This window comes from Anolis sagrei, chromosome 4 (genome assembly GCF_037176765.1).
Source record: "Anolis sagrei isolate rAnoSag1 chromosome 4, rAnoSag1.mat, whole genome shotgun sequence".
NCBI classification, from domain to species: Eukaryota; Metazoa; Chordata; class Lepidosauria; order Squamata; family Dactyloidae; genus Anolis; species Anolis sagrei.
Window position 1 is genome coordinate 84,528,767 of NC_090024.1, and position 72,089 is coordinate 84,600,855.

General features: G+C 39.2%; 1 protein-coding gene across 1 annotated transcript; it reads left to right on the forward strand.

The window, feature by feature from the left end:
* Positions 1–19,853: 19,853 nt before the first annotated feature.
* SLC35B3 (solute carrier family 35 member B3) lies at positions 19,854–49,460 on the forward strand. Its single transcript, XM_060774792.2, has 10 exons — positions 19,854–19,922; positions 29,047–29,300; positions 30,406–30,527; positions 31,777–31,931; positions 34,673–34,780; positions 37,688–37,785; positions 39,937–40,029; positions 40,684–40,795; positions 44,889–44,958; positions 48,348–49,460. Exons 2-10 carry the CDS (start codon positions 29,100–29,102, stop codon positions 48,496–48,498), a joined length of 1,110 nt encoding a protein of 369 aa, XP_060630775.1. The 5' UTR covers positions 19,854–19,922; positions 29,047–29,099; the 3' UTR covers positions 48,499–49,460.
* The last annotated feature ends 22,629 nt before the right edge of the window (positions 49,461–72,089 follow it).

Consider the following 72,089-nt stretch of genomic DNA (forward strand, 5'->3'; position numbering starts at 1 on the left):
CAAACAAAGTTTGGTGCTATTTTCATATAGCACTAAAATTAGAGCAAGATTTTTTAAATTTCCCTGGCACAAGTCACAATTTTATTTTCCCACAGTGACCCTAACATATTGCCATTCTGAGACCTTATGGGAAATTAAAAGGCTGCATTCCATCTGATGGAAGATTGTGGGGAAAATTATTGTTTAAGGAAACTTCACAGGTGTTTTAGATTTCAGACTTTGTCCTGATTTTGGAATAGTTGAATCTGCATCATGAGTATCATGACAACAGGGCCCAAGTATAAACACGAATGCATTGATGTTTCATAGATGCTTTATATACATAGCCTGAAAGTAATTTTATAAACAATAATAATGTTGTACATGCAACTTAGTTTGTGGACATTGATCCATCCAAAAGCAAAGGTGACTCTATCTCAGGCCCCTTCCACACAGCTGAATAAAATCCCACATGTTCTACTTTGAACTGGAATATATGGCAGTGTGGACTCAGGGTGCTTCCAGACAGCAGCAAATCATGGGTTTTAATCAGGGGCAAAAGATCCCAGGACTTCAAAAGAAGCCCAAATACAGACCTGTTGGTCCTGGCATTTCTGCCTCTGTCATCTTGCTGCTTTGTTGCGATATTTAAAGACTCCCAACATGGCCACCACAGAACATTTAGGGTTTTTAAAAAAGAAAGAAAGAAAGAAAGAAAGAAAGAAACTCAAGATGCGAATACGCAAAGATGCAAATCATTGTGTCAGTTCCATTTCTGGTTATATAAGCTGCAGGGCCATCTGTACAGACAGGGTGTCTATTCCTGATTGCTCTTATTGTAAAAAGACGTACAGCGTTGAATGGGGGACACAACTTTGTCCTGGTCAGAGAAAATATGCCCTCCACACGTTTCATGAAGTTTCTGACACACAAGCAAAGTTTTCGCCTTCTACTCAACTTTCACCTTATTTTTAGGAACCAACATATCAGAAAAGACATCTAAAACCCAGGAACAAACCCAGATTTTAAAAAATCCCATGATTTCCAAGTGCAGGGACATACAGACATTCAAAGATGCGGATTTTTGGCTCAGAACCAAGATATTACTGCACCTGAAAATCTCATATAGCAGTGTAGACCTGTATAATCCAGTTCAAATCAGATAATGTGAACTGTATATAGCAATGAAGATCCAACCGACAATTACTATTATAATGCAGTTAAAGATGGATTATATTGCAGTATAGATGGGGCCTCAGCCACCTATGAAGACAATTCTGGATATTGGTGCATTTTAACTTTGTCAATAGCCAATCTTTTTTAGATCCCTTCTACACTGCCATATAAAATCCAGATTGTCTGCTTTAAACTGGATTATATGGCAGTGTAGACTCATATAATCCAGTTCAAAGCAGATAATGTGGATTATCTGCTTTGCTAATCTGGATTACATGGCAGTGTAGAAGGGGCCATATTCTAGTCATGAATGGAAATAGATTCCTGTTTTCATGACTACAGATTCCTATAGTAATTTGCATTTGCAGCAGTTTGAATTTTGTGGCTGTACTTTCCAAGCTCTGAGGAACTAATAAAATCAAGAAGCAGTTTTCAGAATTTCTAAAGACCAAGGCTTTGAATAAACAATCAGCAGGGAAATGTGAAATTGATTGGTGCTCTAGCATTGTCTCTCATTGAACTAATTAATAACTTAACTAATAACTTATTGTAGAATTAAGTTTATACTAAAATTCTAATTCAGTCAATTAAGTAAAAATATATTTAGTTAAATTGTCCCTTTATGTTAGAAGTGTCTAACTTAATTAATAACTTTATTGGTTTAATTAGGTAGCTCCTATCACTATAAAAACACTGCTTTTATTCAAGAAACCAGACTTCCCAACAGTTAGTTCAATGCTATTAAGGACGACATTGACACAATAGCACCGCAATGAACAGAGAAGCAACATTGCAATGGCGGTGAAGTTTCAATTTACTGCTCTTTGCATTATTCAAGATCATGAGCCTATTTTACCTTTCGAAGCGCTAATCATTCTCCAAGAAGGAAAAATAAATCTGAACCATTTTAATTATGGTTAGTATGGGAGGACTGGGAGATATTTTTGACACTGCCTATACATACTTTTTTAAACCACAGAAACCCCCTTTATAGTGACTGATGCTCAAATTCTTCTCCCCCAAACATTTTTGTTCATCAGCTTAGTGAAAATTGTCTCTATGCACAGCTGGGCAAGTGAATACATGAAGGCAAAAACTGGTATCTGAATTGTGCTACAAGACTTTTAAAAATAATTCCAGCAGAGGAAGAACCCTTTGCTGTACTATATTTAAGTGCTGAAATTCAACACAAGTTTTCAGTATGAGCTGTCAATTTACTACTACAAATTTAGGGAAATAGAAATTCCAGTCAAAGAACCATTTATTGAAAGCAGCTGAGTTCTTTCAATGTCTATCTCTTTGCCTCCTTGTCCTGTAATGTTTGTAATGCAGCTCTCAAACTAAAAAGGTCTGCAGATGTTGTGGAAACGCTACTGATATAATGGAGGTGCCTCCCTCTTCTGGCCAAACCTGAGAAGGACTTTATGGCTAAGAGAAAAGTGATTATATATGAACATCATGTGAGCTTCTGAACTTCCCCAGCTTCCTTATCAAGCAGAGATGGCAAAACAGTATTTAGTTATGTGCCTTTAAGTCATTTTCAATGTCTGGAAGCCCTAAAGTGAATGTATCATAGGCTTTTCTTGGCCGGATTTATGTGACTTCCATCGCCAAGTGGAGATTCAAACCATAGTCACCGGAACGATAGTCCAGTGTTCAAACGATGAACATGTTGGCTCTCAAAATAGCATACAGGGCAATAGAATCATGGAATCACAGAGTTGGAAGAGACCTCCAGTCCAACCCCCTTCCAAGAAGCAGGAAAATTGCATTCAAAGCACCACCGACAGATGGCCATCCAGCCTCTGTTTCAAAGCCTCCAAAGAAGGAGCCTCCACCACACTCCGGGGCAGAGAGTTCCACTGCTGAACAGCTCTCACAGTCAGGAAGTTCTTCCTAATGTTCAGATGGAATCTCCTTTCTTGTAGTTTGAAGCCATTGTTCTGCGTCCTAGTCTCCAGGGAAGCAGAAAACTAGTTTGCTCCATTCACCCTATGACTTCCTCTCACATATTTATACATGGCTATCATGTCTCCTCTCAGCCTTCTCTTCTTCAGGCTAAACATGTTCAGCTCTTGAAGCTGCACCTCATAGGGCTTGTTCTCCAGACCCTTGATCGTTTTAGTCACCCTCTTATAGACACATTCCAGCTTGTCAATATGTCTTTTCAATTGTGGTGTCCAGAATTGGACACAATATTCCAGGTGTGGTCTAACCAAGACGGAATAGAGGGGTAGCATGACTTCCCTGGATCTAGACACTATACTCCTATTGATGCAGGCCAAAATCCCGTTGGCTTTTTTTTACCACCTCATCACATTGTTGACTCATGTTTAACTTGTTGTCTAAGGACTCCAAGAACTTTTTCACACATACTGCTCTCGAGCCACGCGTTCTCCCATTCTGTATCTTTGCATTTCATTTTTTCTGCCTAAGTGGAGTATCTTCATTTGTCACTATTGAACTTCATTTTGTTAGTTTTGGCCCATCTCTCTAATCTGTTAAGATTGTATTCAAGCCACCCCTGTTAGCACCTCTGTTAAGATTAGAGAGATAGGCCAATAAAAAGATGGTGTTATCATAATGCCATCAACTTTCTGTTTTGGAAGTATAGGTTGTTAGAAAAGATCCCATGGCTGTATGCAGAGTGGAAATAAAGGCAATAAAGCAGAGGCAATATAGTTTCTGTTGCAGTTACAAAGTACTTCCCTTTCATTACTGTATTTAATCAGTTTGAAGCCATGAGCCTCAACAGCAGTAGGATGCATTTAGTCTCTTTAGTTTTCCTTTATTTTCTGAAATTTTCTGAGATAACTTTAGACAATGGACTTGATGAAGTATATCAACTGAACCAGGATCAGATTATTTTACCTTGGATGGGTAGAGTTGTTAAGCCCTCCGAATGACAGTTCCCAGAATATGATGACACAGAATCAACTGTCCGTCCTTTGGTCCATAAGAGAATCAATGACTCTACATGGCATACTGTAGGAGAACAGGAGAAGTCCCAACAATCTGAGGGAGAGTAAACGGCCCTGGCCCAATTTACCTGTCCAAACGCATCTCCCCCTATGAACCATTATGGAGATTAAGATCCTCCGGAGAGGCCCTGCTCTCCATCCCACCATTGTCACAGGTGCGATTGGTGGGGACGAGAGAGAGGGCCTTCTCGGTGATTCCCCCCCCCCCCCCCCGGCTATGGAACTCCCTTCTGGTGAGATCAGATCGCCCCCCTCCCTCCTGTCCTTCAGAAGAATGGTAAAAACTTGGCTGTGGGACCAAGCTTTTGGGACAGTGCAATAAAGCAGCGATAGGAAACTTTACCAGGTCAATTAGATTTGACACAGATGACCAAGATGGTTTTAAACAGTGTATTTTAATATTGAGATAAATGTTTTTAATGTTTGTGTATGCATATAACAAATCTTATCTCGGTATTGAATGTTTGTTGTATATATGCTGTGCTTGGCCCTGAGTCCCCTTCAGAGTGAGAAGGGCAGAATATAAATGTTTTAAATGAATAAATAAATGAGGTCCCATATTCCCCCCTCTTCAAATCTTATCTCGGTATTGAATGTTTGTTGTATATATGCTGTGCTTGGCCCTGAGTCCCCTTCAGAGTGAGAAGGGCAGAATATAAATGTTTTAAATGAATAAATAAATGAGGTCCCATATTCCCCCCTCTTCAAAACAGGAGAGGGGAAAGAGAACCCGAACAATTACTGCCCAGCCAGGCTGACATCAATACCAAAGAGATACTAGAGAATCTATTTGCCTTATTTCATTGTGTAATAGTTGCCATTGCATAATAGTTGCACCCCCTAAAACCCATCAATAGCCCACAAAAAAACTCCCAGCAACCCAATGATTCTGGTCATTAAAGCCTTCAACAATACAATCCCATAAAGTTCCCACTTCCTACCTTGTTCCACTTCTGTGCTAACATGGCAGTGGTAAAGTGAAATCAGGTGGTGTGATTCTCCTTGTCTTCCATTCTCCCCACTCCCCCTCACTATTCGCAAGCTGTCTATTTTGTATTTAATGTTTCACATTTAGATTTCTCTTTTTTTGTTATTTATTGTTGAAGCAGAAAAATTGCTCTAAAATTTAAAAAGTGACAGAGCAACAGAAATGTGGGGCCCCTTCCACATAGCTGTATAAAATCTACATTGAACTGGACTCAGATAACTCAGTTCAAAGGAGATATTGTGAATTATTTGCCTTGATATTCTGGATTATATGGCTTTGTGGGTGGGGCCTGGGAAAGTGGAATTATGAAGGGATGCATGGATTGGAAAATCAGTGCAATTGCACCTATGAAGAAAGGTGCAATATTGAAGGAGCTTTTCTCAATATATATTAGTTTATTGTCGAAGGCTTTCATGGCCGGAATCACTCAGTTCTTGTGGGTTTTTTCGGGCTATATGGCCATGTTCTAGAGGCATTTCTCCTGACGTTTCGCCTGCATCTATGGCAAGCATCCTCAGAGGTCTGTTGGAATTAGGACAAATGGGTTTATATATCTGTGGAATGGCTGGGGTGGGGCAAGGAGCTCTTTCCTGCTGCAATTAGGTGTGGATGTTTGGCTAATCACCTTCATTAGCATTTGAAGGCCTGCTTGAACCTGGGAAAACATAGGGACCACCAAACGCAGCGCCCAGACACGCATCAAGGAACATGAAAGGCACTGCAGACTACTTCAACCAGAGAAGTCAGCCATAGCAGAGCACCTGATGAACCAGCCTGGTCACAGCATATTATTTGAAAACACAGAAATGCTGGACCACACCAACAACCACCATGTCAGACTACACAGAGAAGCCATTGAAATCCACAAGCATGTGGACAATTTCAACAGAAAGGAAGAGACCATGAAAATGAACAAAATCTGGCTCCCAGTATTTAAAAAACTCTAAAATTATAACAGCTAAACAACAGAGAGGAAGAAACCAGGGACAGATTAACACCTCCCAGCAACAGGTTTTCCCAGGTTCAAGCAGGCCTTCAAATGCTAATGAAGGTGATTAGCCAAACATCCACACCTAATTGCAGTAGGAAAGAGCTCCTTGCCCCACCCCAGCCATTCCACAGATATATAAACCCATTTGTCCTAATTCCAACAGACCTCTGAGGATGCTTGCCATAGATGCAGGCGAAACGTCAGGAGAAATGCCTCTAGAACATGGCCATATAGCCCGAAAAAACCCACAAGAACTGAGATATATTAGTTGTCTATGATAGTTTAACTGCCATAGAATAGCTGCTTTGTGTGATAAAGTCTGATGTAATAAAGTGGTAACTACCTAATTCCATATGTATGAGATTTAGATGGTCTATTTATGTGGCACTCCTCCAGGCAAAGTATTCCTTCCTGTCCCTTTCTCTATACACTGGGATTTTGGAAAGGCATGACCTTCTAGAGATGATAACCTTTTGGAAAACCAGAAACTCCATAACCTTTTAGAGAAAAACAGCATTCACAACCATTTGAAAATCATAACCTTTTGTAAAAGTATGATCTTCCAGAGAAGAGCCAAAAAAAAACCCTAATTTGAGTGAAATCTTCTCTTCAGTGGTATATATCCACATGTACTTGCAAAGCAATTTGGTTTTCAGTTGTTAGACTGATAACCTGGTTGTATCTGATCTGTTATTAACAGATCAGATACAAAATATAGCAGTTCTTCAAAAGTGTTCTTTTCAGTGCCGAAAAAACATCAGCTCTCCCATAAAACATCTTGTTTCTATATCATGCTCTCATGAGACAAAAATAAAGTAGACTTTGTTAAAAGTAACGTATTTGGTTTACTCACAACCTTCATGTATTCAGCATACAGGTACATTACTTGTCAATCCAGTTACAGATAGGATTTGAAATAGCTTCTCTGTGCAGATAACACAGGGCATCTTTATTATAATCAATAGCAACGTGAGTTTGCTCTTAACAGTCCAAAGTCTAATAGCGTCTCTGTGTTCTAAAATGGAGCCTGTGGTCTAAAAAGTCCCAGATCTGATCATGTGGTTTGCAGCCCCTCCAACAACCTCAAGAAACATAGAGTAAAGGGAAAGCTGCATACCAAAACATATACCGTATATACAATACAGTAGGCAAACAGAATCCTATACAAACAAATTACTAGTGGAGATTTGAAGTGGAGATTTCCAACATAGGAAAGGGAACATGTGGCGCTCTTGATTTGGGGGGACGGACGGACTGAAATGCCCACAGCCAGAATAACCAGTAACGAGAGATGATGGAAATTCTTCTCAGCTACATTCCTCAACTCTTCTCTGACAGATAAGGGTCCTATCATAACCCTGGTTGTTCTGAGACTGTTTCACTCCCTGACCCCTACCACTGGTGAGGAGTAAAAAAAAAAAACCTAGTAAACTGCACTGAGAAAATTATGCATGCACATTTACTGTTTGCTAAGGAGGGGGAGAAAGAGAAACACTTTGAGGCAAATGTCACTCCTTGCACAGGGTGAGTTCCCCATATTCAAAATCCTTGGGATTATATGTGTTTTGGATTTCAGGCTTTTTTTGGATTTTGGAATACTTTTATATACCTAAAATATATATAGTGAGATTTTGGAGGATTTCAGAATTCCAGATAAGGGATATTCAACCTGTGCTATCAAAAATATGCTATCCACATACACAAAAGCCCCATCTACACAGTCACATAACATCCAGATTATCTGCTTTGAACTGAATTGTATGAGTCTACACTGCCACATAATCCAGTTCAAAGCAGATAATCTAGATTTTATATGGCAGTGTAGATGGGGCCAAAGAGGCATACTATTAGGCTTAAGGGAACACTAGGGCTTATAGGGTTTTTAAAGAAAAAATAAATGCACATTCTAAATGGAGGAAACACCTCAGGACAGTCTAATGAGGACTATGCATGTTCACGGCTTGCTGGAGGAACACAGGGAAAGTAGAATACACACAGGAATCCTGCAATACTTTGTTGCAGGCTCCACTTCTCCATTTTTTTCTGCATGTGAATTGGATTAAGATGTAATACAAACATGTGTATTTATGTCTATTTATAAGAAATGTTCAAGTAGCCCATTGACTTCCTTTAGAAATAAAGACAAGTGGGTAACAATTTATATTGGATTTTGAGGTATTTGCCATTAAGAAAATGAACAATTTCAACTTTTCAGGTCCTGGATCAGGAAAAACTAACTAAAACAGCATTCTCCCACTTCTCTGCAGTCATTTTTAAATGATCTATTATATTCCTTAGGAGATTACACCTCACCATCTTTTTAACCTTATCAACAAGCTGCTAGAAGAAAATAAAATGTGTGCAGGGCAATTTTCCTCTGTGTACCATATCTATACTTTAGAGTTATCCAGATCAGAGGCATTTATGGAAAATTGTGATGTGTTGTTATGGAAGTTCAAAATATAATGCACCAGTGATTTGTGGCTGAATAACCTTGTGATAGCTACATTTTGCAGGAGACTGCAAAGAAGTAGTGATGCAAGACACAGAAATAAGAGTGGTCAACCCAGTAAGTGCTTTAAGAGAGCAGTTGATAGTGATGTTGAATTATTATGACATACACTTCAAATTTAAATGTAGTTTCTCAGGTTTTTTTCAGGTATATATTGATAATAATAATAATAATAATAATTTTATTTCTATTTATGCAGGCCAAAATCTCACTCCTTGTAGCTCGAAGTGGGTTAAACACAGCTAAAAACACATAATCATCATTATATAAAATACATATATCAAAATATACTTCTACAAAATACATATATTAAAATACACAGAACAAAGATTCAAATATAGAATCATAGAGTTGGAAGAGACTCGTGGGCCATCCAGTCCAAACCCCTGCAGGAAAATTACAAAGCACCCTCGACAGATGGCCATTCAGCCTTTGTTTAAAAGCTTCCAAAGAAGGAGCATCCACCACACTCTGGGGCTGAGAGTTCCAGTGCTGAACAGCTCTCACAGGAAGTTCTTCCTGATATTCAGGTGGACTCTCCTTCCCTGTAGTTTGAAGCCATTGTTACAGGTCCTAGTCTCCAGGGCAACAGAAAAAAGTCTTCTCCCTCCTCACGATGACTTCCCCACACATATTTATCCATGGCCCGCATCATGTCTCTACTCAGCCTTCTCTTCTTCAGGCTAAACATATCCAGCTCTTTAAGCTGCTCCTCATAGGGCTTGTTCTCCAGACCTTTGACCATTTTAGTCGCCCTCCTCTGGACATATTCCAGCTTGTCAACATCTCCCTTAAATTGAGGTGCTGGAACTGGACACAGTCTTCCAGGTGTGGTATGAACAATGCAGAATAGAGGGGTAGCATGACTTATCTAGATCTAGACACTATACTCCAGTTTATGCAGGCCAAAATCCCATTCGCTTTTTAAACTGCCACATGACATTGTTGGCTCATGCTTAACTTGTTGTCCACGAGGACTCCAAGCTATTTTTCACACATACTGCTATTGAGCCAGGCATCCCCCATTCAAATATAGTGGACACAATACACGAGTTTAAAATTCGAAAGAGATAGGTCTTTATATGAGTTTTAAATTCCAACAGATCATGTAGCTGTCAGATCTCTTCCAGCAGATTGTTCTACAGTCTTGGTAAAGCTGTAGAGACTTATATCTAGTGCATTGTGTATTTTTCCTCACACATGAGCTGCACATTTTGCATATTTCACTCTAGTTGAAGCTCCTTATAGTCTATATACAAGTTTCTATTGTTCAAATGTATGCGTATTAGCAACACATATATTCTATCAAGGAGCCCCTGGTGGCGCAGTGGGTTAAAGCACTGAGCTGCTGAGCTTGTTGATCGAAAGGTCGCAGGTTCGATTCCGGGGAGCGGCGTGAGCTTCCGATGTCAGCCCTAGTTTCTGCCAACCTAGCAGTTCGAAAACATGCAAATGTGAGTAGATCAATAGGTACCGCTCTGGCGGGAAGGTAACGGCGCTCCATGCAGTCATGCCGGCCACATGACCTTGGAGGTGTCTATGGACAATGCCGGCTCTTCGGCTTAGAAATGGAGATGAGCACCACACCCCAGAGTCAGACATGACTGGACTTAATGTCAGGGGAAAACCTTTACCTTTTACCTATATTCTATCAAATGTGAAATTTGGTGAGATTTTTATTTTAATTTATTGAATTTTTAAGCATGAGAAGAAAGAAGAAAAGAAAAAAGAGAGAATGAATATGATCTGGGCACCAATAGTAATATAAGTTTAAAACACAATATTCTGCAAGCTGACCTCTACAAAAAGCATATTCATACATAGCTAAAGCAACCAGATCTTTTAACCAGATAACAAAATGGTGAATATTTAGTGTAATAACAGTATTAGCATGCAGGACCCAACCACATTGAGTAAACCTAGATTCCACTAGTCTAGGAGCCCCCGGTGGCACAGTGGGTTAAACCCTTGTGCTGGCAATACTGCTGACCGGGAGGTCAGCGGTTCGAATCTGGTTGAGCTCCCTCTGTTAGCTCCACCTCCCCATGCGGGGACATGAACAAAGCTCCCCACAAGGTTAGTAAAATATCAAACATCCAGGCATTCCCTGGGCAACATCTTTGCAGACGGACAATTCTCTCACACCAGAAGTGACTTGGAGTTTTCTCAAGTCGCTCCTGACACAAAAAACGTGCTTAGTTGTTTCTTGTTGTAAAATGCCCCCAGGGACTCAGGAAAATAAGTGGCTAAAATGCTTTTAAGCTTCTGCATTATTCCATATTAATAACTTCTGTTATGGGTTGTTGTAGGTTTTTTCGGGCTATATGGCCATGATCTAGAGGCATTCTCTCCTGACGTTTTGCCTGCATCTATGGCAAGCATCCTCAGAGGTAATGAGGTCTGTTGGAACTAGAAAAAGGGGTTTATATATCTGTGGAATGACCAGGGTGAGACAAAGGGCTCTTGTCTGCTGGAGCTAGGTGTGAATGTTTCAACTGACCACCTTGATTAGCATATAATGGCCTGACATTGTCTAGAGCAAACTTTTGTTGAGAGGTGATTAGATGTCCTTGTTTGTTTCCCCTCTGTTGTTGTGCTGTTGTAATTTTAAGATAACTTCTGTTATCTTAACAACACTGATATTGTTTGGTCACATACCCCAGTTTTCATTTGTGGAATATTGGTATGTACATATTTTATAGATCCTGGGGTTTGCTTTTATTTATTTATTATTTCTATTTAGAATTTTCTCCCAAAGTTCTAGTGCCTCACTGAAGTACAAATCCCAGGACTCCACAAAATGCAGCCATGGCAGTTAACGTGGAATGATGGAGCTATAGCTATTCACTTGGTAGGGATGCAAACTTGGTGCCTTCCAGATATTATTGGGGCTGGCTATTCCTTGACCCTCCAGAGATGCTGACGGTAGTTCAAAATATTCAGACAATATTTACCTAAACCTAATGCAAGGCATGCAGTGCCAAATAGCCATCCTAGCTCTAACACTTCACCATCTCTATCCCTTATTCTGCAGGTGTATGCTCACTACTATATTTCTTTATAGGGCACAGGTGAGTAACTGCAATCCTCCAAGCAGTTTTGACTTACCGTTCATATTGGTCCTTGCCAATGGTGAAGGATTATGGGAGCTATAATCCAAAGCATCTGGAGGGCCACAGTTACCAGTTCTTGCTATAAAAACAAGACACTCCCCCTTTGCAATGACTCAGTCGGAGCAGAACTCCAAAACAGTTATTTCAAATTGTTTGCTCTTTAAGTGGCTGATTATACACACAGGGTAATCTTAAGAGCTTTTTCTTGTCACTCAAGTGCCAAGTGGGCATGTCCGTGCATTGTGAAACCTGGATGTTAATGTATGTAAGAAGATTGTGAATCTCTGTCATCACTCATAGAAGCAGCTTTTTGCTCCAAGGAGAACTCTAGCTTTTGCTGCAAAGCATTAGAGGTTTCCAATTCAGGCAAAATAATTGTTTCATGGGGAGATGTCTTTGCTTCCTTTTCCCAAGAGATATCTGATTTTTTTTCCAGAACTGACATCCATCTAACCACAAGGGAATGAATGAGAAAGAATCACGGATGCGTGCAAGTAGAAAGTGAATAGTAGAAAGGGAAATATTTCCAATAGCACTTAGTTAAGATCAGTGTGTTTCAAATAGTTTATGCAGGCAAAGGTGGAAGTAGTATTACTACACATATAAACAAAAGGCTCTGATTCTTCTGGTTTAGACAAATTATGTTTACCAGTGGTGCTATGTAACTTTATGGCTCACATTCTGCTTTAGGTGAATGCAACAATACTGCTATTAAGGGTTTATGCTGTACCATATCCAGAACTGCCTCAAAAAGTCCTTGCAACTGACAACATTAAATTTGGTGTCCTGCAAACCATTTTCAGCTTCCTAAGTATTATGGCGTCCCTTCCTCGTACATACAGAATGCCAAGAGCCTTCAAAACGCATTACCATGCAAATATCCTGGGCTCCTTCACTACACATTTATATTGCAGGGTAATCAATAAATTATTGTTTCAATATTTATTGGGATCCCAGAATAAGAAAGAAGACAGATTACACAAATCCATCTTGGCTGATTAATGGCCATTCCAGCAACAGGCATACGCTGATGGAGTAGGTCAGTATGCAGACTATATTACTGAATATTTCAGCTGGGTTGTAAATATAGTATCTGTTTCTCTTAGGGACTGTCACACTGAGTGCAGTATAAAAGGCTATAAATTTCAACAGATTAATTAACTCTTTGGTTACTGGGGCTGTGTGTCACCTATCCTGGCACCTAATAAAAAATCCTTTAATGCCAACGACATAAAGAAGGGCCTCTTTGGAAATGAGTTATTAACAGCATTTTGTGAATAGATGGAGAAATTGTAGCCTAGCCATTTAAGTGTCATAAAGTGCAGCAAAGGCTGCTAGAAGCCTCAAAGGGACGCCAGGCAATACCATAACAATCAAATCTGAGATGGAAGAGGGATTGAGCTGTCCACTCAGAATTTTTATATTGTCAAAGAGCAGCGAGGAAATAATGTGATCAAGAAGTGAATTAACCTTGTGTGTGGAAGGAAAGGGGATGATCTGATGGAAAAGGCAGTAAAGTAAAAATCACTCCATAATGCCGACATTGCAAGCTGGTCATGAGGGGCTCCTAATGTCTGCAGGCTCTCGGAAAACACAGATCCAATCCTCTAAGTACTGTAAAACCATTACCTACATTAGGTGGTAATTGGAGCCCATTTATTCATGCTTTTTAAAAAAAGTTCGTAAGGGGTCCTACCATTGTACACCCAAGGCACATTAATTTCAACAAACAGTTTGTCTTTTAAAAGACTGGGGTAGGCACTCTACAGAGGGCAATTAATACTCCATGATGAACGAAAGAATTATGTATGGAATAAAAATGTGAATTCATTAGTCTACCATACCCATGCATTTAATCCATTTTGGTGGGCACGGCTGCTCGCCACTTCCAGACCCAGTGCTCTGATGGCAATAAATCCTAAAGGACTCTTACTACAATTTATATAGAAAATCATATGCAAGGGCTGTGTGCGGGACAGATGTTCCCGCTCAGCCTGATGAAGCTGTTTCAGTGCCTCGGCAAAACAAGTATAATGAAGCCCAAATTTCTAAACAAATTGAGTCTGGATTCAGCTGTCAGCTCATTATACAAGATATTCCACAACGGAAACCATCCAACAGCTGAGTAAACAAATCACAACTCTACGGATGTTTGCTAGGAAGTATGTTTCAATATATCGAATGGGACTCACTCCCAAGGAAGCGTGCAAAGGATTGCATCCTTAATAGAAAAGAAAAAAAATGCTTTCTTAGTGGGCATTCCACTGGTGCCTGCACTCTTCAACATTTTAATGATTTTGTTCATTTGTATTGATTGCATTTAATTGTATACCATCTTAAGTCCCTGGATCCATTCACATTATAGCACTGTGTTTCCATCCTATGAAATTCTGAGATTTGTAGTTTGATAAGGCATTAGAGTAGAGCTAAGAATTCTGAAGACCCGTCTCTAAAGTGAAACTCCTAGGATTTCATATGATAGACCTATGACAGTTAAGCTTCAATCATAATGATGTAATTCTGTACTGCAAATGGCTTCCTTTCTTAGAGGAATGTTGCTGTTTTGTGCATATTTTGGAAAACCAGGAATCTCCATAGTCTTTTGGATGTGTGACCCCTTTGGAGATTAATTGACATTCACACACTAAAAATCATAATCTTTTGAAAGTATGATCTTCCTAAGAAGAGTTAAATAGTCATTTGAGTGAATCTTCTCCTAAGTGGTAATATCCACTAGTATTCATGCAAGGCAAATTAGGCTTCTCAGTTGTTAGACTGATATACCTGGTTATCTCTCTGAACTGTTAGGATAAAGATATGCCAATGCACAAAATATATAGCAGATCTCCAGAATTGTTATGTCAGTTGCCCAAAAAACATATGCTCTCCCACAACATATATTGGTTTTTAAATCATGCTCTCAAGAGACCAAAAAGAAGTAGTATTTGTTAAAAATAACATAGTTGATTTACTTACAAATTTCATGTATTCAGCACACAGGTACATTTCTTATTGGTTGATAATTTAAACAATTTGTTCTCTAAAGCATTCTATTACAGTCTCTCCTCCATTGCATATAGACTAACACTTTCTTCAGTCTAATACATTACTGAACATTGACTCAATAAAGACTGGCTATACACTGTAGCATATGGACACTGCTGGTTTTGGAATTATTATTATTTGGAGGACTAGGTGCAAGTTTGTAACACTGTGAATGTGTGACGCATATGATGATAACATAAATAAAAGCCAAAACCTTTAAAAAATGGAAGATTTTTGTACAGCAAGTTTTCTCTGCCTTGAAAAAAACCACTACAAAGTGTATGAAAGCTCTTTTTTTATTCCCATGTTTGTTCTGGTTAGGTCCAAGCACTGTATTTATTACAGCATAAGCAGAAATTAATTCTGCTTTCTGCTTGTTTAGTCATAAATACAATATATTGCTTCTGAGTGCAGTTTTGATTTACTTAATTCCCAGCTGTAAAAACCATTTTCTCCAGCATAAGGCAAGGTGAATAGAATGCCTTGACCCTGAATATTAACTAGTTCAGCAAGAAGAAATTGCTCAGATGTGAAAATGACATCAGCTGAAGACTTAGCAAAGAATAAGAATTCTTTAAAACCTGGAAGAAACCATGACCATCACAAACTAGTGCAATTTTTTTTAGCTGAAAACTGCTTAGAAATAATTGGAGGTATTCCATATGTAAAAGCAAATCTAGTGGTCTTTTCATAGTATTTCAGTTGCCATCAAGATGAGCCACGGTGGTGCAATGGGTTAAACCCTTGCAACAGCTGAACTGCTGATCTGAAGACCTGAAGATCGGCAATTCAAATCTGCGAGGCTGGAAGAGCTCCCATCTGTCAGCCCCAGCTTCCCTTGTGGGGACATGAAAGAAACCTCGCACAGGATGGTAACATATCCAGGCATCCCCTTGGCAATGTTCTTGCAGACAGCGAATTCTCTTGCACCAGAAGTGACTTGGACTTTTTCCAGTCACTTCTGTCACCATAAAAAAAGTTGCCATCAAACAATACAGTAGGCCCTTAGTATCCGCTGGAGTTTGGTTCCAAGATCTCACATGGATAACAAAGTCCCATTGGCATAGGGCGCATTGGCACTGTAGAAATAATGCAGTATGATACCACTTTAACTGCCATGGCTCAATGCTATGGAATCATGGAGGTTGTAGTTTTGCAAAGTCTTTAGCCAGAGTGCTGGTGACTCAGCAAACTACAAGTCCCATGATCTCATAGCACTGAGCCATGACAGTGAAACTGAGCAATTTAAAGCAGCCATGGATAGTGAAATCTGGGCTGCGGATACAGAAACCCGAAGTGCAGATACAGAGTCCCATTAAGCAGGTGGCTAGTATCAGCAATAGGTCATCTGGGGATTGTGTACCTGGCAAGATGAAGAAGCTAAACCCAATTTTCTCCAATCAAGAAATCTCACCAGTTGAAAAAGAAGCCACCAAGGTAATTTTATTTTGATCCAGCTGGAAAGGATGACAACTCACAGTAAGCCACTAAAGGAAACTGAGATGCTTCACACAGGCAAAAACACATTTTATACATTCAAATCCTTTGTATTTCCCACTCACACTCCATCTGGAGCTGGCTTTGCCATGATTGAAAGGATTCTCCTTGAGACACGAGACTGTGGTGCCTGGCAGCCAATCAGAAAGCATCCCAATTCTGATGCAGATTTCTACTCTCCAATGGCTGATGGGGAGCAGGATGATCCTGGAGACAATGGAGACATCGTTGTAAGAAAAGATTACATTGTCCCAACAAAGAGGGGCCATCAGGTCCCATGCAGGTTATTGTCTTGGTGATGGGTTTAATGAGTCCTGATCGAGTGGGTCTGGTGACTCTGCACCAGTGTCCATTATCTTTCATATCAGGATATTGTTCATATTAGGAGTCTGACAGGGCTCGATAAGTCTCCATTAAGTCTGCAAAAGATTCAATGGTGTCTAGCAAGAAAAGGGAAATAAACTAGATTTTCAGTTAACCAGGACCCATGAGGATTGCTAGATGCTGGATAAATATTAGTTCCTGGTTGCTTGATAATTACTATTAAGAATAGGCCTAAGTAATACTATATGGTATATCCCATACTATATCGTATAACACAGTGTAACATTTTTGTTCCTGGGTTATAAATGTCATTTGCTAATTGGTTCTATCATAAAAACATGGAGAAGGTGTATTAAACTGCAAAACTTAGTGTTTGCAGGACATTCTGCAACTTTTTCAAATTTTGTTACAGAGTAAAAGTCTATTTTGACTTGATATGCATATTGAAATTAATTAAAAGCAAAGAAAGACTAACCTAACAATTTTGTAAACGCAAGATGCAATTGTAATTATGTTTTGCCAGTGGCTCAAGAGTTCCGGTCAACTGAGAGTCTCGTGTGTTTCATTTGACATAGACCTGTCCTGTTATGTGTGTGTGTGTATATATATAATTGGCATTCTTCTAAGGCACCAAAACCCTAAAACAACATTATGGCCCTTTCTTGACAGGCCCTATATCTCAGAATATGAGCCCAAGTTCTCTGCTTAAACTGGACTATATGAGTCTGCACTGCCAGATAATCTGGGATAAACAGAAAACCTGGGATTTTTTTTTATTTTTTATTTTTTTATTTTTTTTGTGTCAGGAGCAACTTGAAAAACTGTTAGTTGCTTCTGGTGTGAGAGAATTGGCCGTCTGCAAGGACATCAAAACATAAAAAAACCCAAGATTATGGCAACAAGAGTAATTGATACATGGCAAATAGAGGGAGAAAACGTGGAAGCCGTGACAGACTTTGTATTTCTAGGTGCAAAGATTACTGCAGACACAGACTGCAGCCAGGAAATCAGAAGACATTTACTTCTTGGGAGAAGAGCAATGACCAATCTCGATAAAATAGTGAAGAGCAGAGACATCACACTGGCAATGAAGATCCACATAGTTAAAGCAATGGTATTCCCTGTAGTAGCCTACGGATGTGAGACCTGGACCATAGGGAAGGCTGAGCGAAGGAAGATAGATGCTTTTGAACTGTGGTGTTGGAGGAAAATTCTGGGAGTGCCTTGGACCACAAGAAGATCCAGCCAGTCCATACTCCAGGAAATAAAGCCCAATTGCTCAATTGAGGGAAGGATAGTAGAGGCAAAGATGACATACTTTGGCCACATAATGAGCAAACAGGAAAGCTTAGAGAAGACAATTATCCTGGCGAAAATGGAAGGAAAAAGGAAGAGGCCGACCAAGGGCAAGACGGATGGATGTTATCCTTGAAGTGACTGGCTTGAATTTGAAGGAGCTGGGAGTTGTGACGGCCGACAGGGAGCTCTGGCGTGCGCTGGTCCATGAGGTCACGAATAATCAGAAGCGACTGAATGAATAACAACGTTGCCCAGGAGACGCCCGGGTGTTTTGATGTTTTACCATCCTTGTGGGAGGCTTCTCTCATGTCCCCGCATGAGGAGCTGGAGCTGACAGAGGGAGCTCAACGTTCTCTTCCCGGATTCGAACAGCTGACCTATCGATCAGCAGTCCTGCCAGCACAAGGGTACAACCCACTGTGACACTGGGGGCTTCTGGGATAAGATCCTGGGGGTTTTGGGGGTTTTTTGTAGTGTCAGGAGGGACTTGAGAAACTGCAAGTTGCTTCTAGTGTGAGAGAATTGGCCGTCTGCAAGGACGTTGCCCAGGGGACGCCTGGATATTTTTGATGTTTTACCATTCTTGTGGGAGTCTTCTCTCATGTCCCTGCATAAGGAGCTGGAGCTCATCCGCGCTCTCCCCGGATTTGAACCTGCGACCTGTTGGTCTTCAGTCCTGCCAGCACAGGGCTTTAACCCACTGGACCACTGGGGGCTCCAGATCCTGGGATATTTATTTATTTATGACATTTATATGCCGGTCTTCTCACCCCGAAGGGGACTCAGAGCGGCTTACAAGACATATATATACACACACACACACACACACACAATATATTATTAGCATAGTACAATATCAGTATTATATACTACCATATTGTACTATACCATTATATTGTAATAGTATTAGTAATATTACATAAAATATAATATCACATTATTAGTAGTATTATATTGTATTACATTATATTATAAATATTATATGTATATACAATATATTATATTACATTACTAGCCATCCCCTGCCACGCGTTGCTGTGGCTCAGTCTGTGTATTTTGTGTTTTGTGTGTGTATATATATGTGTATATATGTGTGTGTATATATTTGCATATATGTGTATATATGTGGTTTTGTGCATGCATTGTAATGTTTTTTTATTATTATTGGTTTTTTAGATCTCTTCTGCTGATTTTTTTCAGTGCTTTAATGAGTGATGGTCTGATAGGTGTATTGTGTCCAAATTTGGTGTCAATTCTCCCAGTGGTTTTTGAGTTATGTTAATCCCACAAACGAACATTACATTTTTATTTATATAGATATTATATTAAGGCCTGTCTGGAAAAGCCCTTTGTAAAAGTTTTTGTTCCTGGGCTATATATGTCATTTCCTAATTGTTTCTATCATAAAAACATGGGAAAGGTTTACTGCTTTTGCAAAACATCTGCGATAGTTTTTCAATTAATTTCTCATCCAGTCTCAACCAATTCAACATAGTTTGTGGCAGGCGCAAAAACTATCTGGAGTATAATTTTCAAAGTAAATACCGCACAATTAAACAGGAAACAACACTTTCAAACCAGGAACAGGAAGAAAAAAAATCACATTTTGATACATAGTGTAATGGATCCAAGTCCCAGGTGTGTTTTCTGTAAGGCTACGATGCTCTTTCCATGGCCTCTGAGCCAATCAATGCTACCGAGAGCAGCGAGGGCACTTTCAATTGAGTTCTAAGAAGTGACGTAGCTGAAGGGGGTGGGGTTTCGCTCGGAGACTGACAGCCAGGAAAGGCCAGCTCAGAGAGTCAAGTTCGCCGCCCAGGCAACGTTAATAGAGCACCGAGGTCATAGATGACGTCGCCTCCGCTGTCGAAGGCAGTTCGATGCGCTCTGGGTTCGCCGCCGCCATTTTGGGCGCTTGCAGTGAAGCGGCGGCGATAGAGCGACAAGAACCGGCCGGCCTTCCTCGCCTTTCCTCGTCACTCCCTCTCCCTCTCCCTCTCCGCCTCTTCAGAGCCAGGTACTGGCAAGCCCTCCATCCCTTTTTGGGCGAGGGAGGGTCCTGGGAGGGCTGCTTTCCTTGCCCAGCCGCCTCTTCCTCCTTTGGGGCCTTAACTGAAGAGGGGGCTTCCTTCCCTATTGGAGCAGCTACTTCCCTCTTCGCTCACCCCTCCCCTTTTCATTCCCCATTGACTCCCCTCCTTTCTCTTCCCTTTCCTGCCTAGAGGGGCTGTCTGCTCTTGGAAGCTAAGCAGGGTCGGCCCTGGTTAGTTCTTGGATGGGACACCACTACTAATCAATAACAGATGATGTAGAGGGGCACCTTTCACAGGGAGAAAAGGGCAAAAACTCCTATGAATAATGTATTGTCGAAGGATTTCATGGCTGGAATCACTAGGTTCTTGTGGGGTTTTTCGGGCAATATGGCCATGTTCTAGAGGCATTTTCTCCTGACGTTTCGCCTGCATCTATGGCAAGCATCCTCAGAGGTAGTGAGGTCTGTTGGAATTAGGAAAATGGGTTTATATATCTGTGGAATGGCTGGGGTGGGGCAAAGAGCTCTTCTCTGCTGGAGCTAGGTGTGAATGTTTCAGCTGACCACCTTCATTATCATTTGAAGGCCTGGCTGAGCCTGGGAAAATCCCCTGTCGAGAGGTGTTAAGATGTGCCTGGTTGTTTCCTCTCTGCTGTTTTGCTGTTGTAATTTTAGAGTTTTTTAATACTGGTAGCCAGATTTTGTTCATTTTCATGGTCTCCTCCTTTCTGTTGAAATTGTCCACATGTTTGTGGATTTCAATGGCTTCTCTGTGTAGCCTGACATGGTGGTTGTGATAGTGGTCCAGCATTTCTGTGTTCTCAAATAATATGCTGTGTCCAGGCTGGTTCATCAGGTGTTCTGCTATGGCTGACTTCTGGATCTTCATCTAAACTGAGCTCTACAGGCCAATGGATACTCCACCTCAGACATCAGAAGAGCTGCAAGACTAAGAACAAACCACAAAAGATTCCCCCAGGCTCAGCCAGGCCTTCAAATGCTAATGAAGGTGGTCAGTTGAAACATTCACACCTATCTCCAGCAGAGAAGAGCTCTTTGCCCCACCCCAGCCATTCCACAGATATATAAACCCATTTTCCTAGTTCCAACAGACCTCAATACCTCTGAGGATGCTTGCCATAGATGCAGGTGAAACGTCAGGAGAAAATGCCTGTAGAACATGGCCATATAGCCCGAAAAAAACCCACTAGAACCTACTCCTATGAATCTTCCCAGTCCGTTTTAAGCTTTGGATTCTGAATTTACATTTTCTTAGCGTTGGTGTGTTAATATTTGTTCTATGTTTTATTTAATATACGTGGTTCTATATAGACCCTTTTTATCTATGTATTTTAAAAGTGTTTTCCCCGCTCCATCAAGCTGTGAGGAGAGGTTGGTAACAACTGAAACATTATTATTATTAAATAACTATCAATTAAAGTTGACAGGTGATTGAAGGTTTGCACTGAGATATTTTTAGAGCAGCATTGCAAACTTCACACTCTTCACACCCCACCCCATATTATAACCCCTTAAATAAACAGATCCTCTCCTTTCTTTTAGCTGTAGGCCATAAGTATGCGTTTTTGAAATGATAGGAAAGATTTGTTTGAGATACTGAGAGTATATATAGCAGGCTTGGGCAAACTTGGGCCCTCCAGGTGTTTTGGACTTCAACTGTCACGATTCCAGCTGTTAGGAATTGTGGGAGTTGAAGTCCAAAACACCAGGAGGGCCCAAGTTTGCCCATTACTGCTATATAGTAATTCTGGTCTTTTTTTAAAAAAAAAACTCAAAACATTTAAGATATGCCTAATGATGCTTTCTCATTATCAAGATCTCAAACCATTGACACTGGGATTGGAAATTAACTTTGCAGTTGTTTTTAAAAAATGAGAATAGGGTTATAGGTCACTCCTGAAACTGATGGTTTAGGGCTTCTTTGTGTGGAGGAGTATTAAGGCATGGCTGATGGTTGGCTATAATGGGATTTTTAATTCAGCATTATCTGAAGGACTGGAGGTTCCCCATCTCTGATCAGACATTTCATATTTCAGAATTTCACAGCTGGTTTATAGATACTGGTTTATAGATACTGTCTCAGTGGGTTATAGTCTTCTGTGTCGTCATTCTAAAATGACATCCCTATGCAATGGTACTGTCCCTTAATTTTGTGTGCCTTCAAGTCATTTAGTAACCCTTTTCATGGCAAGATGTCTTCAGATAAGGTTTGCCATTGCCTTCCTCTGAAGCTGAGAGAATGTGGTCTACCCAAAGCCACCCAATGGATTTCCATGGCAGAGCAAGCATTTGAACCCAGAGACCTAGTCCAGCTTTGCCATGCCGGCTGTCATGTTTTACTCTTATAGGTGATGTAAACATAATTGTAAATCTAAAAAGCAGTAATTGGCAATACTTGAAACAGTGATTGTGAAGCAGGCAATCTATTCTAATCAACAAATGTTCAGATAAACACTTTTAATTATAGTTTGATTTGTTCACACTTTAAATTTCTGTCACACGACTATTAAAAGCAAGGAGGTCTGATGGACTTTCCTAGAGTCATTTTACTCCAACCCAAAACAATTGCCCCATGATGAGACATTCCTGTAATATAAGGAAAATGAGTTGTGTCTCTGTGTATTAAACAAATTCAATGATGGTTTTGGGAATAGAATATTTAAATCAGGGGTCCTCAAACTAAGGCCCGGGGGCCAAATACAGCCCTCCAAGGTCATTTATTCAGCCCTCGCTCAGAGTCAACCTAAGTCTGAAACGACTTGAAAGCACACAACAACAACAACAACAATCCTATCTCATTAGCCAAAAGCAGGCCCACACTTCCCATTGAAATACTAACAAGTTTATATTTGATAAATTGTTCTTCATTTTACTTATTGTATTGGTTTTAAGTGTATTTTGCACTACAAACAAGATATGTGCAGTGTGCATAGGAATTCATTTATGGGTGTGTGTTTTTTCAAATTATAATCTGGCCCATGCTGCAGATATTATTATTATTATTATTATTATTATTATTAAATTAAAAAATAATAATCTGGCCCTCCAACAGTTTGTGGGACTGTGACCTGGCCCTCTATTTAAAAGGTTTGAGGATCCCTGATTTAAATGCATGAAATATAATATAAAAGGCTGGGTTTCCCTGTATGGATGGAATTCATAGGTGTTCATCCTGCTAACCTTGTTCATAGGTGAGCAGGATGCATGCATTCCCTGAGTTAAAAACATCTGACTTACAAACATTGAGAATGGGGGTGAGCAACAGGAAATGAGGCAAAGGTATCTCCATTGAAGCTTTATCACGTATCCTTTTTCCACAACAAGCCATTTTTTTCCAAAATCCAATTATCCCAGGGACAGAAAGTAAGATGAACTCTTCTGAACAGGGGCACAGACTGCAAAATAAACACCACAGAGGTGTTAACCCTTCCCCCATGCTATCCAAAGTGCATATATATTGGCTGGAGTTACATTTTAAAAATTATACCTGTTCCGACTTACAAACAAATTCAGCTTAAGAACACACCTCCAAAACCTGTCTTGTTCGTAACATGGGGACTGCCTGTATTCTACTCCCATACATACCTACATATGTTCACAGACACATACACATCCCTAAACACGATATATCTTCAAGATTACTTGCAGTCCAGTCCTAGCTGTTCTTGAGTAAAATCCTTAGAGTTCTTTTAAAGTTAGGGTTAGGATTAGGACATGTTTAGGACTGTAGCTCCAATATAGTACACTTAAATGCTTTAAAAATATGCACTGGAAAAATCTTGCTAAAAGTCAGTATCAATTTATAGATAATAAATCAAAATAGATTAATCATTGGTTTTAAGGATTCTTCAATTCTGAATCTTCGCATGTTTGTAAATGCATTTAGCATGAAAACTTAGATGTGGTTGATGATAATTTCTCTATAGCCTGTCTGAACCATTAACACTTGGTTGGACCCAGGCTTGCATTAATACTTTCATTGGAGAAAGATGGCAGCAGTGAAGGAGAAGATGCAAAGGGCACTGCTGGGCAGCTCCTAATAGGATTGCTCCTTTGTACCGTGGCAGCAGACTCGGGCTGGTGCAACTCTATTGAGAGGAAAATCTACATTCCCTTGAACAGGACATCTACCTGTGTCAGCCTCCTGAATGCTACCCATCAAATAGGTTGTCAGTTGTCCCTGAATGGAGACACCGGCATCATGTAGTGGAGGAGGAAGCAGAATTGAAGTGAGTGCTCATGGATGGGCCACATGCCCCTTATGTGGTGCTGATAGATGGAGAGCTGTTCACTGGATAAATTATGCAGAGGTTGAAAGGCAACTCTTGGATTTCTGGGCTAGCAGTAACCGTTGCCAAAGCCCAGTTTTTCTAGAGGGGTTTCTCTTGGCTTAAAATGTCCCAATGATGGCTTTGGCATCTACAATGGCAGTTACTGCCATGAATATGCACACTGTCATATTGCCCTATACCTAATTCTTTTGCAATTTATCCACTAGCCCTGTCCTCACAACTGATATGCACCAGCCCGCCACCTGAACCCAGAAACTACTTACTCTTTCAGGCCATTGCTTGTTGCTCGATGGTTGTTTTTACACTCTGTTATGTTGTTGTGTTATATTGTTTTATGATGTTGTCTATTTTAACTATGTCAGTATTTTAACAATGTTGATCGAGAGAGAACTATATGCAAGAATCAAGTAGAGCTTCTTGATACTTCTATCAGATATGACTTGAAGACTTGAAATCTTGTATCCAAGATGACAAATCGGGATTTCACAAATCCTGTAGAGCAGGGGCAGGCGATGTTTGTCCTTCCAGATGTTGTTTGACTGCAACACCGTTAATCTCTCACCATAGGCTGCATTGACTAGATCTCATGGAAATTGTGTCTGGGGGACTACAACATTAATTCCTGCATGCCCAATTTGGGAACATGCCCTGTAAATTTTATCAGTTACAAGCTGGGCTTCTACAGTATATTCATGTTTGTAAAAAACAAAGATTATCAAAAATTAATCTTGAGAAGATATTAAGAGGTCTGCTAATTTCTAAGAAGTTTTTAGTCACTCTTGGCAGGGTGTTGTATGGCAGATCTTACTTTACAATATCGATTTTACAAATAAAATAAATCCAATTACTTGATTTGTTTTTGCTTTTTGTTTTTTGCGAGCTGGTGTACTTGCTAGATAAATGTTTTGAAAATAAAATGGGGAAAGCTGTCATTTCATATCAGCCTGTGTACAACAGTGCTAGTCTTTTGTTTGTGTTGCTGGTACAGTGTTAGCTTTTTGCAAAGCCCTATTTGAATTTTCCTCTCTTGTGATGCCAAAACCACCTTACCTTGTTGATAGCTATACATGCTAAACTGCAAGACCCACTTTATTGGAGGGAAACACTATCGGAAATTAAACAAAACTCAGTAAGCAGAGGATGTTGTAAATAACACCAAACTACATAAACTGGTACAGCCAGAAAAACAACCAAACAAATCAAAATTAATTACTAACTACTATCTAAATAATCTGCTGATCTGAAGTTATAGAGAGTCCTACTTGAGTACTATATTTAGCCTGAAGCTGTGAGTGGGAAAATGTGCCTTCAGAGTTGTTTAGCAATTACTATGTTAAGCATCTATGATTGGCATGTCCATTTAAGCATTCTGTTAAATAAACACTTCATTTCTTTCATAATACTGTATATCCTATTTGTGTATTTCTGATTTGATTTTATAAATCAGTCATGCAGCTTAGATATTACCAAGATAGATATAATACAACCATATTTAAATTCTTATTTTATATTCTGCATGTAGTTTTGTTTTCAAACACTAGGATTTCCACACTAAGACAAAGCAAATAACATCCCTATAGCCAGCTGCTCTGGATTCATTTGAGTTGTCATTTCAAGTAACTGTAGGAGACTAATTGGTGTAAGCAAATATATAACTTGTTTTAAAAGAACATTTTCTTTACTGATCTCCATATAGTTGTAGGATGCTTATAGGAAAATGCCAAACTAAGATAAAAGCTTTCTAAAGCAGTCCTCTGGTTTCAAGGCCAATTATTTTAAAAAGTTGTATTGCTTGAAATTTAGTTAATACATTTGGGAAATTATTTCTCTTTTGTCCATTTTGTAATTCTGCTGAATCTAATTGTCCAATATGATGTACTGATTGGGGGGGGGGGGGGTTATATAATATTTGTCAGGAACTATGGCCCATGTTGTGCTATTAGGACTTTGGAAGTACAAAATGGTGCACAATTAAAACTTGTGTACCAACTGTGTTCATTCCTTAGGGTCTAGATCTGGCCACGGTGGTACATGCCTTGGTCACATTCCGTTTGGATTACTGTGCAGAAAACTTCCAACTGATCCAAAGATCTACATGCAGTTTGCTAACTGGGACAGTCTGCAGCAGTGGTACCCAATCTGTGGTCTGTAGGCAAGCAGATGGCGACTACTGGATGGCATATGTTCTGTATCAGAAACTAGAGCTGATGTGGTCTGCCCAATGCAATTTTCTAAATCAGCACCCCAGATAACTAAACCAAATCTAAATTTGACCAAAAGCTAATTTGTAACCCTCTGGAACTATTGTTGGAGAGTGTTTCCTTGTCATGTGGTCCCTATCTTAAAATTGTATTCCATTTTATTTTACTATAAGCTGCTTATAGTAAAATAAGAGAGAAGGTGTAGTATAAATAACAAACAATAACAACAACTGTGTAGATTTCATTTGCTTAGGGTGCACACATAGGCTGGCTAAATTAATGTAACCGCCAAAGTGGGTTTAGAGGACATGGGGCTGCTTGTATCCATGCCTAAGAAAGATTTGGGCATGGGTTTTAGAATAATTTTGGAGATGGAGAAGACAAAGGGGTTTCATGAGTCACCGATTCTGCTTGCTCTCACAAAGCATCTGTGTGCAGTGCATATGGCAGCTGCATGTTCAGCTATTCTATGCTCACGTGAATGAGCGGAGGGCGTGCAAAAGTTCACTGAAATTATGACCATCAGAAAAGGGTGGGAGGACCAGAAAGCATTTTGCTGTATTTTCAGTAGCAGTACAATATTATATTAACAGTAAGTAATTCAGCAATTCCAGAGGTTAGCCAGAAGAGATAAGGAACTATTTTTAAATAAGCAATGCATGGAAGTGGAGGAAGACAACAGAATAGGAAGGACAAGAGACCTCTTCCAGAAAATTAGAAACATTGGAGGTAAATTTGGTATGATAAGAAACAAAGATGGCAGGGACCTAAGAGAAGCTGAAGAGATCAAGAGAAGGTGGCGAGACTATACAGAAGATCTGTATAGGAAGGATAATAATATTGAGGATAGTTATGACGGTGTGGTGAATGAATTAGAACCAGACATCCTGAGGAGTGAGGTTGAATGGGCCTTAAGAAGCATTGCTAACAACAAGGCAGCAGGAGACGACAGGATCCCAGCTGAACTGTTTACAATCTTAAAAGATGATGCTGTCAAGGTGATGCATGCCATTTGCCAGCAAATATGGAAAACACAAGAATGGCCATCAGACTGGAAAAAATCAACTTATATCCCCATACCAAAAAAGGGAAATGCGAAAGACTGCTCAAACTTCCATACAGTGGCCCTTATTTCTCATGCCAGTAAGGTAATGCTCAAGATCCTGCAAGGAAGACTCCAGCAATACATGGAGCGAGAGATGCCAGATGTTCAAGCTGGGTTTAGAAAAGGCAGAGGAACGAGAGACCAGATTGCCAATATCCGCTGGATAATGGAGAAAGGCAGGGAGTTTCAGAAAAACATCTACTTCTGCTTCATTTACTATTCTAAAGCCTTTGACTGTGTGGATCATAATAAATTGTGGCAAGTTCTTGGTGGGATGGGCATACCAAGCCACCTTGTCTCTCTCCTGAGGAATCTGTACAAGGACCAAGTAGCAACAGTCAGAACTGACCACGGAACAACAGACTGGTTCAAGATTGGGAAAGGCGTACGGCAAGGCTGCATACTCCCACCCAACCTTTTTAACTTGTATGCAGAACACATCATGCGATGTGCGGGGCTGGATGAATGCAAAGCTGGGGTGAAAATTGCTGGAAGAAACATTAATAACCTCAGATATGCAGATGACACCACTCTGATGGCCGAAAGCGAGGAGGAGCTGAGGAGCCTTCTAATCAAGGTGAAAGAAGAAAGCGCAAAAGCCGGGTTGCAGCTAAATGTCAAAAAAACCAAGATTATGGCAACAAGAATGATTGACGACTGGAAAATAGAGGGAGAAACCATGGAGGCCGTGACAGACTTTGTATTTCTAGGTGCAAAGATTACTGCAGATGCAGACTGTAGCCAGGAAATCAGAAGACGCTTACTTCTTGGGAGGAGAGCAATGTCCAGTCTCGATAAAATAGTGAAGAGTAGAGACATCAGACTGGCAACAAAGATCCACCTAGTCAAAGCCATGGTATTCCCTGTAGTAACCTACGGATGTGAGAGCTGGACCTTAGGGAAGGCTGAGCGAAGGAAGATCGATGCTTTTGAGCTGTGGTGCTGGAGGAAAGTGCTGAGAGTGCCTTGGACTGCGAGAAGATCCAACCAGTCCATCCTCCAGGAAATAAAGCCCGACTGCTCACTGGAGGGAAAGATACTAGAGACAAAGTTGAAGTACTTTGGCCACATCATGAGGAGACAGGAAACCCTAGAGAAGACAATTATGCTGGGGAAAGTGGAAGGCAAAAGGAAGAGGGGCCAACCAAGGGCAAGATGGATGGATGGCATCCTTGAAGTGACTGGACTGACCTTGAGGGAGCTGGGGGTGGTAACGGCCGACAGGGAGCTCTGGCGTAGGCTGGTCCATGAGGTCACGAAGAGTCGGAGACGACTGAACGTATGAACAACAACAACACAATTCAACAAGTTATTTCTGCAGCAATAGTGACAAGTATGACATGCTGGTTGATCAAGTTAATGAGTAAGGGAATGTATTTCCTTTTCAAAAGTAAGACTCTTATGTCCTGATTTGATACAGGAAGCTATTGAGATTTTTCAATGAATATTGCCATCACATAAATTGTGATCCAACTATGTGTGTTTTTCAGGTTCCAAATTAAGAAAACACTTTATCGCAACCGAATGCAGCAAACTAAGTATCATGGATCTGAAATTCAATTCCTCTCGGAAATATGTTTCTATCAGCATACCATCAAAATCTCAAGTTATGTCACCACACATCAAATCAGTAGATGATGTAATCGTCCTTGGTATTAATCTCAGCAAATTTAACAAGGCTACTCAGTTTTTTATCTGTGTTTCTGGAGTCTTCCTGTTTTATCTTATTTATGGCTACCTGCAAGTAAGTGCTGTAACTCATTCTGTATACTTCCTTCTGTAGAATTGCTGTTACTCAGGATGATTGTGGTCCAGAAGTCCATTATTTGCATCAATCTAACTATAAAGGAGGGTTGGGCAAAGTAAAAAAAAAAAGACTCAAAAACAGCAACCCCATTTTGCTTCAAAATGACTTCTAGAGGAAGTGTAGGGCATTTCCACCACATGTGTTCACTCACCATTCAACAATTGATTGAATAGGTCTACTCTAGTTGGAACTAACTAAAGCAATGTTTGGGAAATGTCTCCGACCCCTTCCACACAGTTATATAAAATGCCATATTATCTGTTTTGAACTGGATTATATGGCAGTGTGGACTCAGATAACCCCGTTTAAAGCAGATATATGATAATATGGCTGTGTGGAAGGGCCCTCCATGCCATTATGGTAGCATACCCCAGAGAAATGGTTGAGAAAAAACATGATATTCGCTCTCTATCTATTTATCAACATTTTGCAGCTTTACAGATTGTAAAGTCAGATATTTATACTGCAGTGAATTAGAATAATTAATGGAACCAGAGCCATTTATTCTGAGATGCAGCAAATAGTACCTCCTTTTACCTCTGTGTCCTGTCACTGGATGCGGATCAAATAGATCTAATCAAGCAGAGTTTCTTTTGGGTTTAGCTGCACTGCCCCACAAGAGATGGGCTAAAAAGAGGCCCTGTTTCTATCAGTGTGATCCCTCCCCTCAGGTCAAAGAGCAGCTCTAAATAATGTTAGAGTTGCCTTCTCTAAAATGGCTTTCATTCACCAAGTGAATTAGTTAAAACAAAATCCTGACAGAAGGATTGAGCATATTCATTCAGCTACTGATCGACACTGCTATATAAAATCCAGATTATCTGCTTTGAACTAAATTATATGACAGTTTAGACTCATATAATCCAGTTCAAAGCAAAGAAGATAATCTGGATTATTTTCTTTGGTAATCTGGATTATATAGCAGTGTAGATCCAGCCAGTGTTATTCAGCGAATTGAATGTTAAAAAAGCAAATTTATATTTAATAATGTGGCCATGTAAAAAATACATTTAGTATAACATTTTATGTTTTTTTTTTCCAGGAACTCATATTTTCAGTAGAAGGCTTTAAACCCTTTGGCTGGTATCTTACATTAGTGCAATTTGGATTTTATTCCGTTTTTGGACTCATAGAACTACAACTTATTCAGGATAAAAGGAGACGGTATGTGATTCTTTCCCAATGTGTATGTTTAGAATACAGTGCGCTAAAGCTGACTTCATTTTGATGCATAGTTTTACTGAGTGTATATTTCCAAAGTAAAACTAAGCACAACTTGCTAAATTGAATTAAGAAAAAAAATCTGAAAAAAACCACTTCTAATCAAACATTTTTTTCTAACAATTTTGTCATATTCTTAGGATATGTTGTTAATATTTAATTTTATGGAGAGTCAAATTTTAAAAATGATACTAAAATAGAATTTTACAATTCCACTACTGAGTTGCTGTGATTCTACTACCCTTTGTGTGTGGGGTTCATATATAAACTATACCTTCTGATCTCTGCCTCAATTGACAGAAATCCTAGAATTCATAAAACATTCTATAGAAATTGCCTTTGCTTTTCTTATTTGATTAAATTGAGGGCTTATATCTTGCTTGGTTTAACAGAATAATCTAATTCAAATTTCACTCCAGCTGTTTCAGACTTTCAGCACGTTTAAACAGAGTTAGCTTGTTAGAAAGTTAACATTTGATGAAGGCTGGAAACAGCGAACTGTGTAGAGCTTGTACACCTGAAATAGACCTTTGGAAGTATACCGCTTTGCTCATAGATCTCTGACCTTGAAACTCCTGAATAATGCAAGAATGCTACCAGTTCAGTGTAAAGAGTTATATTCAGAAAAGAAACTGTGCTGTTAAGATCCAAGGGGGGTTTTTTGGGTTTTTTTAACAACAGCCTAGTGTTGTGTAAGGTTAACATATGATATTCGGGAGATGGAGGTTCTATATTCATATTCATAGAGACATCTAGAACCTTCACTAAGATTAACGTTTTCAAACTGAATAATTTTGTGTAATTCCATTGTGTGATGCTGGGACATATTCTTTGATCTTAACAGAGAGATGACTATGGTATACCACATTCTGTCTTTTCAGTACATTTATGTGGAGTGAAAGGATGAATACTGAAAAAGACTGCTCCTATTTATGTCTTACTTTTTGCCTCTTTAAATTGGAAAAATTAAAACCTTACAAAATAGGTGTAAAAATAAAACATCACCTTTTATGGTGTTACAGTAGTTGACTGTTTAGATTGAGAATGTACAATTCAGATGTTATGATATTTATAAATTCTATGAATTTCAGCAAAAGTCACCAGTTTTAGCTATGACCTTGCTTAGTACAACATAAAGCCTCTCTGGTGTTGCCATTTGCTCCCAATACAGAACTTCATTTATATTTTCCAGGATTCCAGGCAAAACCTACATGATAATAGCATTTCTAACAGTGGGGACAATGGGTTTATCAAATACCTCCTTAGGATATCTGAATTATCCTACACAAGTAATCTTCAAGTGCTGTAAACTGATCCCAGTTATGATAGGAGGAGTCTTTATACAAGGTATGCCTTATTCTTGCTATTGAATGCTATTCATTTCAGAGAATAGAAATCTTAATTATTTTTGTTTATTTTCACCTCACTCCCCACACCTCCAAGTAGAAGTTTTGGTTGCACCAAAAAGAGAATTAATTCCTGAATTTGAGTCAAAATAATACGAAATCAAATGTTCCAAATGAGACACTGAAAGTATTTGTGCTCAAGATGTATTCTCCAAGAAAGTTTTGTGATCTTTGCACAGTTCTATTAAGAAGAATGTCAAAGAACTTCATGGCTACAAAGATAAATGTATTCAGTGACATGAAAACTATCTGAAGCTGTTGTTATAAAACATATTACAAGCAGTCCCGGGTAGCTTTGTTCTGAAGTTGAATTTGTATGAAAGTCAAAACAGGAGCATTTGTAAGTGTAACTCCAGCACATTTTTTTAGTTTTAAATAGCATAGGGAAGGGCTAACATCCCTGTAACATTCGTTTTGCTATCTGTGATGCTATTCAGAAGATTTCCCCTTATTTTCCATCCCTGTGACAATTACATTTTGGAAATTTTGGATTGTTGTGGAAACAAGGATTGGGGATAAAGCTTCAGTGGATACACATTTTTCCCATGATAACTCTTGCAGGAGTGAATTTTCCTTCCTAGGGGTAGATTTCATATCACTTCCTGTTGTTTCACTACTGTTTGTAACTAGGAGTCACATGTAAGTTGGATGTTTGTAACTCAGGGACTGCCTGTACTTACATCTGTTATAGATTACCCATTGTGTGGGTACTAATTAAGATTCATGCAACTTCTGACCTCTATTGTTTTACATCTCCCTCTGCTGTAACTAACTTACATCAACACCAGTTCAGCAGAAATAGCTAGGCATTTATGCTGGAGAAAAAAGTCGCTTTTTTCCTTTTGCTACTTTGGTGATCTCAGAATACATTCCTTCTTTAGTATCGAGCTTTCTACTCCTGTTCCCTGAATCAGAAGTAAAGGTGCTATTCATTATACTTGTTTATAGACCAAAGGAAGATAGTCTGGTGGAAATAAGTTGAGGGCGTTTGCGTGTCCGCAAATAGTTACTCTGAATCATTTATCAAATCTATAAGGCTATTTTTTTCTCTATTTGATTCACTAGAGAATAGCCCACAATGATAATTTTGCTTATTTTGTTCACTTTAAGTATATAGAAAACTAAAGAAAGGGTTTCCAAACTGACTCCTTTCCAAAGCACTTGGATTTGCTTTTGAAATTTAGCTGCACTTATGTAATGAATTTGAACCACCAATGAAAATGCCATAGCTAGATTATGTAATGATAGTGAAGTTGATTTCCAGTGTGAAAGTGATCTCAAGGTTGAAATCCATTTTACCATTTAAATTGAAAATTCAAGACTTCTGGACTTATTGCTTTGGAATACTTTTAAAGCAGCCAGAAAGTGCAATGAAGCCTGCCACTTACAACATTCATAACTCCTATGTTCCCAAGAATTTAGATGATGTGCAGATGGTGTTATACAATAAGATGTTATGAAGTTTCAGTTTTAGCAGAAATGCTTTAATGCCATATGTCAAGTTATTGGTGCAGAGGGCTGGGTGATATGTCACTCTTAGTAGCATGGTTATTGCTTCTGCACTGCTGCTTCCCCACATGAGTTCAATAAGTGTTTGCAGTAGGAAGATAATATAGAAAGAGATAATATACTTTACTTCTCATGCCAATCTTGTGGGTTCCCGGGGTTGTATGTACAGTCAGTCCTCCATATTCACAGATTTAACAATCCATGGATTTAAAATATTTTTCACCCCACCCCCAAGAAAACAATCACTAAAAGATTTTGCAGTTTGATATTAGTAACATCTTTTATTTCACCATCGTATACCAGTTTCTCATCTTCCTCTTTCACCAGTTTTTAAATAAGTTGCCTTGCAGATCTCATGTAGAAAAAGACTTCATGGAAGCAGCAACAACATTGATAACATAACATAATTGATGTAAAATGTAAATGAGCACCTTTTCTTATACCTACATTCTAAAGATTGCATTCTACTATGGGCAGCAGCGTTTTTATGACACCTCAATTATGGAGCCTCTTGTGAAAGTTTGGCATTAATTACACAATCCTTTTGGCATCAGCTGTAAACATTTCTTTTAAGCCAAGTAATTTTAATCTGGCAATGTTGTCTTAAGGTTTATATAGCATTTTGTTGATATCTTCTTATTGTATTAACCATTTTGTGATATATTTTATAACTGTCCACTACATTGTTGAACAATAAGTTCACTTATTGTTCACTACACTGTTGAAGCCCTCAGTGGCACAATGGGTTAAACCCTTGTGCTGGCAGGATTGCTGACCAAAAGGTCGGCGGTTTGAATCAGGGAGCGGGGTGAGCTCCCATCTGTCAACTCCAGCTTCCCATGCGGGGACATGAGAGAAGCCTCTCATAGGATGGTAAAACATCCGGGTATCCCCTGAGCAACGTACTTGCAGATGTCCAATTCTCTCACACCAGAAGCAGTTTCTCAATTTGCTGACACAAAAAAAAAACCTGCTCTGTTATACATTGAAGAAGGGTGATTTTATAAAGGTTCAGACAAATACAACATAAATTAGACCTATGCCTCTGGGCAAGGTGGGGAAATATATATTTTTAATGTGTTTATATGATATGTTCTCAGACCAAATAAACAGAAGAAATAACAGCATCACCTCTGGTTATCCATCCTTTTCTCTTTCCTTTTTTTAACACAGGAAAACGTTATAATATCGCAGATGTTTCTGCCGCAATGTGTATGAGCTTGGGCTTAATATGGTTTACTTTAGCTGATAGCACAATTGCACCAAATTTCAACTTTACAGGTAAATTTTACGTTTATAGCATCATTTACAAATCATTCTTGGTATATGAATTAATATTGCTTTCAGGGAGAAAAGCTATTGATAAAGTAGCCATCTGTCTGATCTGAAACCAGTAATCTTGTGCATTCATACCTGGGAGTAAGTCCAATTGAACTAACTTCTCGGTAAATATTTATAACTATATGCTATTAATGTAAGGCTGTAGTGATTTTTAAAGTTATGTATGCAGTAATAAAGATGTAAATCAGAGCTTTTCGCAGGTAAAAATGCTTATTACATCTTGCACACAAAATGAAATTAAATATTTGCAAGAGTAGGAATAAAATAGTGGTTCCTTTTCATAGCAAATCCCAAGTTGCTTACTAAGCATTGAAGAATGCCCACGTGACGCTACATTGAGTTCATCAGAGATTCATAGGCTTTGGGATTGTAATCCTCGATTCATTCATGAAGACCTGAAGGATTTGAAGAGAGGAGTACAAGTCACTGCAAAGAAATACATTGCACAGAGAAGATGTCCATGAAGTGTGTGCAAAGAACTTCCCACAAGGTTTTTGATTTAAATTCCTGCAGTGTGTAGACCAGGATTAAGACCCCATTAAAATAATTAAATACCAGTATAAATAAAATAACAAGAACTGGAGGCCAGTAGTCATAGTGAGCTATGTCCTAATGGAAAGCTTTTGGAAAAATCCCATTTTGTTTTCAGAGAAGAAATTTTATTTGTGATGTATCTCCTTTAGTTACTTTTCAAGGAGATGGCTGTGTGTGTCTTTTTCAGGCCAAAAAGGAAAAAGTCTTGTGGCACACTTAAAACAAACCAATATATTTCAATATAAGGTCTCATGAGTGCCGATATTGAAAAAAGTCATGCTTCAGCCCATATTGAAATAAGTTGTTTACTTTTAAAGATGCCACTTTTGCCTTTCCTTCAGGTAGGTGTGCGTACTGGAGTGAGAATGTGAAAGACTCATTGCTCTGTGTACACAATGCAGGCTTCTTGACAAGGCTGTTTTTTGTAACACATTGTATTCTTAGGTACATGCCCCATGAGAAGGTTACTCACGGGGCATGTACTTTGAAAAATATGTACTGACATGAATGCTGTGAAGAGCAAAGTTGTGAATCTCTCTGCAGGTTGGAGATGTAGATATGTCTGAATTCTCTTTGCAATTAATTTTACTTATGTTATGAACATGATAATAAACCGCATGTTCAGGAACCAAACCTCTGAGGGAAAGCTACTACAAACATATTTTCTCACATTTGAATGAATATACTGAACATACAATAATGTGTATTTCTATCTTGGGATTTTTTTTTTAATTTAAAATGTTTTCCTTAAAGACAGCCTTTTCCTATATGATGAAACATTCATTTGCATTCAGAACTGGAATATACTTTTGCATGCAATTTTCTGTTTGGAGAGTTAAAGGGGCAAGAATATGAGTGTTGTAAAGCAGAACGGTTTCCTGAATAGCAGTAGAACTCCTGCCCTTTACACGCTGCACACTTAATGAAGCAGGAGATCCCACACTTTGGGAGCAGGGAGTAGCAGAGCAACATCTATATATTTCAGGCCTCTGTGAATGTATTCCTTTCTTTCGGATGTGTTATTACTGATGTATATACATTTATTTGGTGAACAATACAGTTTCATTTGGGGAGTATATGTAATGAAGATACTATCAGATTTTTACTTACTGCAAGCAAGTAAGCAGTTCCTTAGGTACCAGGACAGGCAAATGTTCCATGGGAAAGAGATTCCAACTAAACATTTGGAAGAATTTCCTGAGAATAAGAGTCATTCAATAGAGGAATTCAATTTGTTGGGAGTGATTTAATCTTGCATTCCTGTATTGCAGGATGGGGTTGGACTAGATGGCACTTATGTTTTCTTTGAACTCTGGTTGCTCACTAAATTACAACTCCAGCAATTCCATAGCACTGAGCCATGGCAGTTGTCTTGGTATCAGACTGCATTATTTCTACAGCGTAGATGAAACTATCTGCAGGGAGTGATGTCCAACCTCTTCTAAACTCCTTTAACAGCCCAAACTAGACCCTTCCACCAACGGAATAGACTTATTTAAATAACTAAGAATGAAATATGATGTAGTGGTTTGAGTATTGGACTAGGAAAACCAGGGTTCAAATCCCTTGTCATGCATAGAAACTTTAGACAAGTTGCACTCTTAATCTCAAAGGAAGCCATGCCCAATCACTTCTCAGGCTATACAATAAGCTCTCCTGGATTAGAGGGATATTTCAAAGGAAGTTTGTAATGGTGGAATGAGGAAGTTCCCCCTGAAGAGTAAAATACTGGAAATTCAACCTGTGCTGCCCAAAGTGGGAATTTTTTGGGTCTAGGTCAGGATGCAGTTGAAATTTATTGAGTCTAGTTACAGTTCCTTCTGGAGTAGTAGTTTTCTTTGCCTGATTTAACTATCAGATGTAAAGTTTGGTTTTAACTTGACATTGTTTCCTGTGAGTTAATATAGGGAATATGGATCCTTTATTTATTTCATTCCATTTCTATACCGCCTTTCTCTCCCCTGGGGGGAATCAAAGCAGTTCACAGCATTGTAAATGGCAAAATTCAATGCCTCACATAAATGTAAAATACATATAACTGTAGATTAATATCATTAAACTATAAAACGTTGGACATAGACATAAACATAAAACATTAGACACTGCAGCAAGACCTTTTCAAGATAAATCGTTTGTAAGAAAGGGGATCATTTGGTATGTTTCCGTTAGTGTTCTAGGCATAATCTGAGGAATTTTAGTGTCTGTGTTTGTCTAATTATCAGCATTTGGGAATATATATATATGTTGTTTTATCGCGTCCTAATATGGAAGTATTTGAGCTTATTTTCTTTTTCCCCCCTGTTTACTTCATAGGTGTGGTACTTATATCCCTTGCCCTCTGTGCAGATGCAGTTATAGGAAATGTACAAGAAAAAGCTATGAAGTTGCACAATGGCTCAAATTCCGAAATGGTAAATGCTTCCCTTCTGTCATTTCATTCATTTAATTAAGAGTGTGGTTAGGTTTCTGTTCTATTTCTCCCTTCTGTTTTAACTCAAGTTGCTGTGTTTCTAAGATGTGACACTAATACTAGAAAATTCTTGGCTCTGGTTGGCAAGCAGAACTATTACAAGCCTAAAAGAATAGTAAAACAGCTGAAACTTTTCCTCAAAAATCCACAACTTAAAACAGATCTTTTACAAATAATCATTATATGATCAAGGTAATATAATTATCAGCATGGTTTGCACTGCTATAATCTAAATCTTGTCAAAGGGAAGATTACTATCATTGAGTAGTTTTAGTATTTTCTTCACAGCCATGCCCATGTTCACTTTTTGAAATATATATGCCACTACATATTTATTCATCATTATTTTGAACTTAACGTTTTTTGTAGTATTGTGCCCTTGTCTGCACAGATTGGGAGAAGGAAGAATATATTTTAAAACTGTTTCAAAAGGATTGCATTAAGATTCTAGTCTGCAAGACTGCTGTCTTAAATTAATGTGTTGGAAATAGACTAGGGCTGGTGCTTAGAGTCAGCAAACCTCGCATAGCGCCAGGTCCATTTTAGTCATAATGGAAAACTTGGAGCTGTTCTTACCAGCGTGAGTTGTCCAGTCAAAAGGGATGACTTCTACACAAAATCCTAATGCCTTCAGTATAATTTGATGTAGCATCACATCAGGCATGGGGAGAGATCTTACAATTAATGATACTTCTCTCTAGAAAATCATTTGAGCTTGATGGTGCTGTGTCTTATTTTTATTGGAAACTTCCAAATGCTTTGTTTGATTTCTGTTATTGGATCTATGGATCCAAATAAAAACAAGGTCCCCTAATACTGTGGGCCACCATACCGATATATAACAAAAAGTTCACATGGTCTCTATTATTTTCCAAAACAGTAATATTCCACTGCATATTAATATGTTCCCTGAAATCTATTGATGTTAGCATTGATCTTGTTTAGAAAGTAAAGATCCCATCCACTGAAATTATCTTGCTAACAGAAATGCACGTACAATATTATTATCAGGACTGAAAAGTTAATTTTAAAGTGAGAGAAAGCTAACTCACATGACATTTTTTTTATCGTGTCAGGAGCGACTTGAGAAACTGCTAGTTGCTTCTGGTGTGAAAGAATTGGCCGTCTGCAAGGATGTTGCCCAGGGACGCCTGGATGATTTGATGTTTTTATCGTCCTTGTGGAAGGCTTCTCTCATGTCCCTGCATTAGGAGCTGGAGTTGATAGAGGAGCTCATCCGCCTCTCCCCGGATTCAAACCTGTGACCTGTCTGTATTCAGTCCTGCCGCCACAGGGCTTTAACCCACTGTGCCACCGGGGGCTCCCACATGACATTGAAATCATGGGTTGTCACTTTTAGGTCCTGTTGCTTTATGGAGCTTAACTTCCACTGAAATCATTAAGATTTAAACCTGTTAATGTCTGTTATATACTAATAACTGATTAAATAGACAAACAGCAAAGTTTGCAAACTGGACTGGCTCACTAGCATGCTGTGATGACGTCCAAGCTGTACAATCCATGGACAAAATCATAATTTAAACCTTTACCTCTGATGTTCAGAATCACACATATGGAAAAGCAGGTTGTCTCATTAGGTAAAAAAACAGCAATCTAAGTGCAGGATTTTATACAATAACATGAAGGACGAGCTTTAAAAAGTTCCAGCAGCAATTATCCAATCAAATTCACAGTCTTTCCTTACAGTTCAGACTTCAGTGAAAGGCTTATGATAAAAATCTATGTTAAATCAAAACAGACAGAGATTTTAGCATTTTAGGTTTTGAACAAGATTCTTCCATGCGGTCACACTTTCTCTCGATCCAATCCCAGTTTGGTTGTGTAAAATCACAGATCAGTTAACTAGACAACCACTTAGCATTACCTGCCAACTGAACAAGGTTTATTGAAAGTTAGTGAGAAATAAATGTATCCGTTAACTGTGAACTCACCTTGATTTTGCTTGAGAAATTTGACTTTCAAACAAGATGGCATCAGAAAAGAGATGTGCCAGCAGAACCACAAATCACACAATTCATAGCCTTTTATAAAGTTCACAAGTTTAAATAATTTGTTTTTGTAACTATTCCAGGTTTTGTATTCCTATTCAATAGGTTTCCTGTACATTTTATTGGGACTGACATGCACTAATGGCTTAACCCCTGCAGTAACATTTTGTTCAAAGGTAAAACACTTTTATTCTTTCCAATGAAAATTGTACTTCATTGTAAGTCATTGCCTTGTTTCTCAATTACTCATTTGGCAAAACTACATTAATAGCTTTTATGTTCTCAGAACAAAGAGATAGCCATACTATTCTGTTTTAACATTAAAAGATATAATCTAGAAGCAACTTCAAGACTAACTTGGAAAAGCAAATATCAGTCACAAGCTTTTGTGGATTGCAGTACCTCTGATACATTAGATTGTATTCCTCAAAAGCTTGTGCTAAAAAATTAGCCTCAAGGTTGCTACTAGATTCCTTAATGTCTTTTTATTCTCAACAATGATTTTAAAACACATTGTGGGATTTGTTATTTAAGGATGGAGTCCTGTAAGTATAATTGAATGTATTGAGACTTAATTGTGAGCAAACACGCATAGAATTGTTCTGTTTGACCTGGAGATACATACTTTTATCCAAATTCACCAGGGGTCTACTTTTAAATCAAATTGCCATATCATTTCATTGTTCCTTTTGTATTATCTAGTGAAAATTAAGTAAAATCTGCTTTAAAGCAGTTTAGTTTGATTCAAATACTGTATTAAAGACAGTTCCTTTCAAAATACATCAATACCATTTTAGCATTCTGCTAATAATTCGTTGTCCTTTCTATAGCATCCAGTGCAAACATATGGCTATGCATTCCTGTTTTCCTTGACTGGCTATTTTGGAATCTCTTTTGTCCTGGCTTTGATCAAAATCTTTGGGGCTCTTTTGGCTGTAACAGGTAAATACATAGTTCATATTTTCATAGAAGAATTTCATAAAATCCCACTGTTCAGAAAAGCTTGTGATTTTTTTCTCTTCCAGCTCCTGTTCTTTTGTCCTGTGAATGGTTTGCTAGATTCATGTAGCAAGGGGTCGTGTGTCTTACAAGCATGCATATTTTCTGTTTTGATTTAGTGCTTCCAGCTGCAGAAGCTGTTTGCACAAATTTAGATCATTGCTCTAGACACAATGTCACCTTCCATGTATCAGTACTGTCTACCAAATATATTATATTATATTATATTAGAAAGAAAATGTATGTAAATACAAATAAAAGATGGGGGTGCTTGAATTAGAAAATCTCCAAGCTCCTTGTGTGTAAATTGCGTGATTTAGAAGTGCTTTGTTTATTATTATTATTCCGCCTCGTCTTGTGGTTTGATCCAAGGAACAATATGGTTAGATTTCATTTTTTCATATTTTGATAAGAGGTTGTGTTATCAAGTAATCTTGCACCTGTTGAACAAGATGCAGACCATTGAAATAGATGATGTTAACAAGTCAGTTAGTGATTGACTAGATCATCCAGTGCATGAGTGATCTGCTGGGCTCTTAGCAGCAGGATGAAAAGGAGAGAGAAAGATACTCATCACCTTTCCTCCATTTTGTTGTTACTGTTTATCTCCCACTGATGGCAACAGGAGTGCATGTTCAGGAACCAAGAGCATTTGGAATCCAGTCAGCTGAAAGCTGCTGTAGGTCTGCCAACAGGAAATTCATCTTTCCTTTCACATCTCCCAGCAGCAAAGCTTCAAGAAGTAGGAGATATGAAGGTCAGGAAAAGGTCCACAAGTTCAGGGAGTAGAGAACTGAGGTTGGATTTTCTTCATTGATGTTGGAGCTCTTTCTCACACCTTAGGAAGATGAAGAGGATAGCATTAGTTTCTTTTTTTTCCTTGTGGTTCCTGGGATTTGGACCATAAAATGATGCTGTAGTTTTGAAATTCTGAATTCGCTTACTCAGTGGAGCCCCTGGTAGTGCAGTGAGTTAAGCCCTTGTGCCGGCAAGACTGCTGGCCGACAGCAATTTGAATCCGGGGGGAGTGGGTTGAACTTCCTCTGTCAGCTCCAGCTCCCCATGCGGGGACATGAGAGAAACCTCCCATAAGGATGGTAAAACATCAAACATCTGGGCGTCCCCTTAGCAACATCCTTTCAGGCGACCAATTCTCTCACACTAAAAGCGACTTGCAGTTTGTCAAGTTGCTCCAGACACAGAAAAAAACTTACTCAATGCTGTATGCATAAGATTTCTCAGCTAATAGATGAACCAAATATGTTCTCAGTATCAACATCCTATAATAATTTGGAAGGAAAACCAAGTAACAGTGATAGAGAGTGGGTATCCATGTTTGGAGCTTTAGAAGCATGCTAAATTTCTCAGACAGACTTCTTGGATTGGTCTTCATACACTGAAAATAATTCCTATAATTTACTCAGTACATTTGTTTTCCCATCCACACCATGGATCATGGATTAACATTAGGGATGGAACAGGAACAACTAATCCACAACTGCCCATATAGCCACTACTGATTTGGAGATGGCCTCATAACGTAGTAAACATGTACTAGATATGTCTCTCCAAGGATGTCTGTGTACCTTGATCCCTAGCATTGTAGATTGGTGTGTGAGAAAGGAGTCAAGAGAAAATGTGCTTGATCATTTCCAAAGTCCCAGTCAAAAGTTCTGCTCAGTGCTAGGAGCCAACTATGTTTCACTATAGCAATTAAATGACCAATAGAAGCCATGCTGAATGTGCTGACACTTGTCTAGTATAAGATGGCACAGTTATTGTAGCTGTTGAGGTGTGAGCAACTGAAGTGGTTGCATGGCATTCAACTGCCCAGATGCCAACCTAATTTGCCATTGAGTAGATGCAGCTGAGCTACGTTTTTTTAAAGAGTAATAGGAAAAACATTTTTTTTTTTTTTGCTTTCCAGCCTGGTCTTTGGTTTTACTTTTGGGAGTGAATACTTGGATGACCTTGGATGAATCATTTTGAATTCTTGTTCTGCCATTTCTCATTTTTCAAATGGGAATAAAATATTTAACACATCCATAAAGAAGTGCTTTCGCTATCCATGGGGTGAAAAAAGTTCTGCATTACTGCTGCATATTATTTCATTGCAGGGGATTGTGGCAGAATGAGACAGATATACGGTATGGCGAAAGGCTGATAAGAGGACCTATAAAAGGCTTCATAACCACAAAATCTTCTGCTAAAGCAGAAGACTGACAGGCAGCCTGAGCGACATAATTTGCTGACATTGTTATGCCTGCAGGGGAATTCCACCACGCACAGACACTTGCCCTGTGAAGTCTGCCTCATTGTGTCGATGCCTAAAGGTGCTGGGGATGAGTAGACTTCCAGGGGCTGGAGCTGTAGGAACCAGCAAGCATAATGCAATATTTATTAGTGCAGTCAATCAGCAGTCATGGGGCAACTGGCTCTTACCAATTAATTAAATTGCTCATCAGTTGAATATATCATTCTGAAACAGCTAAAATAAGTGTGAGACGGTAACCAAATGATTGTTACAACTTATTTTTTACAAATGTGGTCTTTCGCATGTTCTAGTTCTTTTTATAACATGTCCACTGCATGGACACACCTGGACCAAAATATACATAAAGGCTGGATCTACAGTGCCATATAATCCAGTTTAAAGTAGACAATCTGGATTCAGAAACTGGATTATATGGCAATGTATATCACTCCAAATAATACCAAACATCTCACAGATGAAAATTCACCCTCCCAGATTAAAAATTGTCTCTTAAAGGTCGCAGTAGCTCTTTCTGTTAAAATAAAAGCGGCCCACTTCATTTGATCTACGGGGCATTGTTTTATTCCTGTAACTGTTCCGGGGGGCACAGTGTTTGCTTTAAAAAAAAACCCAAAACAGTTTGAATTGGCTGAAAGTTCATTTCCAGTTTTTGAAAGGTCAGGAGCTTGCCTCACGGAGATCTGACATAAAAATTCCAAATACAGAATTACTTCTCCTCTCAGCCCCTCAAAATCCATTGTTTAGCTTTGGGGTTCCTCACAAGCCATGGGAACAGGAGCTGGGTGGCTGGCTCAAGAAGGGGGTTGAGGCAAATTTGGGCAATTGCCTGAAGTTGGTGGAGAATTCCAACCTGGGTAATAACAAAAAAAAAAAAATGACTTTGGTGGCATAAGTTGAGTTACACTGTGGTAAATAACAAACAGGATTCTAGGAATAGTTTTCAAAATCATATTTTATACTTCATTTTAAAAATGATTCCCTGCAGTCTAAAAAATGAATTGCAGCTCCTGATAACTTCCAAGTGGAATAATTCACCTATCTTCTCTTTTTTTTTCTTTTGAGAAAAAATACAATTGAGTAGCCCCTGGACTTTTGCCCATTTGTTATAGATACAGGGATCTGTTACAACAATTCTGGCCTCTTTGGTTTCTTTCTACTCCTCCCCCCTATCTCTTGGTGTTTTTGAAGGCCCTGAATTCTCTGCTACAAACACCTTCAAGCATTACACACAACATGCGAGCTGAAGAAGCCTGCCCTCAGAGCCTTTTGGCATTGTGGATTAGTGCTTTAGATCACTGCTTCTTAAACTATGGGTCCCAGCCACAGATGGGGTCTCCTTAGCACAATGCTGGGGTCACGAAAAGTTTGGCAACAGTTAAAGGTTTCTGAACACCATAAAAGTATTATCTGCATGTGTTTACTTGCTCAGAATGTGAAGGAACCACATTCATAAAAAGTATTGTCCACCTTTTTAGAAAGACTTGAAAATACTGATTTTTATAATAAAGGTTAGTAATGCTTCCCATATGAAGACAACACAGCACTTTGGCTACAACTAACTTAAATCCCATTAATTTCTCTTGACCTTTAGCACAGCTAATTTTCTGTTTTGGATACTATGATGTCAGGTTGTCAAGTTCAAATCAGCTGTGATGCTGAAGTTTGTGTTCATTTGCACGGTGCTTATGTTCTGACGCATTCAGACTGTTTTTTTCTTTGAACTCGAATAAATGTGTAAATTCGGTATTTCTTTTTCTTCAGTAACAACAGGAAGAAAAGCGATGACAATTGTGCTTTCATTTTTGTTTTTTTCAAAGCCATTCACATTCCAGTAAGTATTAATCACATTTCTATATTTTATGAATGTTAGCATCAATGGAATTAAGCATCTAAAAGTATTATTCATATGTGTTGAAAGCCATTTTAATACAACTTTTGCCAAAAAATTAGAATGTTTAAGTCTTACGTTATGGAAGCTGCTGTCCTCTGCTTTATAACTGGTGTCTCGAACTTGGATTTCCATGTTTATTCTTCCCATTTATTTTAAAGAGAAGGAGACAACTGTTCTATATTTATTTATCCATTCATTGATTTCTGCACCTCTTTCTGAGCATGAAGAATTGTTGTGGAAAGCAATCCAAGGATGTGTGTTGTTGTTGTTCATTCGTTCAATCGTTTCCGACTCTTCGTGACTTCATGGACCAGTCCACACCAGACCACCCCCAGCTCTTTCAAGGTCAATCCAGTCACTTCAAGGATACCATCCATCCATCTTGCCCTTGGTCAGCCCCTCTTCCTTTTTCCTTCCATTTTCCCCAGCATCATTGTCTTCTCTAAGCTTTACTTTCTTCTCATGATGTGGCCAAAGTACTTCATCTTGGCCTCTACTATTCTTCCCTCCAATGAGCAGTCGGGCTTTATTTCTTGAAGTATGGACTGGTTGGATCTTCTTGCTGTCCAAGGCACTCTCAGAACTTTCCTCCAGCATCACAGTTCAAAAACATCTATCTTCCTTCGCTCAGCCTTCCCTATGGTCCAGCTCTCACATCCGTAGGTGACTATGGGGAATACCATTGCTTTAACTATGCAGATCTTTGTTGCCTAGTGTACCTAGTGCTAAACGGAAGTAACCAATCTTTAAATGTGTGATACTAAAGTTATTTTGAAATAGTTTTCATACACTGGCCTAGTTTACATGTCATGATAAATTAGAATTCCATAGAATCATCTCAGTATCTTAAAAACTATTGCTTTTAATAATTGAGCAAGAAGTGTCCTAAAGCTTATTTGTCAGCTTGTTTTGCATCTAAAAATCCAAAAACAAGTCTGATTTGTTCTTGGCTGTTGCTCCCTGATTCGTTAAGAGAGAAGCAAGGTAAGGAGCTTATTTTGAACACTAAATTAGAGGTGATCACTCATCCTAAATATTCTGAAGGCAACAGATTCTATTTGATCTTGGAAGCTAAGTAAGATTAGGTAGGACTAGTACTTCGATGGTGGATCACAAAGAAATACCAGGTGCTGTAGCCTGTGTTTCAGAGGAAGGAACTGACAGAACCAGCTCTTAAGTATTCCTTGCCTAAGAAAATCCTGCGCAATTTCTGAGGCTGCTATAGGTCCAAAGGGGAGCTTGAAGGGGCATATACACACTGATAAATGGCTGTTGGATCACTACTCCCACCTTTCTCCACTATTGACTATATTGGCAAAAATGATGGAGGTTGCGCTCTTAACCATATTTGCAGACTGCCACCCCTTTAGAAAGAGATTTCCTGGCTGGCAGAAGGAACCAATCAAGGGTGCTCAGATAATATACAAGAGCACTCTTGCTTGTAATTCAGGACTGTTTGGCATCAACATCCTAGCTATCCTTAGACCGTAAAATATATCTTGACACTATTGAAATGTAAGGTGGAAAAGGGATACAGTAACAGGGGATCAGAAGTATGTCATTTCCCCTGTAAGAATTCTGCCCCTCCAAAAATGTTTTTTTTTCCTTTGGTCCCCACATTTTAGAGAAATAATTGTTGAAAAACTCTTGTGCTCACATTTCCTTGGTGCTTTTGCCTGTCCCTACATATATTTTTTTCCTGAAAGCCTGAATGCTCAATCAAAACTTAAACTCTTGGATGGGAACATATGACAAGAGGAGAAGTCCAGAAGTGACAAATTATGTGAACTAGCAAAAACTAAATAAGAGTTTGCCACAGCTTCAAGCAGAAAGAAAAGAAAGGAGGGAACATGGTGGGACTAAAGGCTAATATATATTTCTTAAAAACTTAAGATTCATCTCATTAGCTTTCTTTTGTATCGTACAAATGAGGAGCAAATCATTTGGGTTTTGAAATAAAGACAGAGATGTATAATAGAAACTTCAAATTTTAAAACAAAGTAGAATATAAATAGCTTTTGTTAATTTTATGCAGTTCTCCTGTTATACTTAATTGATGTACAGCATTGGTAAATAATTCCCAAACTGTGTCACAAATGGATTGCAATTATGTCACAACGAGAATTATCAGAAGTATCAAAGGCTAAAAAGCTTGCTCCATCTACTTATTATGAGACATAAAATAGAAATAACTAATTTTGTTTCTACAGAATATTGAGGAAGTAAAGAGTTACTATAATGAACTTCCTTTTAAAGCTTCTGTCCCAAAGCTTTTCTGCTACTCCAGACACTAGGACAGATATCAATGGATTGAGATTACGAGAAAAAAGATTCCACTTAAATATTAGGAGGTACTTCTGCACAGTAAGAGCTATTCAACGTTGGAGTAGATTTCCTTGGAGGGTGCTAGAATTTTAATCTTTGGAGATTTTTAAGCATCTTTTGGGAGTGTTTTAGTTGTTTAGATGGCACAGGGTTGAACTAAAAGTTGTGGCTATACAATAATTCTGGAGTTACCTCATCCAAAGGCACCACAGAGTTACTTATTCTTATAAGGAGTTGTCTCTTGTTTTCATGTATGTGTGTCTGAGCCATATGTCCAGTACCAGAGTAAAAAGCTACAGATGGTCTAGGAACTGTTTTTTCACCACCCTTCCAGAACTGTGATAGACCATATTAGCAACTTCATGCAAAGCCATTATCTGAAATGTTTTGGGGAGTAGAGAGTAAAACAAGGTGCAGGGGACTCTATGAGTTTAGCCCAGTTTCCAACAGCGTTATTCTCCATTTTCTCTTGGAGAAAAAAAATTGCCAGCAAAGTAGACTCGGGACTGCTAGGCAATCCTGGCAGTGTGCAAAAATGACCTTGCCAGACCTCATAGATGCATTTCCAACTCTTGCTCTAATGTCCTTTCTCTCAGGAGGCCTGCAAAAACACCGTAGTCGAGCTACTCTCGGACCAAGCGTTCTTATATTCTCCAAAAATAGACTTAAAGAAGAAGTAACTGTGTTTTCAGTTATAATACAGGGTCACAATGTAGGATAAGGAACAATTTCTCTTAGGTCACTGAAGTTTGGGAAAAACGGATTTTGTAATAACAGTGGCACAATTGATGATAGAAAGTGAAATAACCAGAAAGTTGGTTTTAAAACATCTGTTATAAAGAAACTGAGGCTTAATTAATTAATACTAGTATTAAAAATGTGAAGGTCTATTGTTTCCTTATTTCCAGTGTAATTTCAGAAACTCATGTTTTGCCTTCTACAAAGTCTTCAGCATGAAGTTCATTCAGCTTCTAATGTGATGTTTCTTTTTTGTTCCTCTTTAGGTATGTTTGGTCAGGTTTATTAGTTGTCCTTGGTATATTTCTCAATGTTTACAGCAAAAATATGGACAAAATCAAACTGCCTTCACTACGCAGTCTCTGGAATAAATCTATTGAAGAGAGAAAGACAAGGACGTTGTCCCAAACTGTGTAAAAAATGGCTGGTGCCATATATTACACTGAACTTTTCATTTTTTGTTATTCCATTGTAATAGTTTTCAGCTGATTCACTTTCCAAAGGGAATAATACTGAAACCAAAGGCATTGAAGGCATTCAATCTGCTTGTGGATGGTGGACGTCAGCACTTCTTTTATAGTTCCTCCTTGGAGCATATGGATCTTATCCTACAATCCTAGGATGCTACTTAACAGTGGGTTCTGAAGGATGTCTATTTGTGGAAGAGCCTCATTCTAAGTGGACCATTTGTGAAAGAGCGTGTGTGGGCATTTTAATTGAATCAAAGATGTTGCTCTTGCTGCTGATATCAATGGATCTTTGTGTTTTATGGTCAGGGTAAATTTATTTAAATGTAATGTTGTATTGAAACTTAATAGAAACTAATAAGAACGTGATTCATAAAACAAAATGGTTGGGATCATTAATGCCATAATTATATTCTTTTTAAATAAAAAATATATCTGTTTTTTTTAAAAGCTTTGTTCACATTGTTTTAGTACTGAAAGATTTCTTCTGGGGAAAAAGAAACCGAATTCTCTTTAGAATTAAGGACTTTGAGACCAGTTGAAAAGGACCAGTCCTGAAGATGCATATTTCTTTTTCACTCATCTTTCCTGATTCTTAAGGCATTGCCCCTCACAATTAGTTATAAATTGGATACAGAAGGGCTAAACATGCCAAGCAATTCACAAGATGACCAAATAAATAATTCCTTGCTATCTTTCCACATTTTAACAAAATAAGAAAGAGAAACTTGGAAAAATAGTTAGGCAGTGGAAGATGAATTGTTTTACACTGTTTGTTGCATATGGTAATTATCTTGGAAATTAGCTCTTTTAATAGAGCTCTCTGTACTGTACACTTTTTTAAAAACATCGGTTCTGTGCCATAAAAAGCTGGATTCTACAAGCTGAATAAATTATACACCTATTCATATATTTGATGTTTTTAGATACTTTATTGTGCTTCAGTAAATCATGAGAAATAGCAAGCAGTTCTGCAGGATACTGAAGACCTGTTCCATATTACGAATTACTTTTCTTTGAACACAGATATTTTATATTGTTGGTTTATTTGTTTGTTGGTTTGTTTCACTTGTATGCGGCTTTTCTCGCCCGAGGGGGGCTCAAAGCGGTTTCCAACATATTTATGGCAAAATTAAATGCCTCACAAACATATAAAACATAACATATAGCAATAATAACATATAGATCATGTGTTTTATTAGATCATAAAAACATAGCAACATTTCCGTGGTTAAAACGTGGAGTTAAAAACATATTAATATAAACATTAAAATCATAAACCAGAAATCATGGTCCAAGGCCATTTCAAATGTCAAATAATCCCTGCACATAATCCCTGATCATTCCTTGTATTCCTTGCTGCCCAAAGGCTTGATCCCATAGGCAAGTTTTTACTTTTTTTTCTGAAGGCCAGGAGAGAGGGCACTGATGTAATTTCTTTGGGGAGGGAATTCTATAGTCGAGGAGCCACCACTGAGAAGGTCCTGTCTCTTGTCCCCGCCAGTCACACCTGCAAGGAAAGGCCTCTCTGGATGATCTTAACCTCCAAGATCAGTGGTTCTCAACCTGGGGTCCCCAGATGTTTTTGGCCTTCAACTCCCAGAAATCCTAACAGCTGGTAAACTGGCTGGGATTTCTGGGAGTTGTAGGCCAAAAACATCTGGGGACCCCAGGTTGAGAACCACTGTCCAAGATGGTTCGTAGAGGGAGATAACGTTTAGACAGATAAGCTTTTTCAGCAATGAACCATATCCTTTGAGCATGGTGTGAAAGGCAAGAGCCCTGACTCTACTCTCTGCCATGTTGCCATTTCTGGCCTTTTTGAATGTCTGGGCAAGGTAATGTTGACTCTTGCTGCCAGTGGCATCTGGCCCCTTTTTCCTCTGTGGAATGACTTTCAACTTATCCATGAAGCCCATCAAAATCCCAATAGATAGATAGATAGATAGATATGGATTTTGATGGGATTTGTGTGTGTGTGTGTGTGTGTGTGTGTGGATTTATATATATGGTGGGGTGTTCCAAAAAGATAGACCCAATTTGAAATTGAGGTATCTCAGCAACCTCAAACCACCCATGAATGAAACTCTTGCCACTTGGAAGTGTGGGGTATAGAGTTTCAAATGATTACTTCTAGTTGCCTCTTTCAGTGCACAAACAGCCCCTAAGCTCAGTCACTCACAAGATGGCAAGCCAGCAACATAAGGCCTAATGAGATATTCTCCATTTGTGGCTTTATTTTTCAGATTTCTTTCTAATCTCAAAATGGTTAATAAAACTTGATAATGTTTAATTGTTCATAACTTTTTGTGTAATTATAACATATTACAATAATTATAACATATTACCATTGTGAAATATACCATATTTCTCTCCGCTTTAGCAAAAAGGTTGGAATCCAACATTATTTTGCCAGTTTCCCAGGTTAAAAATTGCCGGGGAAAGAGAAAATATAAAGAACAAGAACACACACACACAGGCCTTTCAGATTATCCTGTCCTCAGATTGTCAGAAAAAACTATCATGCGACAGTAGCCAAAAAAAAGTTACAGTGTTAAAAAATATATTACCATTGTAATCCTTTCCTTTTTCATCCATTATTTAGGCTCCCCATTGTTCTTTGTCTCTCTCTCACACTGTCTTCCCTCATTTGCCCCCTTCATCTGATTTGGGTGACCTCTACCATTTCCTCAGCCTTGTACAATAAATAATGGGAGATGTCTAAAGCTCATCACAACAGTAAATAGGGTGGTGTATAACACATAATCCTCTCAAAATTGCCACAGCAGGAAGGGCTGGCAGCCCATTCATTACCTCCATCATTCCAGGCAAACAGCTTTTCCTGTTTGTCCTTGGACACGTTAAAAGCTGTACCTAAGGGACGGATGCAAAGGTCTTAATCTTCTTTAGTAAAATCTGCACTCTTTTGCTCATTTTAAGGGGGAGGAGAGTTAAACTGAAAAACAAGATAGTATCAAACACCACATTCAGCACATTTGTTTCCAGTATATATATACACACACACATATGAGTGAATTGCAGCCACATACAGAACTCAGGCATCCTAATCCTACCTGTGTTGAAAAACACTTATTTGGGAATACATAGGTATCAGTACCCTTAAAAGTACACCTATTAACATAAGAATATTATCAAAAATAAGGTCTTCTTTACATCCAATAATAATCAAGATTTCCTTTTTGTTTTCCTTTACAACATCAATCATTTTATACATACATTTGCAGATGCATGCATTTCACTTTACAAAACTGTTTAGGAAACCTTCAGAAAAATGTTACAACATATCCATATGTGCATATGCATGCATACATAACACAGGGAGTTCACGTTGCACTGCTGACCGCTCATATAGTACAGTTGGCTCTTTAAATTTTCAGGATTAATTTTTGCAGATTTGATTATTCACAGGCTTGATTAATATGTACTCTCCAGAAATATCTAGGAATCCCTAGGTTCTTGAGAGCAATTCCATAGTCAACACCTGCTGGAAGTGGTTGGCCACAAGATCACACTGGAGAAACTTGAGTTTGATAACACATCTCTGAGGATCTCTAGGTCCGCGATGGTGATTCTGTTATTGGCATCTGGTTGAAGTTGACCACAGAATCATCCTGAAAGATCTAGAAATTTCTAGAGTGTTTTCTTGGGTAAGAATCATTTTATTCACTTTTCTCATTTTCATGGGAGCCCTGCATCCTTAATCTCAGTGAAAGTGGTCCAACTGCAGTTAAATATATGAATGGATAGATGCCATCTCTATGCAGATGACACACAACTCTACTACTCTTTTCCACCTCAATCCAAGGAAGCTCCCTGGCTCCTGGATCAGTGTCTGGCAGCTGTGATGGACTGGATGAGGGCCAACAAACTGAAACTTAATTCAGACAACATAGGTCCTCCTGGTCAGTCGCAAGGCCAATCGGAGTATAGAGTGGCAACCTGGGCTCAACAGGGTTACACTCCGCCTGAAGATCAGGTCTATAGTCTGGGTGTCCTTCTGGACTTATGGTTGATGCTTGAAGCTCAGGTGTCAGTGGTCAGTGTGCCAGCTGCAACCGTACCTCGAAAAGCCTGACTTGACCATGATGGTCCAAGCCTTAGTAACATCCATAATGTAGTACTGTAATGCACTCTACGTGGGGCTGCCTTTGAAGACAGTTCAGGAACTATAGTTAGTGCAAATGTCAGCTGCCAGATTACTAACGAGCTAGCTATAGGGAACATACTATGCCCCTGATCAAGCAGCTCCACTGGCTTCCGACAACTTTCCGGGTTCAATTCAAGGTGCAGGTTATTATTTACAAAGCCCTATATGCTTCAGGTTCAACCTATCTTTGAGACCACATCTCTTTCTGTGAACTGGCGGGGGCTTTGAGATCGGCAAGGAAGGGCCTTCTTTCAGTCCCACCACCGTCTCAAGCGCGCTTGGTGGGGACGAGAGAGAGGGCCTTCTCTGTAGTGGTTCCACAGCCCTGGAATACTCTTCCAAAAGAGATTAAATTAGTCTCCAGGATGACTGGGACAAGTAAAACAGCCTATGGAAATGTATGTATTTGCAGAATTTCATCAAGTTTGCCGATGACACCAAATTGGGAGGATAATGAATACTCCAGAGGACAGGAACAGAATTCAAAATGATCTTAACAGATTAGAGAGATGGGCCAAAACTAACAAAATGAAGTTCGACAGGGACAAATGCAAGATACTCCACCTAGGCAGAAAAAAAGGAAATGCAAAGATACAGAATGGGGGATGCTTGGCTCGATAACAGTCCATGTGAGAAAGATCTTGACGTCTTCATTGACAGCAAGTTAAACATGAGCCAACAATGTGATGTGGTAGCTAAAAAAGCCAATGGGATTTTGGCCTGCATCAATAGGAGTCTAGTGTCTAGAGCCAGGGAAGTCATGCTACCCCTCTAGTCTGTCTTGGTGAGACCACACCTGGAATCACACTGTGTCCAATTCTGAGCACTGCAATTTGAGGGAGTTGCTGACAAGCTGGAATGTGTCCAGAGAAGGGTGACTAAAATGATCAAGGGTCTGGAGAACAAGTCCTATGAGAAGCTAGGGCATGTTTAGCCTGCAGAAGAGAAGACTGAGTGGTGACATGATGAGGGCCATATATAAATATGTGAGGGGAAGTCATAGGGAGGAGGGAGCAAGCTTGTTTTCTGCTGCCCTGGAGACTAGGATGCGGAACAATGGCCTGTAAAAATGTATTGCACTCATTGAATCTGTACCTCAGCTATGTTTCTTTCAGCCGTATTGTTTTTAAATTGCTTTCAATTGTGTTGTTATTTGATTTATCTGATGTTTTAATTGGTTAAAGTGTTTTACATGTGTGTTTTAATTGTAATCTTGGGTGTGTCCCTTGTAAGCTGCCCTGAGTCCCCTATGGGAGATGGTTGGCGGGGTATAAAAATAAAGTTATTATTATTATATTATTATTCAGACTGCAGAAAAAGAGATTCCATCTGAACATGAGGAAGAACTTCCTGACTGTGAGAGCTGTTCAGCAGTGGAACTCTCTGCCCTGGAATGTGGTGGAGGCTCCTTCTTTGGAGGCTTTTAAACAAAGGCTGGATGACCATCTATCAGGATTGCTTTGAATGAGATTTTTCTGCTTCTCGGCAGGGGGTTGGACTGGATGGCTCACGAGGTCTCTTCCAACTCTATGATTCTATGAATTGGTCGATATTTAAGAATAGAATGCCACTGCACTAGGCCCCCTTGTCTGATGTATTATTTCAAAAAAGAGCGAATTGGTTTGAGGGCAGGTGAATTTTTGTTGCTTCTATGCAATATGCCATGAAATTGTTAACATAAGTCAGGGAGAACAGCAGGTGTAACATTTTGGTGTTAGCTGCAACAGGGACCATATTTTAAACTTGTTCACAGATATATTCTTTCAAGTGTAAGTGTTTTTATGCACACTTAGGGCATAATCCACCTATATGTTTCCCTGCACAAGACCCACCGAGATGAATGGCAATTGAAGGAAAGAACTAAGGGGGTAGATTGTACCCTTCGATCCTACAAATTTAACAAGTAGTTTTGGAAGCACAGTTTTTGTGAGTTTTAAAAAAAATATTTGCACTGTACATATTTGCCATCTTTTTCAGCTCACTTGCCTTGTCAGACACATGCCACAAGTCCAGAAACAGAAGGGGGTGGAAGGGAAGAGAGAGTAAGAGAGAGAGAGAAAGGGAGAAAGAATGAGTTCCACGCACTTCATTCATGTCAGAACTCAACAACTTTAACAGTGCAAATATTCTGCAGTCAGTCATGAAAAGAAATTTTTAATAATAAATATCTAACAATTAATGGGCTGGTAGCCGCAGTTGTCTTGAGGGCATAATATCTAATTTCCTTGCAATGTCTCATATCCTTACTTTTCACGCTGCAACAGTCTATCATTAAAACCGAATGCAGGTTTCTATCACTTTTATTTATTTTTCAAATCAACTTATAAATCAGTGCCAGGCCTTGTTACAGATGAGTTCCAATAAATTATCGGCTGTGAACAAATTCTGAATGTTAAACACTCTGTTCTCTCTCTCCCCCCCCCCCCCCCCGTCACCCTTTCCTTCTCCCCCCACCCCAGGCATGCTTCTCTCTTCCTCTTATTGTGCTTCTTTGTAGCCCTCTGGGCTTGGATTCATAGCACAAGCTGGATTTCCCTCTACAGCCGCCAAGAACCTTGCTACTTAATTACATGCCATTTAAATAATGTAAAAGGGCATTTGTATTTCTGCAAAAATAAATACATACAGTAACAATTTCAAAGTCCAGGAGCAAGATTTACCTTTCATTTCTTTTTTTAAAAAAACTTGGCTGCAGGTAGCCTTTTTTGTTTTGTTTTATTGTTGTCGTAGACCCTCTGCTTCTTGCTGACAGGGGAGAAAATCTTGCATATTTACATCAGCATCTTATCCCAGGGCAAAAAGGAGGGGTGTGTGAACTTTTCCTTCCCTTGCCATACACTTCACACATTCTCAGCTTGTTCTCACCATTATTTACTGTGGTTTACTGGCACCTTCTAAAGCTTAATGTTGCTTTGTTCTCACATCTAACTGCTTCTCCAGACTAGTTTCCCCCTTTCCTTTCAAATTTCCAAGTGTGAGTGGTCTGTATAATCAGAATATAAAACTATGACCAACTATACTTAGCTAGGAATATTTATACGCATTACATTTTGAACAAGTTCAGAAAACTCTAAAATTATAACAATAAATAAAGAACAACACTCAAACACAGGAGAACTCCAGACAAAAAACAATCAGGGACAGCTAATCACCTCTCAACGAAGGATTCCCCAGGCAGTAACAAATCACACCTAAAAACTGTCAGGCCATCAAATGCTAATCAAGATGGCCAATTGAAACATTCACACCTAGCTCCAACAGACAAGAGTTCTTTCTCCCACCCTGGACATTCCACAGATATATAAACCCAATTTTCCTATTGTCCAACAGACCTCACAACCTCTGAAGATGCCTGCCATAGATGCAGGCAAAACGTCAGGAGGGAATGCTTCTAAAACATGGCCAGACAGCCCGAAAAACCTAAAACAACCCAGCTCAGAGCAGTTTGTTTGGAGGTTATGTTAAAGGCCATTTAGTTTTATAAGGCTCACCAAACTTAGTGAGATATTTTTGTGGGGATGCAAAGGAAGAGAAGAAACATGGGGAAATGGGGTATCTTCTGCTTTCCGGTCTAAGGATCTAGGTCCCCTAAACATAGTCATAGTAACAGTACTACTTATTGGGTTGCTATGAGTTTTCCAGACTGTATGGCCATGTTTCAGAAGCATTCTCTCCTGATGTTTCACCCACATCTATAGCAGGCATCCTTAGAGGTTGTGAGGTCTGTTGGAAACTAGGCATTAGACCCCCATATTACTACTCCTGATATAGAATCCTAGAGCTGGAAGAGAGCTCCAACGGCCATTCAGTCCAACCCCTGCCATGCAGGAAGGCACAATCAAAGCACTCCCAATAGACAGCCTCTGCAGAAAAGCCTCCAGAGAAGGAGACTCCACCACACTCCCAGGCAGCCGACGCCACTCTCCAAGAAGTTCTTCCTAATCCTTTCAGTCTGATCTCTTTCCCTGCATTTTGAACCCATTGCTCCCTTGTGCCCTGGTCTCTTGAGCAGCAGAAAGGAAAGAAAGACAAAAGGGAGGGAGGGAAGGAGGGAAGGGAGGGAGGGGAGGGAGGGGAAGGAAGAAGGATAAAGGGTGAAAGGGAAGGGAAGAGGGAGGGAGAAAGGGAGGGAGGAAAGGGAAGGAAGGAAGGAAGGAAGGAAGGAAGGAAGGAAGGAAGGAAGGAAGGAGAGGGGGAGGAGGGAGGGAAGGAAGGATGAAAGGATGGAAGGCAAGGGAAGAGGGAGGGAGAAAGAGGGAGGGAGGACAAAAAGAGAGAAGGAAGGAAGGAAGGGGGAAAAGGGGAAGGAAGGAAGATAAAGGGCAGAAGGGAACGAAAGAGGGAGGGAGAAAGAGGGAGGGAAGAAAGTGAAGGAAAAAAGGAGAAAGAAGAAGAGGGGGAGGAGAGAGGGAAGAAAGGATGAAAGGGTGGAAGGGAAGGGAAGAGGGAGGGGGAAGAGGGAGGGAGAAAGAGGGAGGGAGGGAGGGAGGGAAGGAAGGAAGGAAGAATAAAATGGTAAGAGAAAGAAGGGCCTGAGAAAAGAGCTCAAAGAGCCTGGGTTTGCCAGTACCTGCTCTAAAGAACCTACAATAGCCATGAATTGGCTTGGAGCTCTGAGAATAGCCATGGATTGGCTTGGAGGAGGCAGCCAGCGATTTTTATTCCCAGATTCTAATTCCAACAGGAAAAATCCCCTTCATATCTTTTTTCAAGCGACTTGCTTTTTGTAATGTATAATTCATATACAATGGCATTAGGAATAAGGTGTTACAGAAATGCAGCATATTAATATTTACTATTATTATACAGTCACACATAAATTCTTCCTTTTCTCTCCCGCAGTCCTTCATGCCCTTAGCTGGTCTCCATATGTTTGGCAAAGGGTTATATTCAAGATTTCTCGATGTGGCTCTGCATTACTGTATAAGACAGCAGGTCACATTCTTATTAGAGCAGAACTCTTTAGCATGTTAATGACAAATTCACACCAGTGGCCCCTTTTGTTCTCAGAAGTAATATATGAGTTGGGTTGCACTTAATGAGCAGGAAAGTGCCAACACAAAACGCATACACTGAAATGTAAGATTAATATTGGCACAAGGGATAATATCAAAGAAAAAAAATGCAGAGCTCCGTCTTGTCATCCATGCCAATTAAGGAAGGTTAACAATTTGCACCATGGTTATGTGGTATTTCTCAGAAACTTGATCTTCGCACTTTGGACTTTGGACTTTCCATCTCCAATACTCTCAAGTACTCTCAATAAGGTTGCAATTCTTCATTAATTTCATTCTTGAAAGATGCAATGACTGCTTTTAGCAAATATTCCCCTTCTGCAACATTTTTGAGGACTATCCATAGTGTGAGATTAATTGGCATGTGTGTACCTTTTTAGCAGAATGTTTTACACAGAAAATAATACTTAGCATAGAAATATACCTCTGTTATTTTCTATACAAACAGTGTGAATTTTGCACAAAATGAATCCTGAACTGAAAACAACACAGTTAAAATATATCACCATAAAATACATACTATAATATGTAATTAAAACATGCCATCATAAAATAATATATTAAAACACATAGTGCAAGGATGTGGTTTTCCAATACTTGAGAAGTGTGGTTTTCATGCAAAACATAAAAAGAACTAAATGAAATGAAGTGAGCATTGCTTAGTAAAACATGGGATAGGTTGCACTTAAAACATAAAGCATAGGCATGATGAATGCCAGTTCTCCGATCATCTAAATACAGTCGTTGCAGTATCAGCCCATGTGATTTTGTTGCATGCATAAATCCTAGCAGTTGTTTACTAAGGATCACCTTATATTCAAACTACTTGAGTAACATACTGAAAGGACAACCTTGGTCTGATATGGAAAGGTGGGTCAGGATTAAATGGATTAGAACAAACTTTATTCTCCAGATGATTATGAAACTTTAAAATCTATTTAAGTGATTGTATGTCTCCTACAAACCAGTGATATCCAATTCAACATTTTCATTTGCCTTCAAATGAAAGTTGCCATCTGGTTGGAAAATTGAGAGGTTATTTTTATTTACTTTCACTTTATAGGTTACTCTTTATCCTCTGTATATGTGAGATATAAAAAAATGAATGTGTTATTACAACAGAAAAAAATTCTACAAACTGTGCCAACACAAGACTAATTAGAAGCTTGGTTAAAATAAAATCCATAAGTAAAAAAGGGGGAAGATATTATTTGAGCATATAGAAACAAAACCAGTAAGAGACCTGCTTACAAGGTCTAGTCAGAAGATTTTCAAATACCCATGTTTAGCCTGCGGAAGAGAAGGTTGTGAGGAGACATGATAGCCATATATAAATATGTGAAGGGGTGCCATAAGGAAGAGGAGCAGACTTGTTTTCTGCTTTGCATCACTGTGCAGCAGAGGTGTGCATTCTTTGTTAGTTCTCATAAGTCGTCTCAAATTTGTTAAATTCATACGTACAAGGCAATATCCAATATATGGGCATGGCCTGCACTAAAAATTTAAGAATCGAAACTTACTCAACACTTTTTTATTTTAGTTTTGTACATCTCAGAAGGCTCCCAGGGTCAGTTAATATTTAGTACAAGGAAGCAAAGCTAAAAGCAAAGCCAAAAAGGCTGCCTTAGTGCCTTGCCTTTCCTCTGTAAATGGCCTCTCGCCATTAGGAGTAAGGAAAAGAGGGAGCAGAATTTGCTGGGAATGGCACAGAACTCTCTGGGAAGGGAGGAGCCCTATGCCAGAAAATTCAAAAGGCCCTGCCCTAAACTACATTTCCCAGAATGTAGTGCACTGCTCAGCATCAGAGCCAGCCAGAGTTCCAATAAATTTAATATTCTACACTATGATTTTTGTTTCTGGGTTATAAATGACATTTCCTAATTGGTTCTATTATAAAAACATGGTGGAAGTTTATTAAACTGCAACAATGAGGGACATTGTGTTATAGCAAATTTTACTGTAGCACTATCTAGTCCACCAATTTAACATTGTCATCCACCCATTTAACAAGGTTTAGGAGCATATTTTCTTTATTATTTAAAAAATGTTGTTTATAAAAACTTTGAAAACTCCCCCAAACTCCTTGGATAAGTGAAATGTTCTGACATTTGGTGGGCTTAGAGTGGTAAATATGTTCTACCAATGTAGTGAGATTTACCCCAATAGCTATAAAAATGAAGGAGAAAGGAGCCCTTGAATTTCTCCAATTATAGTAATTATGCATAATTGCTACAATGAAATAGTAACACATTTTTAACTATCTATGCTTTAGAAACACTTTAGAAATGAAATGCCAGCACCCCAAGTTTTGTAATGACTTTTGAACCATTTTTTTTTATGGATCACACATTCCTACTGTCCAGCACTTTCAAAATTTACTCAATAGTTTTCACAGGCAAATGGGTAAACAAATTCGGCACTACAGATTCAACCCTTCTGGAACTGGAAAAATCCAATATTAACAAATTCCATGGCAGAGTAGACTAGCCTTGCTTGTTGAGACTAGAGCTGTAAACATGCAGGATCAAGCACATTTTGCAGCCTTCAAGGCACTGCCCAAAACTACACCACTGATATTCAACAGGGCCAAATTTGATTTCAACCCCAAAAGATTCCATTAAAGCAAGCAACCCTAAAAGACACCATTATAGCAAGCATTGTTTGTTTGTTTTTGCCACCAAAGGTTTGTGGCTATTTGTTGTCAAACGTCAGTGAGAAATGGTGAAAGCATATCTGAATGAGCCACATCTTGCTCTATATTGGTTTCACCATTCAGTCAGCACTGTAATTCAATGGAATTTATCCCAAAATTGTGGCATAGTATGAGGTCACAGGGAGAGTGTTATGAGTCCACAGACTTGCTGAAGTTGACCACTTCTAGTTTAGATAAATGTAACTTTCCCGTATGTGTGCTCCCCTTATTTTAAAACGGTACACACACATACACAAATACACACACAATAATTGGTTCACATCCAGGTTTAAAGACACAACTGTTTTGCCGCCGTGCACAGTTTCAGCCTTAGGCTATCATGAACTTCATGAAAGAAAATGTAATCCCTCCTTTATAGACTCACTCGGTCTTACTTTAGCAGAAAATGCTCACTAAAATAAGTATGTTTCGGATCAGACTCCTTGCCTGAACAAATGGATGCATTTCTACAGGGGAAAAAACATACCCCTCACAGTTATCCTCTTGTCACCCAAAAAAGCAATTTAACGCACCAGCAGCAGTTGCCTATTACTCAGAGAAAGCAAAACCGGGAGTCTTAGGAGGGTGGATTTAAAGGCAGGAGATAGTGCTATTGTGTATTGCTTGCAAAGTAAACAAGCAACATCCATGCAGTCATTTTGTAATTACAGGGCTGTTTCATAAACTGTAAATGCTAACATGGGAGAAGTAAATCACAGCAATTTAATGAATAAAAACCATTTAGACAATTAAACCCATATGTGCACATCCTAAGGCACAACATCAATAATAAAAGCTTGAAGGCATATTTTGGAAATTTTATGCAATCATTTGTAGATCTTGTACTCAATAATTGGTAGAAACAATTTTAATGCTCCTGTTGCCTTGTCTGGAAAAGAAGCTAACAGTATCACTGGTGCCATCATTATTATAGACTTGAATATCAGCCATTCATTAATGAACTGTGCCAGTTTATTTTTATTTTTTTTCGTGTCAGGAGTGACTTGAGAAACTGCAAGTTGCTTCTGGTGTGTGAGAGAATTGGCTGTCTGCAAGGACATTGCCGAGGGTGTTTTGATGTTTTACCATCCTTGTGGGAGGCTTCTGTCATGTCCCCGCATTAGGAGCTGGATCTGATGGAGGGAGCTCATCCGTGATCTCCCCAGTTTCGAACCTGCAACCTATTGGTCTTCAGTCTTGCCGGCACAAGGGTTTAACCCACTGTGCCACTGGGAGCTCCTGAGTTTATTAATGATGGCTGAGATCTTACATTGTCAATTGTAACAACTACTCTGATGGAGCTCTATAGTTATTATTTCTGAATGTGCTGCCACCCAAAAAGCTATCCTTTCAACCTGGCAAACCCCAGCAGAAAGGTTTCTGGGGCTCCAGATTATAGCAGTGGGAAGAATAGGATGTTGGTCAGATCCTTGTTATCTCCCAGGAGAGGCCTGCAGATATCATTTCCCAGTACTCTGATCTAGAGTACTCAGAAGCTGCTTGTTCCAAAATGCCCCATGATTGGGAGAGTGCTGCAGGCTACAATGATTGACTGATTGATTGATTGATTGATTGACCTTATACCACACTTCTCCTAAATGGGACTCAAAGTAGGTTATACTATAAATTAATGCAAACCATCTAAAACAATATGTAGTGGAAATTGATGTATTTTATTTATTTACTCTATTTATACCCAGCGTTTCTCTACCCCAAAGGGGACTCAAGGCAGCTTACGTATAGGCAATTATTCAGTGCCTTAAAACACAAACAATTCCAGTAACATTAAAATTATAATTAAAATGAATACATATTAAGCATTTAAAACGTTTAAAAACATTACATTCAATATAAAATCAATCCATCCGTAATCGTAGTCCAAAGACATTCCATAGTCATTGTACATATTCCAAATCTGTTATTGCACTGCATTATTCTCCAAAAACCTGATCCCAAAGCCAAGTTTGTCTTTCCTTTTGAAGGCTAGAAAGGAGGGGGATGATATAATGATCTAAAAACCTTAAATCACACATTCAATTAAAACACCACTTTTAAAACTTTAAATTAAAACAAAGCAAAACGCACAATGCATAAGAACAACACACTCAATAGAACATCACTCCACCCTGGTCAACCAAGGCTGAAGGACTATTTAAACAAGCTCTTTATCTGCCATTGAAAAACCAGCAGAGAAAAGGCAGATCCAGTCTCCCCTGGGGGGAGTGGGGGGGGGGGGGGGAGAATCTTCCATACAGCCAAATAAAATCCCACATGAATAAAATCCCACATTTTATGCTTTGAACTGGGATATATGGCAGTGTGGACTCAGATAACCCAGTTCAAAGCAGATATTGTGGGTTAGTCTGCCTTGATATTCTGGGTTATATGGCTGTGTGGAAGGACTCTGACAGTCGATCTTATCTGCAATAATGTACAATAATGTACAATAAAACGAGACTGTTTTATTGTTTTAATGCTTGTTGATGTATTGTTTTAATTATTATTTATGTTTAATTGTGGTTTTACTATTGTAATTGTTTGTATTGGCATCATATCGGTGCCCAATGTAAGGCATTGAATTCTGCCATTATTTATGTGTAAACCACTTTGAGTCCCCCCAAGGGTGAGAAAAGTGATATATAAATACAGTAAATAAATAAATTATATATATAGAGAGAGAGAGAGAGAGAGAGAGAGAGAGAAACCTCTTCACACATGGCTCTTTTTGACCACGCCAACAAAAGGACACAATCAACGGAGCAACTATAGAAAACTTCCTCACCATCCAAGGCAGAACTCTGCACGTGAGTAGTGTACACATCTCATAGCTGAGCTATGAGAGGTGGAAGTACATAATCATCAATGGCTCAGAACTTGAGCTCCAGGTCTTTTTTGGACTATTACTCCTAAAATCCTCCAAACAGCACATGCGATTCTGGAAGTTGTCATCTTCCAAGCCCTGCCTATGGGCTCCTTAGATAACACCCTCCCAATGTTCATGGCATTTTTGTCATTTTGTATTAAAATTTAACAGGTTCTCTAGTGTTTAGCATTCTTTATTTCATACTTAAAAGAAGCCCCGATTCCCCCCAGAATTAACAATAACCTACTCTCAGAGCCTCTCACTCACTCACCCTATACTTGATAGTGGCTTGGGAAAATTTCAGCACAAAAGCTAACTACAAACCAAGACTCACTGCATTTGGAAAACTCTGGTTCCAGTTCATATGTTAACACAGAGAGTGTAATTGTATTTCATCTGATGTCGCCTAAAATCTTTTGAAAGTGTGAATGAAAAGGCTTCCCTCGGTAAGCTTTGGTTTTGGCTTCTGAGGTCAAGAATTCTGTATTCTTTGTGGACCTAGAACTGTTAAGTTGACAAGAAAAGCTGTGTGTTGTGGACCAAATGACCCACATGGGAGCTGACTTCCATTCTCTGAATTCCACTCCCATTAAACAAACAGTGATGGACAGCATTTGAGGTACAATAAAGCTGCCCCTTAAAAGGAAATCTTTTTCTCAAGGTTCTTTCAGAGTGCATGGAAACATTGGCACGATTGTTTTAATAGAAAATGGAATTTCAGTAAACAATTCTTTATTACAGCAAATGTTTTGTGGCATTTCATTCATAGTTTCAAAATAATTGACAATAAGTAAGAAGGAAGAATTACTACTTTGCATCTATGACTTCTCTCTGATATATGCAAAATGTTCAAAGTGCTTGACAGAAAGAACAAGGAATAAATCTACTTACTTCTACCATTTCTTTATGTTCCTTCCCTTCCCACATTCAGCTCAAGCTACTCCAGGCATTCAGGAGATCCTCAAGAAACTTCCGCAAGGAGCTACAGTCATTATGTTAATTTGGAGAACTTAGAGCCAACCCAAGCATTTGGCCATCTTAGCTGGAACACAAAATGGCACCTTCTCCTCCCCATTCCATGTACAGATGCAAATTGCACCGACCTGTGAAATTTACTTCAATATCTGACAGAAATTGGTTAGTTTAGTGGACTCATCAACAAGCTGTATGGTCTTCCAGGGTGGAGAATAGTTCTACTGACTGAAGTTATTGTTCCTTTGGTTGGTAGGGATCGACTATACACATGCAATCACGTGAGAACTGAGAAGAGAACTTTGCATGCAGACTTCAATTAAGTCACATTATATTGCAAGGGTAAATTGAATATTTAAAATGGGCCTGCGAGATCCCTCTAAAGTGCCATGAAGGAATATATAACTAGGCTCTATTTAAAGACGCCCAAAGGATGAGATATCAACAATCTTCTAAGGTAGATTATTCTACCGTTGAACACTCTTACCATCAGAAAGCCCGCCCTCATGTTCAAGTGGAATATCTTTTCTTGCAATTTGAATCCATTGGTTGGTTTCCTAGTCTTCAGGGCAGCAGAAAACAAATCTGTGCCATCTTCTTGACATTCCTGAAGATATTTAAACATTGATATAATGTCGCCTCCTCGTTTTTTGTCTTCAAACAAAATATACCCATCTCCCCAACCTGCTTCTTGTCAGGTGTGGCTTCCAGGTCTTATAGAATCAAAGAGTTGGAAGAGACCTCATGGACCATCCCGTCCAACCCCCTGCCAAGAAACAGGAATATTGCATTCAAATCACCCCTGACAGATGGCCATCCAGCCTCTGTTTAAAAGCTTCCAAAGAAGGAGCCTCCACCACACTCTGGGGCAGAGAGTTCCACTGCTGAACGGCTCTCACAGTCAGGAAGTTCTTCCTCATGTTCAGATGGAATCTCCTCTCTTGTAGTTTGAGGCCATTGTTCCGCATCCTAGTCTCCAAGGAAGCAGAAAACAGGACGCGGAAAACATGCCAACTTGCCAATATTCCAGAAATCATGGTCTCAGCAACTGATCTTTAACACAGGTCTTCTTTCAACCATTCTGTTCAGCAATTTTACCATACTACCCAAACCTTTTCTTAAATGATCCTGAGCCAATGCAGAAAAGGGGAAAGGGTCAGACTGACACATTGCTGCCTGAGGCAAAGAACCAAATGGCACCTCTTTCTCATACTTCATACAGAAACTAAGCAAACTGGCAGGATTGTATTCACCACCACTTCTGAGACAGTAGGTTAATTTGGGGGTCAGGGAATCCAAGACAGGTAATGAAGTAGATGTACCTCTCTATGTCAAGAGATTATACATGCTGCTGGGCTCAAGAAGAACGTGAAACGTGTGGTGGGGTGGGGGACACCACTGCTGTACAAATATCCCAATGCAGTTAGTTCACCCTCCCTAATGGTTGGCCTTGTTAAGAAATAAACTTGTACAATGCATGGACTGCAAACATATGTTTGCTGTTTTAACACATTTTCAGTGTGCACCTGAAAAACTGTAACAGTGGAGAGTTGAGACCTGTATGATTCACCCAGAGGCAACCAGAAACCTTGCCACATGATAGCTGACACATAACAAGAAAAACAAGTTATTATATGTGTACAAAAAGTGTTATGTGTGAAGCAGCTCCTAGTCTGAAAGATGGAATGCATAAATAACTACCTAGAAGACTGCAGTCCCACCTCAGAGCATTTTATTCCTGATTAAAGAAAGCTCATGCAGTTAGATGTGTAAATATAAACTTAACATTCACTCACTTGTAAGAAGTTCTGTATTTTCCCTCAATACCCAATCAAATATTCATTTACTTTTAACTTTGTTTTACACTTAAATAATAGTTGGAACTGATATTTTACTGCAGAACTGAAGCAGTGTAGGACATTCTTGTTTGCTTATTCATAAAAAAACTAAGCAATAATCTGCAATGTCAAATTATCTATACTAGCTAGAGCTTCTAGGAGTGGAAATGCACCAACATCTGGAAGATTGCGTATTTCTAAGCCCTGAGAGACAGCCTAGAAAAATGTACAAGGTATACAGTGGGTGGGCCCTTGGTATCCGATGATATCCAAATCTATGGATGCTCAAGTCATAGAATCATAGAGTTGGAAGAGACCTTGTGGGCCATCCAGTCCAACCCCCTGTCAACAAGCAGGAAAATCGCATTCGAAGTCCCATTATATACAATCGTGTATGGAAATGACATCCATTATATAAAATTACATCTCTTACATAAAATGATAAATTAAGGTCTGCTTTTTGTACTGTGAAGGGGGAATATTTTCCAGTCATAGATGATAGAATACAAGGATAAAGAATTCATGGATACAGATGGCTGACTGTACATTCTATGTAACAGAGAAATCAGTATTGTTTTAAAGATATTTTATGAATTTTGAAAATTATCATTGTTACATTTCTCCATTAATACTTAATTGTATTAATTACTTAATTGCTATAGTTCTGCTTCTCTTGCTATTAATGCAGCTTACTTTTCAACACAGTGTAGCAAACCAGGTCTTTGATTTTAAAGGCTGCTGCATAGAATTCCAATATTCTGATTCTAGTCACAATCGGCTGGCGCTGCAGTGGCTGTTATCAAGTCGACAGCCAATATATAACGACAGGTGTTTGATTCTCTCCTCTTCCCCCCAGCCCAATGCCAAACAGTTAAATGCAGCTGTGATTTGGTTTGTTTCCTTTGTCATAACATGGAACGGTGTCAACATGAGTAATGCTGAAGTGGCTATGGGCAAAATGTCATGCCATGTAATGTTCTTACGAGCCATTGTTAAGATGCAAATCCTGATTTTGTTCATCAGAGTTTTTAAGTCTTATTGTAGTCCCTTGCAGTGCCAAGAAAAATCACCTGGAAAGGTTTCTGGTGTTGTGACACCTGTGAATCTTACCATTTTAACTAATCTGGCCTTATTAATTCAAGATTAATGGATACCCTGGCTATATCATTCTACTTTCATAGAAAAGACAAGCATCCTGAGCTCTGAGGATCACCTGGGAAGGAATCCCACTGGAGCATTGCAGCGCACCCAAATACCTGGGAGTCACTCTGGACCGTGCCCTGACCTACAAGAAGCACTGCCTGAATATCAAGCAAAACGTGGGTGCTAGAAACAATATCATACGAAAGCTTACTGGCACAACCTGGGGATCACAACCAGACAAAGTGAAGACATCCACCCTTGCGCTATGCTACTCTGCTGCTGAGTATGCAGGCCCAGTGTGGAACACATCTCACCACACTAAAACAATGTGGATGTGGCTCTTAATGAGACATGCCGCATTATCACGAGGTGTCTGCACCCTACACCACTGGAGAAATTACACTGCTTAGCCGGTATTGCACCACCTGACATCTGCCGGGAAGTAGCAGCCACTAGTGAAAGGACCAAGGCAGTGACATCTCCAGCTCATCCCTTGTTTGGGCATCAGCCAGCATGTCAACGACTTAAATCAAGAAATAGTTTTCTAAGATCTACAGAGACACTCGTTGGAACACCTCAGCAAGTGAGAGTCCAAAAGTGGCAGGCTCAAACCCAAAGCCTCAATCAGTGGCTGATACCCAATGAGAGACTCCCCCCCTGGGCACACAGAAGACTAGGCAACTTGGAAGACGCTGAACAGACTGTGCTCTGGCACCACGAGATGCAGAGCCAACCTTCAGAAATGGGGCTACAAAGTGGAATCCACAACATGCGAGTGTGGAGAAGAGCAAACCACAGACCACCTGCTGCAATGCAACCTGAGCCCTGCTACATGCACAATGGAGGACCTTCTTGGGGCAACACCAGAAGCACTCCAAGTGGCCAGATACTGGTCAATGGACATTTAATCAACTACCAAGCTTGCAAACTCTGTGTCTTTTGTATGTTTGTTTGTTTGTTCTGTCAAAAATGTAATACAACTGTTCGGTTGCCTGACACGATAAATAATTTTTTTTAAAAAAAATGTACTCTCATGTAGTTCAGATAACAAATTTTCAAAAACATTGCTTGCAACCAATCAGTGATGCACACATCTATTATATTGATAAAAGGGAAACCCTTGGAATGGATGCCACCCTAGAAAGCGGTATACAGTGTTCTCTCACTTATCGCGGGGGTCTCGTTCCAGGACCACCTGCAATAAGTGAAATCCGTGAAGTAGGGACACCATATTAATTTTAATATTTATACATTATTTTATATATTTTATATATTATTTTCTTACCTGCGCTTCCTTAGCCGCCTCCCAGCCCATCCCAAGGGCGCCTGCCTGCCTTCCTGGCCTCCACAGAGCCTCCAGAGCCATGCAGTCAGCAGCAGGCCAGGGAGGCAGGCCTTCCCCACCGCGCCTCAGGCCGCCGCACTTCTGGGGTCTGCAAAGGCCAGGGAGGCAGGCCCTCCCCATCATGCTTCAGGCCGCCACACTTCCAGGGTTCCTGGCCTCCATTGGACGTAAATATTTAATATTTTTATTTTCAAAAACCTGTGAAACAGCGAATCCGCTGAAAGCTAACTGCAAAGTAGCAAGGGAAGATTGTATACATTTAAGTAAATACATAATAAATAATGTCACCTACATGTAATCCCAATCTGTAGATGACCTCAGGATGACCCTCCCCCCCCCCCTCCAAGGCTCTCTCCCACCAGAGCCCTTTCACACAATGTGCTTACAGTGCTGTGATTCCAGTTTAACTACTTTAACTCTATGCAGAATCCATTCTGCCCACTTTAGAACCTTTTTAAACAGAATCAGTTCTTTTTGTTAAACTTCTGAAGAAGTTTGTACATTTGGAAAGTCATTTAAGAGATAAGTCAAACAGAATTTTCACCCATCCCTACAAACCCCTCTCCTTTTCCAGTGGCAGATGCTTTTTTTTTCTGCAGTAAATGGACAGTAATGAGTGGAGACAAAGGCGATTCTATTATTAAAAATGGGAATGTCTAATGTCACTGGGAAAATAGCTCTTCATTATTAAGGCATTTGACAGTGGCTTTCCTCCACTCCTAATTAGTGCCACTAACGTCTGTGATCAACATCATGGACCATCTGCAAAAACGGACTTTGATCTCCTTAACTAGTCCATAGCCTTGGATACTTGCACTTAACTGCTGAAATAATACCCTACAGCTCAAAAGCAATTCATATAAGGTTATTAAACTGAGATTGCCATGCTCAATCAACTTCATAAATACATATTGTAGGATTTTTATCCTCCCCATCACTGCCTTTGAGGATTAGATTTTTATTGAGTCTGATTTGTAGCAGAAAAGCATCCAGCGTGATTTAGATCAGGGACAGGGAAGCAATGAAAGGGAGAAGCTACTGTCACTTCTGGAATGCTAATAGGAGTGGCAGCGTTGACCCCACTGCACAAAGAAAGACATCTACATTTGGGCAGTTATAGTAAGCCACATACCAAGTGATAATGCTTGATAGCAGCCAATCATCCAGCCTGCAAGTCAAGCTATGATGGATTTAAGAATAAGAACACCATGACTACACCCATTCTGCCCCCAAATGTTTATTCTGATAGGAATCTAAGGCTAGATTTTCTTCATACACCAGATAAATTTGGAAATGCAGTGGAATAGGTAAATATGAAATAGGAAGAATGAACATGGAATGACTAGACGATGCTGCTGGATAATGATTTTAACAGGATGATACCAATGATTATAGGTTTTTAGTGATTTATATATGGTTTTTATAATGTTGGGTTGAATGTTTTTAACTGTATTTTTATGAATGTATGGCATCAAATTTGCCAATTCTGTGAGCCGCCTTGAGTTGCCGTAAGGCTGAGAAAGGCGGGTTGCAAATGCCGTAAATAAAATAAAATCAAAATAAATAAATTCAATACCAATGCTTTGAAGCCTCAGGGCCTTTCCACACAACCATATAACCTAAAATATCAAGGCAGAAAATTCCACAATATTTGCTTTGAACTGGGTTATCTGAGTCCACACTGCCATATATTCTAGTTCAAAGCAGATAATGTGAGATTTTATTTAGTTGTGTGGAAGGGGCCTTTGGAAGTGGACAAAATGGTGCCCTATCATAAATTCTGTTGAAATCTGCAATCAAAGAAAGGAGGCAATAAGTAGATAGATCGTTCCTGGGGTTTTCCCATCTATGTTTTTAATCTACAGGCTTGCCTCAATTAACAAAACTCCTCACAAGCTCATTTTACAGTTTTTTTATGTCTACCAAGGCCCCCTTTCCATCATTCTCTGACCAGCTAGATGGTTTTTAGCAGCATCAGTTTTAGGAACATGGTTAAAGAAGGCTGGAGAAACGTGTGTTTTCAGCATCAGTTTGCAGAAGCATGTCTGCAATAAACAATACAATGAACCTTAAGATATGAAAAAGCAGTATTTTATTCTAGCCCAGGAATGGGCAAACTTCAGCCCTTCCGGTGTTTTGGACTTCAGCTCCCAAAAATCTCAGCCCATTTGGGAATTGTGGGAGGTGAAATCAAAACACCTGGAGGGTCAAAGTTTAGCCATGCCTGCACTAGCCCATTCCTACTAGCTATGTGTTTTCTTGCAACATGAAAGGTAAAAAGCAATTCTCACCAGAATCCCTTGCTAAATCTGCCTGAAATGCAAAACTGGGAAAATGGATAAGCCTGCCTTACCAGCTCCCCCTGCCATCGCCCATATGTTTAGGTAATGCTATCAAACAGAAATCCTAGCATAAGTGGAGACTGGGGAAAGAAAAAAAATGTCCCTGGATGAATTGTGGAAGAAGCCTTCCAGTGATGTCTTGAAGATTAAAAATGTTTTTGTTATGCAAGGTGTACTCAATCTGGCTGTTCATTTTATATGTGCATATTGTTAGTTTTGGATAAATGGTCTGCTGAAACTTATTAATTTGCTCTTCTCTTTTGTGATGTTGAAATTTCAACCTTATTCTTTCCCTATTACTTCTGCCTCTAGTATCAAAGTTTCTGTCAAAAAGAAATCATGCCCAGGAACACATTACCTTGGTTAACTGAAATATACTTGTATGTGCTTAGGCCTTTTGTTTCCTTTGTAGCTACTGAAGTCACTTACTTTTTCTCCTTCTAGTCCATTTTTCTGTTCTCTTTGTTAAAGAAGAATGCAGCCTTATGAAGCACTCTTCCCACTCATAACCACCAGCTTGCCTCCCTGCACAGGAGACAGCTTTAGGGGCTCCTATCCAAGGCTAAGCTTTTGAACAATATTTTGTTTTTCTTCCTTCCGAATCTTGGTTGGATTACCTGAGATATTTAAAATAAGCTTACTAGAGTATCCAAAGCAATTAATGTTGTTTCTCACATTCCACTAGTCCACTGCACTCTTGCTAGGATTCACCATTTGGAATGTCATTACCAGCTGAAATTCATTGACATCTTCCACTGCACCTAAAAAAATGAGGCAAACATAGAATTAAAAAACAGGCAGGATGGCTCAGACAATTCCTTTCTTTGGCAGAGAGAAACCGTTGCTAATTTATAACCTGCTTTCTCCCCAAAATTGGTGACTCAAGACAGATTAAAATTGAAAAAAGAACAATATAATTAAAACATATAAAAATAATAAATGGAATTGACCAATTCTGTGTCTTCAAGTTGTTTCCAATCTATAGTGACTCTAAGGAAAGCCTGTCACAGGATTTTCAAGGGGCCTCAGTGGTGCAGTGGGTTAAACTGCTGAGCTGCTGAACTTGCTGACTGGAAGGTTGATGGTTCAAATCTGCGGGACAGGGTGAGCTCCCACTGTTAGCCCGAGCTTCTGCCAACCTAGCAGTTTGAAAACATACAAAT

What these genes read in the sequence shown, in the direction of transcription:
- SLC35B3 (XM_060774792.2), top strand. Translation starts at nt 29,100, where the DNA reads ATGGATCTGAAATTCAATTCCTCTCGGAAATATGTTTCTATCAGCATA. An exon ending in TTATTTATGGCTACCTGCAA is followed by an intron (nt 29,301 to 30,405) that starts GTAAGTGCTGTA and finishes TTTTTTTTCCAG; the next exon opens with GAACTCATATTTTCAGTAGA. An exon ending in AGGAGGAGTCTTTATACAAG is followed by an intron (nt 31,932 to 34,672) that starts GTATGCCTTATT and finishes TTTTTAACACAG; the next exon opens with GAAAACGTTATAATATCGCA.